Source organism: Zingiber officinale, chromosome 2A (genome assembly GCF_018446385.1).
Source record: "Zingiber officinale cultivar Zhangliang chromosome 2A, Zo_v1.1, whole genome shotgun sequence".
NCBI lineage: Eukaryota > Viridiplantae > Streptophyta > Magnoliopsida > Zingiberales > Zingiberaceae > Zingiber > Zingiber officinale.
Window position 1 is genome coordinate 63,611,738 of NC_055988.1, and position 72,089 is coordinate 63,683,826.

Sequence of the window (72,089 nt, forward strand, 5' to 3'; positions counted from 1 at the left end):
AATGAAGGACTAACACTCTAATCATGTACCCATAGAATTTGCAGTTCCTTTCTCACTGTATGTACAAGTGTTGTGCATTTGCAAATTTAATGAGGCTAGTGTGTCTGCAAACTTAAACAAACGTTCTGTTATTCTTCTTCTCTGAACTTGGGATAAAAGCTACTGAGGTTCCTACACAATTGGGAGACTTTGCAAAACCAAAGTAACTAATTTATTAGGTTGAAATGATAGAAAGATGAGTGATCTCAGTCTTGGCATGGATAACATTTTTTTTTAATTTTTTTATGTTCGAAACCTTTCATTTTGTTTTGTATGGTTCTCTCTAAGAGCATGGACCTAGTTATCTTTTGACAGCTGAATATGATTCTTTTACTTCATTTGTAACTACAAATTCAACTTTCTGATACCTTGTGAACCACTGAAGATCCTTATTGCAAGCATTGAAATAAGCATGCCTTGTTTACTTGTGCTACTTGAAAAACTATCAACATGATCACTAACTGAAGGTAACAAATTGTTTGATTCTTGTCAATTATCAGGTGATTGAAGAGTTTACTAAGAGTCCATGTTTGGAGCACTGCAAGAACCTTGGAGCAACTTAACATTTCGAATAAGATGTAGTAGGAGCATATAGAGCCTGCGTTGTGTTCTCTCTATAGAAAAACGTTCTACTCTTAATTTCCCTTAATACTGGATATATGATGTAGTAAACTAAATTCTTGAGTAAATAAAAAAAATATTTAAGTACTAATGAAGTGCAGCTGGTTTGATATATTATGAAGAAGACATTTGCACAAATGTTCCTATGATATATTGGAATTAACATGATATGGGAATCCATCAATGTAATTAACATGATACTTTCTTATGTGATGCATTTTTTTATTTTCTTTTATTTATTTACTTATATATATGGTTGCATCTATATTTGGTTGAAATTCATGTTGACTAGTTAGCATTTTAGCTATTTTCCCCTTGAAATAAAAATTTGTTTTGATGTTATTGTATCATTGGAAATCATATAAATGAATTGATGTTACTCATCTTTATTACTGTTAAGGAATTTATTTACTTTTCATGTACTCTTAGTGATAAACAGTTATGTCATTTGGGTCGACTACTAATGAATTGAATTTCCATGTACTCTTAGTGATAAACAATTCTCAGGAATGGTAGATCTATCACTATATGATGTGGTTGAGATAATTGATGAATGTTTCTCTTTTTAAGCATTCCAATTAGTCATCTTGTTATCTGGTGCTCTTACTGCTTTTTCAACTATGATTTTTAGTCTTGGTTTACTAATATATTATTTATGTGTTTTTACAGTTTACAAATCTCAAGTACTCCAGAGTTGAAATTGATGAAGTGCGGTTCGAGTGGGTTGAATGCATGCTAGATTACATTTGAAGTGTGGTTCTACCTTGATGTGTTGTTAAAAGAATGTTCTACCTTGATTATGATATCTATTAGCTTTTGATGTAAAAAGAATGTTTGTGTATTTTATGGATACTGTTGTAAGAAGAATATTTATGTAATTTGTGAATATTTGTGTATTTTATGGATAATGTTGAATGAAGAATATTTGTGTAATTTGTGTATTTTTTTTGTTACTGTTTCGGAAATCAAATTTGTACTGTTAAAAAATACTGATATTACATCGGTTTTCCATCGCTGCAAAACCGGTGTTATTAACTAATATTACATCGATTTTACACCGTTGATGAAACAATGTCGTTAAGTGATACTACATCGGTTAATAACCGATTCGAACACCGGTGTCGTTAAGTGATACTACACCGGTTTTAAACCGATGTCTAAAATGGCAGACTTTTTACATCACCTTCATAGACATCGGTCGAAAATGTAATAGACACCGATGGAAAACCGATGTCTATGAGGGTTTTTGTTGTAGTGATGCCATGCCGACAGACCGCAACAGTGGCATGTGGCGGTGACACGTGACGATGGTGGGTTACCAGGAAAGCCTAACGGTGGCAGTGTCTTTGGAAGATATCGTGGTTGGCTTTACTATTACCTGGCAGCAAGGGAGGCGGTGGCTGCGATGAAGGCCACGATAGTCAATGCGGCGACAACAAGGTGCGCTTGTTCACGGTGGTGAAGCAAGGCGGTGGTCGTAGTTGCGGTTGTCTCCCCTATGTTTCGGGGGTGAGGGTAGCGGCTGTGGGAATTACAACAGTGGCAGTGGGAAGCGACGCGGTGGCTCGAGGCTGCGGCAGTCAACAGTGATGCACAGTAGTGGCATCACCGCACAATGGCATCAACACATGGCGGTGTCATCGCACATCGGCAGTCGGGAAATCATCACCAGGAGCAAACGAGACGTGGCGTCGGTGGAGGTACGTGTAGTGTCGTTGTTGCACGGCACCGCGACAGCGTCAGATCACGCTATGAAAAAGCGATGGAGGAGACTAGTGTGGCGACGAACACCCGTCGGTGCTCATGAGGAGGTAGGGCTACCCTCGATGGATGGAGGAGAGGTTCTCCAACAAACAGTAGGAAGTGTGGCGGTGGTCGAGAGCACTACGCCGCTCGCGCGTGAGAGAGGGAGGCGACCCGATCAACATAGGGTTTAATAAAAAAAAAATCTAACTTTATAATCAATCAACTCCTTGTTTAAATAGGTATTCTAAAGAGACTTTTTTTTAACCTCTTCATAAAATATAAAAAAGACTCCTAAAAAATTTAGAAAAATTCTAGTAATTTTTTTAAAAAAAAATCATATAAACCTGTTTTTTGATAAATTATCTACTAAAAATATTTATTTTCTCTAAAATAATTTAATTATGTCCAATTTTTAATATTAGATATATATGTCACACTAGTAATATCTGATCTACAAATTTATCGAAGAATTGTTGGAGCCTTATAATATGTCACTATCACACACCTTGATATTATCTTTTATAATAAATTGTGCTTGTCAGTTTATGCATGCTCCGACTGAGCAAAATTGGAAATGTGTGAAAAGAATACTTCGCTATCTCAAAGGTACTATTCTACATGGTCTCTGATATGAACCCCACCAATAAATGTGATGGAATCCGAAACAAAGGTGGATAGAACCCCAAGAACTATACGACAAGAGTGTGAGCCTTGATCCATAACCAAGAATTGGCACGAACCAAGCCTACGAAGGAAAGAAACGCCACACCTAGGGGTGATAAGTTTCGATGGGTTGAATGTCATAAGAGTAGACTCGATAAATTTAGCAAGTTCTTTCAAGAACTAAGAGAGCACACAATCTCACCAAAAACTAAGTTGTTTCATACTAAGATGTCCCTCCCTTATATAATGGGAGTGAACAAGGAAAAATACAAGATAAGTACATACACAATTAGAGTCCCAATGTTGCATGCCTCATGCAAGCTATCTAGAAACCCAAAACAAAATAAATGCATGCACAATTAGAGTCCCAAGTCGCATGATTCATTAAACAATCTAAAATACTTAAGTCTTCATGCATGAACGAGTTCCCATGCTTCACATGCTTAGTAATGTTCTTCCGTTAAGCGCGGCTAGTCATGGATTGTTATGCCCGATTATCATTGATGCGCTCTAATACTTAAATGGGTCGTCCCCTCGAGGTAGAAGTTTAGAACGACGTTTGTCCGAAAATCGCTCCTTTCGGAGGTGTAACCAAACTCATTCTCCTGGTTCAAACACAATTTTCTTGCGCCCCTTGTTAGCTTGTTGCATATATTGCAGAGTTCTTTTCTCAATATTCAGCCATGCTTGTTCATGAATCTTCTTTACAAATTTGGGCTTCTGCTTACCATCTAAGTTTATATGCTCACTTATAGCTAAAGGAATCAAATCTAATGGTGACAAGGGATTGAAACCATAAACAATTTCAAATGGAGAAAATTTAGTCGCATAATGTATTCTCCTATTGTAAGCAAATTCAACATGAGATAGACAATCTTCCCATATTCTCAAATTCTTGTTAATGACCGCACGAAGTAAAAATGACAAGGTTTGATTGACCACTTCAGTTTGCCCATCAGTTTGGGGGTGACAAGTAGTAAAGAACAACAATTTAGTTCCTAATTTCCCCCACAAAGTCTTCCAAAAATAACTCAAAAATTTTGCATCCCTATCAGAGACAATGGTCCTAGGCATGCCATGCAACCTAATAACCTCTTTAAAGAATAATTCAGCTATATGCGATGCATCATCGGTTTTATGACATGGAATGAAATGCGCCACTTTAGAGAATCTGTCTACCACAACAAAAATTGAATCTCTCCCCCTCTTGGTCCGGAGTAATCCCAAAACAAAGTCCATTGAAATATCAGTCCAAGGTTCACTAGGTATAGGCAAAGGAGTATACAAGCCATGGGGTTTCAATTTAGATTTAGCTTGTTTGCAAGTGATGCACTTCTCACAAATTCTTTCCACGTCATGTTTCATATGAGGTCAAAATAAATGATCCTGTAAAACCCCTAAAGTCTTAGTAACACCAAAATGACCCATCAATCCACCACCATGGGCTTCCCTAGTGAATAATTCACGTAACGAATACATAGGCACACACAATTAATTTTCACGAAATAAAAACCCATCATGCCTATAGAACTTACCAAATGCAACCTTATCGCATGCTTTGAACACATCAGAAAAATCAGTATCGTTAGTATATAAATCCTTGATATATTCAAATCCAAGTAACTTCGTATCTAAAGTGGACAGTAAAGCATACCTTCAAGATAGTGCATCAGCAACTACATTCTCCTTTCCTTACATGTATTTGATCACATAAGGAAATGTCTCAATGAATTCTACCCATTTAGCATGGCATCGGTCCAACTTATCTTGACTCTTCAAATGCTTTAGAGATTGATGATCTGTGTGAATCACGAATTCTTTTGGCCATAGGTAATGTTGTCATGTCTCCAATGCTCTCACCAATGCATACATTTCCTTGTCATATGTGGGATAGTTGAGAGTGGCTCCACTCAACTTCTCACTGAAATAAGCAATGGGTCTCATTTCTTGCATTAGCACAACACCTATACCAACATCAGAAGCATCACATTCGATTTCAAAGGTTTTAGAAAAATCTGGTAGGATTAGTAAAGGAGCAGAACTTAGCTTTTCTTTCAAAGTGTTGAAGGCCCTCTCTTGCTCCTCTCCCCACTTGAATGACTCATTTTTCTTGATGACTTTAGTAAGAGGAGCTGCAATATTGCTAGAATCACGAACAAACCGTCGATAGAAGCTGGCCAAACCATGGAAACTCCTCACTTGGCTAATTGTTGTCGGTGTTGGCCACTCTTGGATTGCTTTCACCTTTTCCTCATCCATCTCAACTCCTTTAGTACTAACAACAAAACCATAAAACACGACTTTCTCTGTACAAAAGGTGCATTTATCGAGGTTAGCAAAAAACTTTTCTTCTTTTAGCACACTCAAAACTAACCTTAAATGTGTAACATGCTCTTCTAAGCTTCTGCTATAAATCAAAATATCATCAAAATACACAACTACAAATTTTCCTAAGAAAGCACGCAAAACATGGTTCATCAAACGCATAAAAGTGCTAGGAGCATTAGTTAAGCCAAAAGGCATTACTAACCATTCATATAAGCCATGCTTAGTTTTAAAACCAGTTTTCCATTCATCACCTTCCTTCATCCTAATCTGATGATATCCACTCCTAAGATCAATTTTTGTGAACAGACAAGAACCATGCAATTCATCAAGTATATCATCAATCCTAGGAATTGGATGGCGATACTTTATCGTGATGTTGTTGATGGCTCGACAATCCACACACATCCTCCATGTCCCGTCCTTTTGGGAACTAGTAACACTAGCACGGCGCAAGGACTCATGCTTTCTTGAACATACCCCTTTTCTAATAATTCATTAACTTGCCTCTGAAGTTCCTTTGCTTTCTCCGGATTGCTTCTATAGGCAGGTCGATTCGGAATGGATGCACCAGGTATGAAGTCAATTTGGTGGTCAATTTCTCTAATGGGAGGTAAACCATGCGGAACCTCTTCAGGAAAGACCTCCTCGAATTCCTGTAAGAGAGAAACAATATCACTAGGCAAAGAATCGTTAAGGTCGTTAGTGCTCAGGAGTGCCTCCTTATACAAAAGGATAAGGGGCAACTGATTTGAAAATAAAGCTCGTTTAATCTCACTTTTTTTGCATAAAAACTATTTTTCTTTCTCTCTCCTTTTTTTTCCTTGCCCACTCCTTTTGTCTCTTTCCTCTCATTTTTTCTTTTCCTTTACTTCTTTTTTCTCAATTTTTTTTCTCTCAACTTCTTTTTCTCTCTTATTTTCATTTTCTTTTTTTTTAATCTCAACTGGTCCTTCATAACTTGTCTTGGAGTCAATGGTACAAGAATAATAAGTTGTCCCTTCATAGTACAAGTATACCTATTTGTGAGACCATCATGTGTTACCTTTCGATTGAATTGCCAAGGTCTCCCCAACAATAGATGGCATGCATGCATGGGAACCACGTCACACAATAGCTCATCTTCATATTTGCCGATGGAAATTGCTACCAAGACTTGTTTTGTTACCTTGATTTCTCTGCAATCGTTTAGCCACTGGAGGCGATAAGGTCGCGGATGTTTCTGAGTTGGTAGTGATAATTTCTCCACCAAATCAGTACTTGCCACATTGGTGCAACTCTCCCCATCAATAATGTCACTGCAAACCTTGTTATTGACAAAGCAACGGGTATGAAACAAGTTTTCCCTTTGATTACCTTCCTCCGCCTTAGCTTGTAAATTGAGAACTCGTCGGGCCACCAATAAGTCTTCGATAACAGCATGTTGTTCATCATCACTGTCCTCTTTTTGTGGCACTTCTTCAACTATTTCATCCTCATCTTCCGACTCAAGTTCACCTTGGGCGTTTATTACCATCACCCTTTTGTTTACACATTGACTAGCTATATGACCATGCCCTTGACATTTAAAACACTTGATATCACGAGTTTTGGAGGAAATGGGCTCGCGATTACCTTGAGTAGTAGATGGTGTAGGTTTGGGCTTCTTGAAGGGTTCAAACTTTGGCTTATTTTGAGGTTGTTCCTCCTTTCTTGGAGTTATCCGCCATGTGGCGTGAGTAGTCATTGGTTGTCCCTTCCTAGCCAATCCTCTCCTCTTGAGTTGTTCTTCCACTTTTTGTGCTTGGTGGACCATGTCCGACGGCTCAACATAATGCTGCAATTCAACAATATCAGCAATTTCTAGGTTTAAGCCATGTAAAAACCTGGCCATAGTGGCTTCCCGATCTTCATTGACATTAGCTCGGATCATGGACAACTCCATGTTCTTGAAATATTCATCCACACTTTTGGAGCCTTGAGATAACCTTTGAAGCCGCTGATATAAGCTTTTATAATAATGGTTGGGTACAAACCTCCTTCTCATGAGTACTTTCATCTCCTCCCAAGAGGATACAGGTTGCTCTCTATTCCTTCTCTGAGTCATCACGACTTGATCCCACCAAACAATAGCGTAATCAGTGAATTCAATGGCAACTAACTTTACCTTTTTAAACTCTGAGAATTCATGACAATCAAATACCATTTCCATCTTAGTTTCCCATTCCAAGTAAGCTTCTGGGTCATTTCTCCCTTGGAAGGTTGGAATCTTCATCTTAATCCCTCCTAAATCATTATTTCTTCTAGTTCCGTTTCTGTCTCCTCGATATCCAATCCTGCTCCGATTGTAGCTTTTCTCATCAAAGTCTTCCACAATAACCTCTTCATCTTATTCGACATCAATCCCTTGCACATGTGTTCGTTGTGGCCTAGTAATACGGTCTTGTTGATGTCTTCTTGGTGTCCCATCCTCCACCCGATCTAACCTCTCATGGATAGATTCTAATTCCGCCCTCATCATCCGCTGCTTCTCCCCCATCAATGCTTGCAATTGCAGGTTTAGAAGTGGCCTAGGCCCCTCATTTGCTTCATCCTCCTGGTTGTTGGACATGGCTGCAAAATGAAAGAAAAACCTCGCAAGAACTCAACTCACGTTTGGGTGGTAGCTCTCAATTGATGATGTCGCTTAGTTCTTAAGCAAACTCTAGAACAAATCAGAATATCACGTAGCAATTTAAAAGATACCACCGAAACTTATAAAGGTAGAATTTTTAAGAGAAAATGAAAGAGTAGAAGTTTGAGAGTAAGGAAAACAAGAAAGGGATTGTTGAAGACAATTTACTTCGATTCGCACAAGCAGTTTTTTTTTCTGCGCTTTCTTCTTCTTTTTTTTTTGTCTTTTCGTTGCGCACTCTTTTTTTCTTGATTTTTTTTTTTTTGCTTTAAGTTGAACAACAAGTAAAGATAGATTTGCACTTGCCTTTGAACCGAAGCTCTGATACCAGATGATACGAACCCCACCAATAAATGTGATTGAACCCGAAACAAAGGTGGATAGAACCCCAAGAACTAAACGACAAGAGTATGAGCCTTGACCCATAACCAAGAATTGGCACGAACCAAGCCTACGAAGGAAAGAAACATCACACCTAGGGGTAATAAGTTTTGATGGGTTGAACGCCACGAGAGTAGACTCGATAAGTTCAGTAAGTTCTTTCAAGAACTACGAGAGCACACAATCTCACCAAAAACTAAGTTGCTTCATACTAAGATGTCCCTCCCTTATATAAGGGGAGTGAACAAGGAAAAATACAAGATAAGTACATGCACAATTAGAGTCCAAATGTTGCATGCCTCATGCAAGCTATCTAGAAACCCAAAACAAAATAAATACATGCACAATTAGAGTCCCAAGTCGCATGCTTCATTAAACAATCTAAAATACTTAAGTCTTCATGCATGAACGAGTTCCCATGCTTCGCATGCTTATTAGCGTTCTTCCGTTAAGCGCGGTCAATCATGGATGGTTATGCCCGATTATGTGGATTAGGCCACGACTAGTAGTTGCGATTATCTTGGTTTCTCCTTGCTCATAGTCCTCCCAATGTTTTTTGATTAGCCCATTTAGTACTTCCTTAAAACGCTTTACCCGTAGTCTTGTAATTGGGCCTTCTGGAAGTGATAAATGATCTCTCCTATCTTCAGCCCTTGGGCATACATCAGTCTCCTTTTATATCGTCAATTGTCTCGAGATTACATATCTATAGTAATGTGGATTGGGCAAGTTCTCCTGAAGAGAGATGCTCTACTAGTGGATATGAAATATTTCTTAGATGAAATCTTATCTCATGGAATTCGAAAAAGCAACCTATGATATCTTGTTTAAGTACTGAGGTAGAATATAAAGCTATAGCAAATACAACGTCTAAAATTATTTGGTATCAATCACTTCTCTCTGAACTTCATCTTGCATCAAATATTACACTAAAAATTTAGTGTGATAATATTGGAGCAATATATCTCACAACAAATCCAATTTTTCATACTCGTCATATGAAAATTGATTTTCATTTTGTTCGAGAGCGTGTAACGACTTAATAATTATCAGTTTCTTTTATTTCTACAGAGGATCAAATTGCAGATATTTTTACTAAGTTATTATTTAAATAATGTTTCAACAAGCTAACAAGCAAACTCAATGTCAGAGATCTCCCGTTAAATTTATCGCAAGGGGAGGGGGTGTAAAAGAAAATCATTCAATATGATTACATAAAAATAAAATTAAAACTTATTAATTATTCCTTTAGTTTATTACTCTCTCGATTGATGTAGTTTTATAATATTTTCTTTATTTATTACTCTGTTAGTTGACGGAGTCTATTTATAAATTGTTCCTTTATAGATAAACTAACACCCTGTTTGGAATCCTATGGAATTGAATTCCTATGGTAATTGGAATTCAATTCCATAGTTTGGAATGAATTTTTAAGATGGATTTGATATGGAATTCAATTCCAATTCCAATTCCATTCAAAACGTGAACAGTAAATCATACCTCAAATGATTAGATTTGGATAGGGAATTTACCATGAACAACTAAAATTACTTAATTACCCTTTTAACTTAAAATCCTTTTTTCCATCTGCCGACTCTCTTATTTTCTCCTGTCTTTCTCCCGTGCACCGTTTCTCCTTGCGCCGAAAACTTCTCCTTGCACTGTTTCTCCCGTGCGCCACCTTCTTCATACTGCTGTCTTAACTGTGCGATCCCTTCTTCCTATTCTCTAATACTTAACTTGATTATTAAATGGTTAGTTATGAGGATAAAATGGTAAATGTATAAGAATGGAATTCAATTCAAATAGATTCCAAATTAAGGAATTTAATTCAATTCTATTATTCACTAATTCATTCCAAACATAGGAATTAAATTCAATTCAGAATTCAATTCATAATAGAATTCAATTCAATTCCTTCACTTAAATTGTTTCCAAACAGGGTGTTAGTAATCAACAATTTTATTATTTAATCTTATTTTTGTCCAATCAATTGTATCTTTCAATCTATAGTTCCACTCAGCCTTTCTTTCCTAATTTTCTTTTCTTCTATAATTTCATGCTTCATAGTTATTCTATTTTTCTCTTCGCTATATAGCTTCTCCTCGGTCATGTAGATAGATTATGGTGTTGTTAACAATGTAGGCTCCACCTCTCTTCCTCTTTGTAGCAAAAGGTGAAATCCTCGCCCCCAGGGCCCCCACCGATCGGACCCACGGTCATTGTGAGAGAGGTAAATCTCAGCACCCGAACTAACATGGCTCTCTTCCTCTGTTTTAAAGAGGAGGGAGGGTTGTTAGAGATTTAGTACTTAAAAGCTCCCTTTTCCTTTATTTTTTTTTTAATATGATCTTTAGAGTTATATTCTATTATTGAGGTTCTGATTGAACAAGATCGTCGAGCTCGGTGCCGATTGCTTTCCCGCTGGTGCTGTATATAGCTAGTTCTTCGAACACTGCTCAAGGTTTTATTTTATCGATCGATGCATAACGGAAAAGGAGCTACATAAGCTCATCAATTCACACCAAATTAAGAGTGCAAAACAAGGAGAAGGCGGCTAGCGCGGTTATGTAGCTAGCAAAGTAGCTAATTATTTATGCGGCCTCGCTTCTCACTCGTTTTATTTGTTCAACATAAAAGTGATCAGCGGCTCGTCGTGGAGCCGATCAGTTAATTATTGATCACCATGGCGATCTTCCGGTTCTGGGGCTCGTCACCCTCCGGCACGACCACCACCATGGCGGCGGAAGTGTCGTTCCGGCCGTGCTCGACGACCACGACGCCTTTGGAGTTGGCGGTGTTGGTGCCGGTGGCCCAGCTGGGGCAGCCGTAGATGACGACGTTGCGGTCGCGCTGTAGGATGAGAACGAAGTGGCCTTGCTGTCCGCCGGTGTTGCTCGCCCAAATGGCGTTGTTGTTGCTGTAGATGACGAGGTTGCCGTCGTTCTGCATGCGGAGGATGCAGTTGTAGCCGCGGTTGTAGGTGCCGGAGGACCAGACCGCCCGGCCGTAGTCGTAGAGCACGAGGTTGCAGTCGGACTGCATGGTGAGGCTGTAACTGCCTTGGGTGAGGGACTGGCCGCTGTACAGCGTGTCGCCAGAGTAGAGAACGTTGTCGGCCATTGAGGAAGGCAGGAGGAAGCCGAGGAGAAAAGCGGAAAGGATGACGAGGCCAGCCATGCTGATCAGTCTTATCGAGTGAAGGTTGCCTGATCAAGATTTGCAACTTGATCGCTTCTATTTATAGACGGCGAGGAGGTAAATTGAAGGGCCGTGAGACACAATTAAATCGTTCTTGAGTTTACTCTTTTAACAATATATATTTTTATAATTCAGATATTCGGGCTTCGGTCGAACAAATGTTTTTTTTTTAAATGCTTGATTTTAATATTTTAAAAAATTAAGTGTGCGGATATTATTCTTATATTTAATATTTAAAAACTCCTACGTATCTAAAAATATACAATAAGCAGTAAGAAACGCCGGCAACTTCAGATCAATTATATATATAATCAGAAAAATATCTTTAAAAAACTTGGCGATGCGCATCCGCTGGTCCTTTCATGTGCCAGCTCACTGGCCCTGCAGGAGACAGCTATTCAACAATCATGCACGCATTTCCGTTTCCTTGTTTACTGATAAGGAGAGGTTCTTTACCTATATGATAATTTTATCCGAATTTAATAAAAAATTTAATATCCTATTCGGATGGTGAAAAATACAGAGGAAATACTTAGACTCAACTAAATTATTAAGCATTTAGATATATGAATATTTTTGAGTTTGGATATGGAGGTTTATATTTTGAGTCCATTTTCTTTCTTAAAAATAATTAATTTATCTTTTTATCTTGAACGTATCTGTTTGTTTTTAAAAATTATATATAGTAATAAAATGATAGGTAAATATAGAGATATCTAATACTCGAATGGATATAAAAATAAGGGATATTAATAAAAGTTAAATATTTGATGTATATGAGATGGATCATTATAGATAGAAATGAATAAAAAAGATATAAAATTTGACTTAAATTCTACCGATTGTCATTTTATACACAGATTAATCATGATGATAAAAGATGAATACATTCGTCCCTAGTATTTCCTTCAATTCGTCCAGTATCAATACGGAGGAGGTAAATCATGAACGATTACTAGTCTTTTGAATAGTAAATAACATATATATATAAGGGAGACATTTACCTCTGTTGGGGTTTTATCAAAGTCTCATATTAGAAATATTTGGTAAAGATCATAGGATTAAAAGGATACATGATATCTCCATTGGCATGAGGCATTTTGGGTATAACCCAAGAACAAAGCCATGAGGACCAATGCCCCAAGTGGACAATATCATGCCATTGTGCAGATATATAGACATCTTTTTGTACAACAAATGGTATCAGAGTCATGGTCCAAATCAGATATCATGTGGGGTGGTCTTGAACGAAGTTAAGGGGAGGCTCGAAGTAGGTCAAGATGATCGGATGTTCGCAAGGAACCCGGAGTAGGTCAAGGTGACCAGATGCTTGCGGGAAGGCCTCGAGCAGGTCAGGATGATCATATACTTACGGTGAAGCAAGTAGGTCAGGGTGACCGGATGCTCGCGGATAGGCCCGAAGTAGGTCAAGATTGACCGGATCCAGCAACTTACGGGGAAGCCCAGAACAGGTCAGGATGACCGAATACTTATGGGAAAGGCCCCGAAGCAGGTCAGGATGACCGAATACTTATGGGAAAGGCCCCGAAGCAGGTCAGGATGACCGGATGCTCGCGGAGAGGCCTAGTGCAGGTCAGGATGATTGGATACTTACGGGGAGGCCTGGAGCAAGTCAAGGTGACCGGATACTTGCAGTGAGACAAGTAGGTCAGGATAACGGGATGCTCGTAGGAAGGCCTGAAGCAGGTCAAGGTGACCACGGAGTAGGTCAAGGTGACCACGGAGTAGGTCAAGGGATGCTCTCACGGATAGACCCGAAGTAAGATCACGATTGACCGGATACTCGCGGGGAGGCCTGGGGCAGGTCAGGATAACTAAATGCTTGCGAGGAGGCTTAGAGCAGGTCAGGATGACTAGATGCTCGCGGGGAGGCGAGTAGGTCAAGGTGACTGGATGCTCGCAGGGAGGTCCGGAGTAGATCAAGGTGATCAGGTGTGGATGCTTGCGGGGAGGCCCATAGCAGATCAGAGTGACCAAATGCTCGCGGAAAAGTCCGGACCATGAGAGTAATTGTGGTCCTTCGTTTATGGGAGGATTGTTGGGGTTCAATCAAAGTCTCAAATTGGAAAGATTTGGTAAAAATCATGGGGTTAAAAGTATGCATGATATCTCTATTGACATGAAGTCTTTTGGGTAGAATCCAAGAGCTAAGCCATGAGGACCTAAATCAAAAGTGAATAATATCATATCATTGTCGAGATATGTGGACATCCTTTTACATAATAATTTTGGCTATGCTGAAATTCGAATCCCTGAACCTATGATGACAATATCTTATACATTAACCACTAGATCGTACCAAGAAAATTATACACATATCAATCATACAACCATTCAAGGTTATCCTTGTTTAATATTCCATGATGATCCGTTTCGTCCCAAATAAACGGCATGCATCCACTGACAAAGCAGGGGGCATGACAAAGCAGTGGGGCCAATCATCCAGCCATGGTGATCAGGCGGATCGAGTGCAGGTTGCTTGATCCACATCTGCCAACTCAACCTCTTCCATCTATAGACGACGAGTTAAATTTAAATTGAAGGGGCGTAAAACTCGAAAAAGTCAAAAAGATTCCATAGAGAGTCCCCTCAGAGCAAAGGGGGGCGCACCGACAAGATCAGGGCGCAGATGTCCTCGAGTTTCCTCATTTCACAATAATTGTCAATATAAACATTTTTGTTTTAATTTGGGCAAAATTTGTAGACATATTGTTTATGAAATCACCACCAAGCCAAGTGCTCCCGATTTCACGATCAACTCAACTACGATTTCAGAGCCAAGAGATTGGAAGTCTTGGCTATTGACTTATAGTTAAGTGACCGTGATCAGTTTTGTAAGAAAAAAATAAAAGAGTAATCAAGTCATATAATTATGGATGACTCAAAAGCCTCTCATCATTTAATTGGAGTCTCATTTCGTAGATATTTGAATAACAATTGGACATCCTTTAACTATATCAAAGTCCCGAGACAACAATGTTGTAAGAAGGCAAGGGAAGGAGGTTAATTTTGGATAATCACCCGTGTGTTCTTAATTAAAACACATCATTTGAAAAATAATGCACTTAACTTATGGAATTATGCACTTCTTTTTAATTTATCCTTACCGTCAATCATCAATGAATTGCATTAAAAACAATAATATTATTATGTAATACTGATTTCAGAGAACAATATTATTATAATATTATTTTTTAAAAAAATAAATATTACTGTCGTACTCAAACACTACTACTGTAATATTAATTTGTCAAAATTAAGATAATTTTAACAATACGTAAACCCTAAAATCAGTGTTATCATAGTGTTATATTTTAAAAATTAATAATGATATTTGAAATGAATCATCATAATCGTATTAATTTTTAAAATATAATATCACAGTGATATTATACCACGTGATGTTATACTTTAAATATAATATCACTCCTCGCACTCCGTATAGTTTACCCTGTTTTACTTTCTCTAATTGTAAGATTGATTGACGAGTTTAAATATGAAGGGACGATTATGATTAAACTCAACATGATTAATTTTTATAAGAATAGGGGATGATATTCTTCATCTCCCCTAGTAAAATCTTATAATACCATGAGTTATATTATCTGTAAAGGGAGACCTCCACTGATGCCACTCCCGTTGAATCCGCCCTACTGAGACGAGTTTTCTAACTTTTTATCACATAAATATAATATCATAATAGTGAATGGGAAGAACAAAATGGGAAATAAGTATATTCTTGGTAAATTTGAAAATTAGATGCATATTTTTAGGAATTATAAACGCCACATTTGATCGATTTTGAAAAAAAAAAACTTATTTGAATATTTGAAAAATTAAAATACCAAGTCATCCTGTCCGAGAGTTGAGGTAATGGATGCTAAAGAACGTGACGCTCTTGTTGACCGTACATGAACTCTGAGTTAGAGGGACCTGCAACCACAGCAACGTTAGTGCTGAGCCAGGGAGGGGTTGTTGGATTTTTTTTCGGGCCGCAAAAATCGCTTTTTGCGTTGCGGAAACCTCGAATCTCATGCCACCGGATCCGTGCGAAGTTATAAAACAAAATTTTTCTACGTGTACGAGTTTCTCTAACCTAGATCTACACTAGATCTACAAAGAAAAAGAGTTTACCCTTGATGCGATGCCCTTCGCAAATCCTGCTCGTCCAAGGTTCGACGGATCTCAAGGTTGTCAAGTGTACAATCCTCTATGTGTATCCACACGAACAAATCGATGGAGAGAACCTCTAAAGATGTGCTACCAACCTTAGAGGATCAGCAATGGTGGAGGAGAGGGAGAGAAGAAAGGTAGAGAGGAAGAAGAAGGAGGTTACCAAAGCACCAAATGCTCTAATAATGTGGTCGGCCACATCAAAAGGGTTTTAAACCTCCATGGGATACCAAGGGTCACAACTCTTGGTCTCCCTCATGAGGTGGCACACACACATAAGTGGCCTTGATGATATGGCACATCATCATTAGTTCACTTAATACCAACTCACAAATGAGGTGGCAATGGTCAAGTCAAACTTGACATTTCATCTTCCTCTCAAGTCAAGTCAAACTTGACCACTTCTCTCCCATGGTTGATCAAATCTAACTATTGGTTCAAGTCAATTTTAATTTAATGAATCTCTATTCATTGAATTAAATTAGCTCAATGAGTCTAAGTCCAAATTAGACTCATTTAACACATGAACCAAATTGAGTCCAATTTAATTAGTTTACTTTGGATTACTCTTAATCCAATTTGGTTCATCACATGAACTTAATCCTCTTGGTTCATCATATGAACTTAATCTCCATCTAATTGCCCTTTGTGTGTGACCCTATAGGTTCTTGTAACGTTGGCAATGCTCCTAAACCCATTTAGAAGTATAAGTAATGAGCGGTATCTAGCAACACATCATTACTACCCAAGTTACAAGAATGTTGAGATCCAACATCACCTTGTGACTACTAATTGTGACCCCCCACAATATATGACAAGTGTCCTTCTATCCTAGACATCTAGATTGATCAATATGAGGCATAGACCGTGTCATCCTCTAATCAATCTAAATCTTGAATCCTAAGTAGACTCACTCAATGAAATGAGTTCAACATCTCATATTGACTCATTTGGGCATAGCCATGCACTTAGTAGTCTCACTCTATCAAGAATAATGATGTCACTCCCGTCATATAGGAGGGATAGATCCCATCTACATCACTCACATCCCTCCGCATAATTTGTTACATACCCAGTAATCGCCTTTATAGTCCACCCAATTACGGGTGACGTTTGACGAAGCCAAAGTATGTAACTCCTTATGTCGAGAACCATGGTGACTTCAGGTCCAAGGACTAATAGTCATACTAATAGCCACATGAGAAAGTATATGACACTCATATAACGATCCATGATACTTTCTCATGGCGGGTCATTCAGTATACATTCTCCAATGAATACCCATGTGTCAACTTGATATCGCCATATCCATGACTTGTGAGATCAAGTCATCGAGTTGACCTACATGCTAGTCTCGTCGCATTAACATTGTCCCTGAATGTTAATGCTTGACTAGGAATGATTAAGAGTAGTGTTCCCTATATCATCTCACTATCGATTCAACTAATCGATTGATATAGGTAAGAACCTTCTACTTAAGGACGCTATTATACTTAATTATTTGGAACCAATACAAGTAAGTATAATAACCATAAACAAATGCCTTTATATACATAAGAAATATGATACAATGAGTCCATACAACAATCATCAAATGATTAGCTCTAGGACTCTAACTAACAATCTCCCACTAGCACTAGTGCCAATCAGTATAGGCTCTAAGGCCTAATGACCTAGTGTGACCATCATGCTTTCTCTGTGCCAAAGCCTTGGTCAAGGGATCTGCGATGTTAGCCTCAGTGGGTACTCTGCAAATCTTCACATCTCCTCTATCGATGATCTCTCGCATGAGATGGAAGCGTCGTAGTATGTGTTTGGTCCGCTTGTGTGAGCGAGGTTCCTTAGCCTGTGCTATTGCTCCATTGTTGTCACAATAGAGCTCTATGGGATCAGCTATGCTAGGAACCACCCCAAGTTCAGTAATGAACTTGCGGATCCAAATTGCCTCCTTTGTTGCTTCTGATGCAGCAATATACTCGGCCTCTATTGTAGAATCAGCGACTGTGTCCTGCTTCAAACTCTTCCAGCTCACAACACCACCATTTATGCAAAATACGAACCCAGACTGCGATCGATAATCATCCTTGTCAGTTTGGAAGCTAGCATCACTGTAACCATTTACAACTAGCTCGTCATCACCTCCATATATCAAGAAATATTCTTTAGTCCTTCTCAAGTACTTAAGAATATTCTTGACCGCTATCCAATGACTTTCATCTGGATCTGACTGGTATCTGCTCGTCATGCTCAAAGCATACGAGACATCAGGACGAGTACATAGCATAACATACATGATAGATCCTATGGCTGAAGCATAAGGGATCTGATCCATGCGGTCTCTCTCCTCTCTAGAAGAGGGACCTTGAGTCTTTGAAAGACTCACACCATGTGACATCGACAGAAATTCCTTCTTGGAGTTCTGTATGGCAAACCGTAGTAGTACCTTGTCAATGTATGTACTCTAACTTAGGCCAAGCAATATCTTAGATCTATCTCTATAGATCTGTATGCCTAGAATGCGGGATGCTTCACCTAAGTCCTTCATTGAGAAACAAGTCCCTAGCCAAGTCTTGACAGACTGCAGCAAAGGGAATCCTTCCCAATGAGTAGTATGTCATCCACATACAATATAAGGAAGACAACTATGTTCCCTACAACCTTCTTGTAGACACAAGGTTCATCTTCATTCTTGATGAAACCAAACTGTTTGATTGCATCATCGAATCAAAGATTCAAGCTCCGAGACGCTTGCTTTAGTTCATAAATGGACCTATGCAGTTTGCATACTCTGCCAATATGCTGTGGTTCTACAAAACCCTCAGATTGTGTCATGTACACATCCTCGAGCAGGTTTCTATTCAGAAACGCGGTTTTGACATCCATCTGCAAGATCTCATAATCGTGGTACACTGCAATAGCAAGCATGATCCGAATGGATTTAAACATCGCTTGAAACCTTTAGCTACCAAGCAACCCTTATAAATAAGTCCATCCATGTCAGTCTTTCTCTTAAAGACCCACCTACACCCAATGGGTTTGACCCCTTTAGGTGGATCAACCAAAGTCCATACTTGGTTAGTGTACCTGGATTCCATCTCGGATCTCATGGCCTCTAGCCATTTCTCAAAATTTGGTCTCATCACAGCTTCTTGATAGGGGGTAGGCTCATCCTCAATGAGCACAACGTCATCATGGTTAGACAAGAGAAATGAGTATCTCTCAGGCTGATGACGTACCCTATCAAACCTACGAAGAGATAGGTCTACTTGAACTGGTTGTGGTTCCTCAACTGCTTGTGGAACAACATCATCCACAACACTTTGTGGTTCCAGTTCAACTTCCATCAAGGCTTCAGTGCTATGGTCCACATCTTGAACTTCTTCAAGATCGAACGTACTCCCACTAGTCTTTCTAGAAACAAAATCTCTTTCTAGAAATACCCCAGTCTTAGCCACAACTATCTTGTGTTGACTGGGAATGTAGAAGTAATATCCCTTCGTTTCCTTGGGATATCCAATAAAATAGTACTTATCGGATTTGGGTCCCAGTTTGTCCGAGACTTGACGTCGAACATAACCTCACAACCCCAAATTCTCATAAAATACACCTGGCATCTCTCCCAATCCATATCCTATATGGTGTCTTTATTACAGCCTTAGATGGAACTCGGTTGAGAATGAAGGCTGCTGTGTCTAGAGTATAGCCCCAAAGATACATGGGAAGATCTATGTGACTCATCATAGACCGTACCGTATCTAATAAGGTATGATTCCTCCTTTTGGATACACCATTCCACTGTGGTGTTCCAGGAGGAGTGAGTTGAGATAGAATCCCACACTCAGCTAGATAGTCACGAAACTCATGGCTAAGGTATTCACCACCTCGATCTGATCGAAGTATCTTAATTCTCTTGCCAAGTTGGTTTTGTACTTCATTCTTGAATTCCTTGAAATTTTCAAAGGATTCTGACTTATGTGTCATCATATACACATAACCATATCTACTGAAATCATCAGTAAATGTAATGAAGTACCTATAACCACCCCTAGCAGCGACATTGAAAGGTCCACATACATCGCTATGTATAAGTCCTAACAAGTCAGTCGCTCTCTCGCTGTGTCCACTAAAGGGAGTCTTGGTCATCTTGCCCAGTAGGCATGACTCGTATGTCTCATAAGATTCAAAATCAAATGAGTCGAGCAAACCATCTTTATGGAGCTGGGATAATCGTTTGTCATTTATATGACCTAAGCGATAGTGCCAGATATAGGTTTGGTTCATGTCATTTGACTTGAACCTCTTGGTACTTATGTTATAGATAGGGTTTTCAAGGTCTAGAATATAGAGTCCGTTCATCAGAGGTACACAACAATAGAACATATCATTTAAATAAACTGAACAACATTTATTCTTTATTATAAATGAAAAGTCTTTCTTGTCTTAACAAGAAACTGATATAATGTTCTTAGTCAAAAGCAGGTACATAACAACAATCATCCAATTCTAGTACAAGCCCAGAGGGCAGAGATAGAGAATAAGTTCCTACAACAACAACAACAACCCGTGCTCCATTGCCTACTCGTAGGACCACCTCGCCCTTCGTCAATGCCCTGCTATTTCTCAGCGCCTGCACATTAGTACAAATGTGAGAAGCACATCCGGTATCTAATACCCATGATGAAGAAATAGATAAATTGACTTCTATAACATATATACCTGAAGTGGAAGTCTCACTTCTCTTCTTCTTAAGATCTTCCAGGTACACTTTGTAGTTCCTCTTCCAGTGCCCGGTCTGACCGCAGTGGAAGTAGGTAACATCCTTGGCAACCCCTCCTTTAGGTTTCAGTGCCTTGCCTTTGCCCTTGGCTTGGGACTTTCCCTTACCTTTAGGCTTGCCCTTGCCCTTATGCTTTTGTACCATCAGAATGGAATTGGGCTTAACTTTCTTAAGGTTGAGCTTAGCAGTTCTTAACATGTTAAGTAGCTCGGGCAGTGACTTGTCAATTTCGTTCATATTATAATTTAGAACGAATTGACTATAGCTATCTGGCAAGGATTGCAAGATCAGGTAAGTGGCCAGCTCTTGGCCAAGCGGGAATCCCAACCTCTGTAGGTTTTCTATGTACCCAATCATTTTGAGTACATATGGGCCTATGGGAGTCCCATCTTGCATCTTGCACTGAAACAGTGCCTTAAAGATCTCGAATCTCTCGTGCCTCGCTTGTCCTTGATATATTTGACGAAGATGTTCAACCATATCATAAGCGCCCATCAACTCGTGTTGCTTCTTATGCTTAGAGTTCATGGTCGCGAGCATAAGACATGACACATTTAATGCGTCATCTTGATGCTTCTTGTAAGCATCACGATCAGCTTGCGTGGCAGTGGCAGGAGGTGCCTCGGGAATGGGCTGCTCCAGGACGTACAATTTTCTTTCCTGAGTGAGAACTATTCTCAGATTTCTGTACCAGTCCAGGAAGTTAGCTCCATTGAGCTTGTCCTTATCGAGGACAGAACGCAGGGAGAAGGAGTTCATGTTGGACGACATGGTAATCTACAATAGAAAAATGCAGAAAAATAAATATCATATTCCAATCATCTAATTAGGCCTTTAATTAAATGATGCTCCCACTGAATTATAGAACTTTTGTAGAATCAAGTCATGGTCGTGGTCAAACCACACTTACTAGATTCTAACTAGCTATAATTTATGCAAGACAAGATCCACATCATACTACGCCTTGAGTTAGCTTTGGCTAAATCACCCAAGACTTAGTATAATCGGTAGGTAACTAATTACCAATTATATCTCTATGTAATTCTTGTTTATAGGATCAAGATCCGCATGTATATTAAAACTTGAGTTAGCTTTGGCTAAATCGCCCAAAAGTTAATATAAATGTGATTTTGACCTATCTACCAACCATTGGAAAATGCCTATAGTTAAACTCGATCCAATTGAGTTAACTAGTTACTCAATCTAATTAAGTTGTACTCACCCATGCGTTGATAGGCGGGACCAAGATTGTCCCTCCGCACCCTACCAAGATAATATGCGTTGCTCTGCTTTGGCAGATTCAACAACAACATATGATCGAGGTAGTGATGGGTATCACGGCATGGTAGGCATTTCGAGTTGACGCAATTGAGATCTAATCTAATCGACGATGTGTATCATATACTCGATTTAGATCTAATCTAATCATGGAGGTGCATCATGTACACGATTTAGATCTAATCTAATCGTTAAGACACTAATTAATTACTAATTTAGCATGCATCAGATACACACACACACAAGTAATTAATTAAATTTTGTGATTAGTCATGGCCCTACTTCGATCTTCTCAAGCCAATGAGAAGATCGATTGGTCAACCTAGGGTCAATAGCTTCCTCAAGCTCTTCCCTTTGACTGTCATGTGTTGATCGCACTCTCCTCGTAACTCCGTCTCGAGTTGACCTTCCACCGCTCCAATTTTTATACATTACAAAAGATGAAACTCGAGTTACATTCGAGTCTAAAAACTATTTTACAACAGGAATATAAATAGAAGGGCACGACGTGCAGGTCGCGAATCAAGTACAACACGCACAAACACACAAAAATGGCGCGCAGGCCATATTATGAATTACAACACATATTTCCAATCAAATTGGGTTCTTTGGGCCATGACCATCACAAAATGATACATAATTCTAAATTATGTGATTTCCATAAATTTCTGTAATTTTTCAAATATTTTTATGATTTTATGAGTCGCAACTTCCCCGCGGTCCCAATTAGCGATTTTCGGGCGCAATCGCGGAACGAAGCCCCTTGCGGGGTTAGGGGCAGCACCCCTACTTGCGATATAACTATCGTAAGTGTTCCTAAGCGATCCTACAGCGCCTTAGCCCACTGTCCCAAATCATTTTGGGCGAGACCTTGCCGATTCGGAAGGTGTTTCTCGGTAGTCGAAGCCTACAAGTGTTCAAACACTTGTTGCTTCGCTTCTACGAGAAAAATACCCATAAAATACATAAAAATTATAAATTTACAAAAATTTACAGAACTGATATTTTTCATAAAAATACAAAACAAACTCGTACACGCTTCGCACGTGGCTCTGATACCACTGTTGGATTTTTTCGGGCCGTAAAAATTGCTTTTTGCGTTGCAGAAACCCCGAATCCCATGCCACCTGATCCGTGCGAAGTTATAAAACAAAATTTTTCTATGTGTACGAGTTTCTCTAACCTAGATCTACAAAGAAAAAGAGTTTACCCTTGATGTGATGCCCTTCGAAAATCCCGCTCGTCCAAGGTTCGTCGGATCTCAAGGTTGTCAAGTGTACAACCCTCTATGTGTATCCACACGAACAAATCGATGGAGAGAACCTCTAAAGATGTGCTACCAACCTTAAAGGATCAGCAATGGTGGAGGAGAGGGAGAGAAGAAAGGTAAAGAGGAAGAAGAAGGAGGTTACCAAAGCACCAAATGCTCCAATAATGTAGCCGACCACATCAAAAGGGTTTTAAACCTCCATGAAATACCAAGGGTCACAACTTTTGGTCTCCCTCATGAGGTGGCACACACACATAAGTGGCCTTGATGATGTGGCACATCATCATTAGTCCACTTAATGCCAACTCACAAATGAGGTGGCAATGGTCAAGTCAAACTTGACCTTTCATCTTCCTTTCAGGTCAAGTCAAACTTGACCACTTCTCTCCCATGGTTGATCAAATCTAACCATTGGTTCAAATCAATTTTAATTTAATGAATCTCTATTCATTGAAATAAATTGGCTCAATGAGTCTAAGTCCAAATTAGACTCATTTAACATATGAACCAAATTGAGTCCAACTCAATTAGTTTACTATGGATTACTCTTAATCCAATTTGGTTCATCACATGAACCTAATCCTCTTGGTTCATCATATGAACCTAATCTCCATCTAATTGTCCTTTGTGTGTGACCCTATAGGTTCTTGTAACGTTGGCAATGCTCCTAAACCCATTTAGAAGCATAAGTAATGAGCGGTATCTAGCAACACATCATTACTACCTAAGTTACAAGAATGTTGAGATCCAACATCACCTTGTGACTACTAATTGTGACCCCTCACAATATATGACAAGTGTCTTTCTACCTAAACATCTAGATTGATCAATATAAGGCATAGACTGTGTCATCCTCTAATCAATCTAAATCTTGAATCCCATGTAGACTCACTCAATCAAATGAGCTCAACATCTCATATTAACTCATTTGGGCATGTCCATGCACTTAGTGGTCTCACTCTATCAAGAATAATGATATCACTCCCATCATATAGGAGGGATAGATCCCATCTACATCACTCACATCCCTCCGTATAATTTGTTACATATCCAGTAATCGCCTTTATAGTCCACCATGTTACGGGTGACGTTTGACGAAGCCAAAGTATGTAACTCCTTATGTAGGGAACCATGGTGACTTCAGGTCCAAGGACTAATAGTCATACTAATAGCCACATGAGAAAGTATATGACATTCATATAACGATCCATGATACTTTCTCATGGTGGGTCATTCAGTATACATTCTCCAATGAATACCCATGTGTCAACTTGATATCGCCATATCCATGACTTGTGAGATCAAGTCATCGAGTTGACCTACATGCTAGTCTCGTCGCATTAACATTGTCCCTGAATGTTAATGCTTGACTAGGAATGATTAAGAGTAGTGTTCCCTTTATCATCTCACTATCGATTCAACCAATCGATTGATATAGGTAAGAAACTTCTACTCAAGGACGCTATTATACTTAGTTATTTGGCACCAATACAAGTAAGTATAATAATCATAAACAAACGTCTTTATATACATAAGAAATATGATACAATGAGTCCATACAACAATCATCAAATGATTGGCTCTAGGGCTCTAACTAACAGGGGTGTCCCGGTGATGGCCCTCCGACGCTCAAGTCAGTCACCGACGATGTGGATGCAAGGAAGCGGAGTAACAGACAGAAGAACAGTGTGACTACAGTGAAAAATTAGCATTCCTCCGTTGAAGCTTGGGGTCCTTTATATACGGCTCCGGGGGCGCGCATGCATGCTCCTTGAGGCGTGCACACTTCTCAAAACTTTCCTTAAAAAGACATGTAAGGAAAGTGTCCCTGACACCAAACCTTAACAACCCGAGTATATCTCTGACGTGACAGTGGAAACTTCCGCGGTATGATCTTCCATCTGAACTAGCCGCCGACCATGCCGCTTGTCAGCGGCGCTTGCTCCCAAAAAGATAATCTCCGAATAGCATTGTCTTTTATTGGGCCGAGAGGGATAGCCGCTCGGCTCGAATTCTCCCTTTCTGCCAACGCTCCCACTGTCCTGGCCCATAAGTCCTTGTCTGGCCGAGCGATAAAATTGCTCGGTCGCCCTTCTATTTATGTGCAGCTCGGTCGTCAATCCGCCCTGCTATTCTTGTAGATCGATATAAGGCTGAGCGGGGTGGCCGCTCAGCGTGCACTTGCAGATACTTGGCACTTGTCTTTCTGAGCGTTGAAAGCTTGGAATCTTGCCGAGCTGTGATGATGCCGGATCAGATCTTCATTATCCCGATCGGGTGAGCGGGTTGCCCGATCGACTGATGATACAAGGGAGTTGACTGCCTTGACTTTGACCTCCACCGTGGCACTGACCCTTCGCGGGAGTAGGACCCTCCTTATCCCCGCATCACATGCCTCCTCCTCAAGTCTAGTCGAAAGAGGCTTGCAAGTCTGACTAACTAGACAAGAAGTCTGGGATCAGTTGGCCAATCGGCCTGGCTACTGATGGATCCTGGTCGATCTGTCGAAGGGTGTCGGTAGGCTATAGGACCGATTCTTGGAGCCGATCGGCGCTTCACATATGCGGTCAACATTGCCGTTACCTGAATCTCTTGGAAATTCATGCAAATCGCCCTCATTAAGGTTGAGCACGTGCCCACACCTGTTAATAGCGTTCATTAAATGTGTACCAATGAGGAAATGCCATGTGTCACTGCCGCAGTCGCCACATGCTCGTAGCAACAGGCTTCGATGTGACGTTTGGCAGTTTGAATTCCATGGCTAGATCTGTGTCTTGGGTTTCATGCCCTAGATTCGACTTCTCCACTCAGCCGAGCCAGAGGTTTATAACCTCGCATAGCCACTGTTGTTTTACCACCTTCGCGTTTTGTTCGAGTGCCACCGATGACTTCTTGTGCGATCAATGCTCTGGTGACCTGCTCTCTTCTGCAGCAACCTTTCCTTTCCTTCTGTAAGCTCTCCTGAACCTTCTCGCCTTCAACCTTTTGTAGTACCTTTAGCTCTCCGCGGCTTTCCAGTGTTCGCTTTGGGTTTTCTGTCCCCATTTCTTCCTGTCGAACCTTGTTTTCTCATTTTCCAGAAATGGCAAGCTCTTCACAGCCATCAGACCCCGCTCCTGGACTCTGGTATACTACCATGGAGACCAGGTTCGACCCGGGCGACGCTGAGAGCCTTAGTAACGTCTTCGATATTCCTTCTGATCACGAGATCATTCTAGCCTCTCCATCCGATCGGCCAAATGACCCGTCGATCAACACTATATGTCTGTTTTGAGACCATTTTGTGGCCGGTCTTCGTTTAACTATTTCCGTGTCCTCCTTCCACAACTTGTGCTGAACTCTTTTTGCTTGCTGTGCAACGTTATCATGTTGTTTCGGTTGCACGACATTCCTTTGACCCCTTGAGTTTTTCATTACTTTTATTATCCCAAGCAGTTTGAGCTGGGGACTTTTCTATTTCAGTCTCGGATCGGGCTAGTCTTCTTTGACAAAATGTCAACTTCCAATAAACATTGGAAGGAATATTTATTCTTTGTGCTCCTTCCTGAACGACCTAGCTTCTAAACCCGCTGGCAGGTAGGCCTACCACCCCAACCAGATTTGATGAAGAATAAGAGCCGCTCGGACTACCTTCATGCTGCCTCCATGCCGGCTGGTCAAAAATATGACATTTATAATCTGCTGCTGGAAGGTTTCATGTACATCTTCGGACTGAGCCCGATCCGCACCAAGCTCTCGAGCGGCTTAGGTACGCCATTATCTAATCCTTTATTTTGAGTCAAACTAATTTCTTTTCCATCTCTTGCAGTCGAAGTCATGATGCAAGCGCGGGTGGCCGACTTCACAAAGCTTAAGGACGCCGAGGTTGAGGCTGTCGCTGCAAAGGAATTGGCGAGCTGAGGTTTAATGGCGGTTGACTCCCAGGAAGGCCAACAAGCTCCTCGAGGCCGAGTGGCAGAAGACTGCTAGCCAGGAAGTTATGCTAGGCCGGCTCAACACACAGGTTAGCACCTTTGATAAGAAAATCGAGTCGGCCACGATGAGGAAGAACTGAGCCATTGCCGATCTGGAGCTAAAAAACCAGGAGGCTCGAAATCTCGCCCAAAAGCTAAAGGAAGCTGAAGACTTTCTGGTCGCCGAGCAGAGCTACCACTTGGCTTAAGAGTCTTCCCTATGGGGGGAGCTAAAAGCTGCTGAGAATGCTTTGGAAGCCTCCCGTTCGGCTCTGGTGATATATCAAGAAGGCGAATCGGGCAGGCTTGAAGCGCTAAAGCAGGCTTACATTCACTCGGACAAATTCACTGATAAGGTCGTCCAGCGGATCATCCGGATCTTCGAATTGGCTATTGATGGGATGCTCCAATAGCTCAAGGCGAACGACCATCTTCCCACCGTACTGACGGACAATGCCATCAATCGCAGCAAGCTGAACGACTCACTGCCTGATGACGTTTTTAATTATCTAGAGTGAGACTGAGCGTCCATCTTGTAGAAAATTTTCTTTCTGAATGTAAGCCTACCCGCTCAGAGGGGCACCCCCTTTTTGCAATGAATGTTCACTCGTTTTGCGGAGCTTTCTTTTTATAATTCTCCTTGTATGACTACCTTTAACCTTCCATGGTGTTTGTGCGTATCACCCCGAACGAACAACACCTTCGAGGAAGCTTGCCTGAGCGGTGTTTCTATGGTTAGCCGCTCCGCCCTACGAGTGCAATTGTAGGAATTGAGGAAGGTTTATACCTTCTCCCAAGTTTAACGTCGCCGCTCGACCATCAATGAAGACCCGTGTTTAACGTCGCTGCTCGATGATTTGATGAAGGCTTGGGTTTAAGGTCGCTTCTCGACCGTTGATGGAGACTTGCGTTTAACGTCGCCACTCGACGATTTGATGAAGACTTGGGTTTAAGGTCGCTGCTCAACCGTCGATAGAGACTCGCGTTTAATGTCATCGCTCGATGATTTGACTAAGACTTGCGTTTAAGGTCGTTGCTCGACCGTCGATGGAGACACCCGTTTAACGTCACCGCTTGATGATTTGACGAAGTTGTGGGTTTAAAGTCACCGCTCGACCGTTGATGGAGACATGCGTTTAACTTTGTCGCTTGATGATTTGACGAAGACTTAGGTTTAAGGTTGTCGCTCGACCGTCGATGGAGACTCGCGTTTAACGTCGCCGCTCGATGATTTGACGAAGTCGTGGGTTTAAGGTCACCGCTCGATCATCGATGGAGACTCGCGTTTAACGTCATCGCTCGATGATTTGACGAAGTCGTGGGTTTAAGGTTGCCACTTGACAGTCGATGGAGACTCGCGTTTAATGTCGCTGCTCGACGATTTGAAAAAGTCATGGGTTTAAGGTCGCCGCTTGAATCCTTGTTGAATACCATACCCTTCGCACCATTCTCTAAGTTTCTGACCGGCGAATTGCCTTCCATTATCCGAGACAAGCCGGCGGGGGATGTCAAACCGACAGATGATGTGCTGCCAGATGAACTTCATGACCATCTGTTCGGTTATTCTTGTCAGCGGCTCGGCTTTAACCCATTTGGAGAAATAATCTATTGTGATGAGTACGAACTTCTATTGACCTGTTGCCATGGGGAATGACCCAACAATGTCCATGGCCCACTGGTCGAACGGGCAAGAGACTGTTGACGCTTTCATCTTCTCGGCGAGAGGCTATGATATTTCTAGCAAGATAGATAGGTAGCCATCGTCCGGGCGACATCGTCTTGGAGGCTCTGCTAGAAGTATCCGGCCAGTAGAATCTTTTCGGCCAGTAGAATCTTTCTGGCCAATGAGCGGCCGCCCGGGTGTCCTCCGCAGGATCCTTGATATACTTCCCGTGTATGTAGTCGGTGTCCTCCGATCCGACGCATTTAAGTAGAGGCCTAGGGAAGTCCTTCTTGTAGATCTGATCCCTGATCAGGGTGAACTGACCAGCCCTTCTCCTCAATAAGCAAGCCTCCTCCTGATTGGACGGTATAGCTCCCGACCACAAAAACTCTATCAATGCTGACCTCCAATCATTTGGGAAGGTAAGCCCCTCCATTTGGTCAATATGAGCCACTAGGGCTACCTGCTCGATCGGTTGTGCTATGACGATTGGCGATAACGAGATGGCTAACTTGGCCAGCTCGTTTGCAGCCTGGTTCTCCTACCGGGCGATCTTCTGTATGACGACCTCTTGAAAGTTGGTCTTTAGTTTTTTGAAGGCTTCGGCGTAGAGCTTGAGTCGCGCGTTACTTATCTCGAATGTCCAGGTCAGCTGCTGAGCGGCCAATTGAGAGTCCGAATGGATGAGGACCTTGATGGCTCTGACATACTGGGTAGCTTGTAGGCCGGCTATGAGTGCCTCGTATTCGGCTTCATTATTTGTTGCCCTATAGTCAAGTTGAACGGACAGCTGCATCCGCTCCTCTTGGGGGGAGATGAGCAATATGTCGACCCCGCTCCCCTACCGAGTAGACGAACTATCCACGTATATCCTCCAAAGGGCTTCTAGCTCGGGATTTTGTACCTCAGTAACGAAATCTGCCAAGGACTGCGCCTTGATCACCGTTCGGGGCTGATATTGGATGTCGAACTCACTGAGCTCCGTCGTCCATTTGATCAGCAATCCGGATGCTTTTGGATTGAGGACCCGCCCCAAGAGACTATTGGTCATTACGATGATGGAGTGAGCGAGGAAGTACGGGCAAAACCTCCGAGCGACGAGTACCAACGTATAAGCCAACTTCTCGAGACTAGTGTAGCGGGACTCAGCGTCTTTCAATATATGACTTAGGAAATATACCGGTTGTTCCTTGTCGTTCTGCCTCACTAGAGCCGAGCCGACTGCATGCTTGGTTGAAGACAGGTAAATTTGGAGGGGCTCGCCGACAACTGGATTGGATAGTACATGCAATGAGTTGAGATACTCCTTAAGTTCTTCGAACGCCGAATCGCACTCCTCGTCCCACTGGAATTTGGTGGCTTGGCGTAGTATCTTGAAGAATGGCAAGCTCCGGTCGAATTCTTTGGGGATGAATCGAGACAATCCTATTATCCGACCGGTGAGACATTGGGATTCCTTCAAATTTCTTGGCGGCGGCATGTCTTGTAGTGCTTTTACTTTACTAGGGTTTGCCTTAATGCCCCGCTCGGTGACGATGTAGCCCAGGAATCGCCCGCTCTTTACGTTGAATAGACACTTATTTGGATTCAGCTTGATTCTGTATGTCCTAAGTGTCTGGCAGGTCTCCTTGATATCTATACATAGGTCAGCTGCTCAGAGGGATTTGATTAATATGTCGTCGACGTATACCTCCATGTTACAGTCGATCTATCGTCTTAACACTTTATTCATCAGCCTCTGATAAGTAGCTCCGGCGTTCTTCAGTCCGAACGACATGACATTGTAATAGTACGTCCCGTCGGCCATAATGAAGTTGACCTTTTCCTGATCTTTTCGGGCGAGCAACACTTGGTGGTACCCTTGATACGCGTCCAGTATGCATATCAACTCGAACCCAACAGTGGAGTCTACCATTTGATCAATCTGAGGCAATGGGGTGAAGTCCTTTGGGCATGCTTTGTTGAGGTCCCGAAAGTCGATGCAGACTCGCCACTTGTTGCCCGGCTTCGAGACCAGTATGACATTTACGAGCCAGCTCGGGAATTGAACTTCCTGTATGTGGCCGGCCTCCAGCAGCTTCTCTATTTCTGCCCGGATAATCATATTTTGTTTGGCGCTGAAGTCTCTCTTTCTTTGCTTTACCGGCTGAGCGTTTGGTCGGACGTGAAGTTCGTGTTGCGCGACGCTCGGGGAAATCTCGGGGAGCTCGTGCGTTGACCACACGAACACATAGTGGTTTTGCTGGAGACAAGTGATCAGCTCCGCCTTTTGTTTGGCTTCTAGATCAGACGTTATGAAAATTGTTGCCTCCGCTCGGCCGGGATGGATTTGGACTTCCTCTTTTTCTTCGCAGACTAGAGTAGGTGGTTTTTCGGTGATGACACTTGTAACGCCTGCCCTTCCCCTTACTGATGGCAAGGGCGGTGCTACGCGAACATACATACATGTGCGTTCATTGCAGTGGAATAATTTAAATTTAAAACATACATAAAAGAAATATATAATCATGTAAACATATTAAACATGTGAGCATGCTTAGCATTCATGTGCGTAACTTAATTTAATATTTAATCACAGAACCTAACATAGAATTCAAGCATAGTTCCTAACATTCAAGCATGATAAAAAAAAAAAGGTTCTTAGCAATTCTTTAACTAAACCAAGTGCCTATTAGTTCAAGATTCATGGAGATAATAAAAAAGGATAGTCAAGTAGCAAACATTAAAAGCATCAAGTAGCAAAACAAGTTAACATGCAAAACTTAGAACATGCATAAGTCTTGAAACACAAAACAGATCTCTTCCACCATGCCACTGCCACACACATCTTTGCCCTTCCTGCTGCTCCCTTTAGTTTAGCCATTCTTTACCCTTTTCTGTAGTACAAGGAAATTTAAAACTATAAGCACATAGGCTTAGTAAGATCCTTTCCTACTCACAAAAGCCATAAATCATGAATTAAACATGGAGTAGTGATATATTCATTTAACCAACATCTAGATTTAATATTTCATGCTAGCATAAAGTAGTGTCATACTCATTTGGGCAAATCATAAACATAGCATATGAGAGCATAAGCATAAGGTAGTAGCATGTTCATCTAGGTATCATAGACATATCTCAAGAGAGCATCTTCCTAAAGCATAATAATCATATAGCATGAAATAAGTATATGCAAGATGTTCTTTTGAAAACATATATCATATAGGTATTTAAACATAAATCTCAACATGAGAGCCTGGCTTTGTACCACATACATGAATTACGCGCATCCCTAAATAAATCCGAGGTAGCTAATCCCAAACCTACTAGGGAACTAGGCCCGTGCTTCGACCTAGGGGCAACTTAGGAGCCCATCCCATGGACCATTCTTAGGGTCCGGTACAAGCCATACAAAAGTAAAATAGCATATCATGTTTCTTGTCATATCATGAAGAGTGCTCTTAGTCCCAACTTATAGGGAAGCATCTCTTAGACATTTCATCATACATAAGCCTTACATAAGTATAACATGGTGACATAAAGTTCACATATCACATAGCATATCATGAAGAGTCATTATCATGCATAGTTGGGGTTTTGATCTTTCTACAAACCCTAACTCATATCTTGGCCGAAACTTGCATGGGACATGATCTTAAATCTTAAGCAACTTTAAACAAGGAAAGCATTCTACTAGCATCACATAATACATAGTATATCATGGGAGAAAACATAAGCAATTCTAGTTGGAGTTAAACTTCCCTAAGCCCTTTCATTTCCTTCTTGGCCGAAACTTACCAGACATGGTACTAGGTTTTTAAGCCACATTTAAGCATGGAACATCAAACTAATACCACATAATACATAGCATAACATGGGAGAAAACATAAGCAAGTCTAGTTGGAGTTAAACTTCCCTAATCCATTCCATTTCCTTCTTGGCCGAAACTTACAAAAGGTATAGTCCTAGGTTTTAAGCAACATAAAGCATGGAAACCTTAAACTAACATCATATAATGGATTACACACCATGAGGAATCATAAGCAAGCTTAGTTTAGGTTTTAAAACTTTCTCTAATTCTTTTTATTTCTTCTTGGCCGAAACCTAAAGGAGCATGGTTCTAAGTTTTTAAGCAACATAAAGCATGAAAACCTTAAACCAACATCATATAATAGATTACACACCATGAGGAATCATAAGCAAGCATAGTTTAGGTTTTAAAACTTTCTCTAATCCTTTTATTTCTTCTTGGCCGAAACCTAAAGGAGCATGGTTCTAAGTTTTTAAGCAACATAAAACATGAAAACCTTAAACCAACATCATATAAACACACCATGAGGAATCAGAAGCAAGCATAGTTTAGGTTTTAAAACTTTCTCTAATCCTTTTATTTCTTCTTGGCCGAAACCTAAAGGAGCATGGTTCTAAGTTTTTAAGTAACATAAAACATGAAACCTTAAACCAACATCATATAATGGATTACACACCATGAGAAATCATAAGCAAGCATAGTTTAGGTTTTAAAACTTTCTCTAATCCTTTTATTTCTTCTTGGCTGAAACCTAAAGGAGCATGGTTCTAAGTTTTTAAGCAACATAAAGAAAAATAACGAGGAAAACTACTTGTACTGCAGGTGAGGGGAATACTTACATCCTCTTACTTGGTTTCCTAAGAAAATACCCTTGGTGGAGAAGAAGAAGACTTTTCGCTTCTAGAACTCCCTTTTTCCTTATTTTTGCTTGTAAGAAGTAGTATGTTTTAAGGACTTCCCTTTGTGAAGTTTTCCTAGGAAGAAACCTTTAGCTTGAATTTCGAAAATGGAGGAGGAGGAGGAGGCAAATTTCGGTGGAGGGAGAAGAAGGAGGAAGAAGGAAAAGAATGACTTTTATTTTCCTTACTCCTATTTATTCCAAATGAAAGGGAGAAGGGAAAACACCTTTTCATTCTTCCCTTCATTTATTCTAAATGAAGAGAGAAGGGAAAATGAACTCTTCATGCTAAGTGGAGGGGAGAAAGGAAAGATAAACTTTTCTTCTAAGTGAAGAGAGAAAGGTGTCCCTTCACCCTCCCTACCATTAACTACAATTTTCCTTTCCTTCCTAACAATACTTCCTCCTGGGCTACTGGTTATCCCATACTACTTAAAATTTGCCACTTGTTAAGAGGTTCAAGGTTCAAGCCTTGACCACTCTTCTTTTTATTTTCTTTTTGGTTCCATTTTCTCTTATTCTTAAAAGAAATTCATATGAAATTGCTGGGTGTTACAGCACTTACCTCTAGCCAAGGAGTTTTCCTAGCGGACTTGGCCTCGGTCTTGACCATCTCGACATAGCAGCGCCGGGTGCCCAATTGGTCACCTTTGACTTCCCCAACCTGGTCGTCTACCGAGAATTTGATCTTTTGGTAGTAGTTTGAAACTACTGCCCAGAACTCATTGAGGGTCGGTCAGCCCAGGATGACGTTGTAAGCTGAGGGGGCATCTACTACAATGAAGTTTATGGTCATGGTCCTCCTGAGCGGCTCCTCTCCGAGCGATATGGCTAACTTGGTTTGGTCGATTGGCAAAACCTCATTGTCCGTGAACCCATACAGTGGGGTCATCATCGACAATAGCTCACCTCGGTCAATCTGGAGCTGATCAAAGACCTTCTTGAAGATTATGTTTACTGAGCTCCTTGTGTTAACAAATATTCGGTGAATGGTATAATTTGCGATCACCGCTCGGATGATGAGAGCGCCATCATGGGGGACTTCTACGGCCTCAAGGTCCTGGGGCCCGAAGTTGATTTTGGGCCCGTTCGCCTTCTCTCAGCTACAGCCTACAGCGTGAATCTCCAGCGGCCGAGCGTATGACTTCCTGACTCAGTTAGAGTCGCCGCTGGTTGGTCCGCCGAGGTTGATGTTTATTTCTCCCCGAGCGGTATTGCTTTTGTTTTCCTCCTCCCGAGCGAATGGTCTGTTTTGATCGTGAGAGGCTAGGTGATGATCAACACTTTCCCTCTGTTGTTGATGGCGTTGTTGCTCGGGTTATCTTCTTGCATCTTCCCGTCGCCCGGCGGATTGACGCTCGTGTCACTGGTCGGGAGAGGGAGATCAGCGACGATCGGCGTCAGGCCGCGACAATCACTTGTGTTGTGTGACGCTGACTGGTGGAAGGAGCAAAACATGGGTTCCACTGTATAAAAATTTTGTACAAAGGTCTGAACCTTTTCCTAGCTACCATGTGTTCTTTTAAATTAAATTTTGGATCGCCTGCGGAACTTAACACGTTTGATCCAAAACTTAATCTATTTGTTCTTTTAGGTTTTGACTTGGATCTCCTGCGGAACTTTACACGTTCGACCCAAGTCTCCTTAAGTTATTAATTCCATTAAATATTAATTTCCATAATTGGTTCCCAGTACTGACGTGGCGAGGCACATGGCCTTCTTGGATATGGGAGCAACCACCACCGACTAGACAAAACCTTTTATAGAAAGCTAATATTTAATTTCCTAAAATGACTTTAGGTTAACCAAAGAGAACAATCAAATCACAAGGAAAAGAAAAAAACAAAAGAACACAGCATCGAAAAAACATATTCGAAATTCTAGAACGTAAGCCTCTTGTATTTGGTATTATTTCCATAAATAACTAGCATGATGCGGAAATAAAAATTACTAGTTATACCTTGTAGAAAAACCTCTTGATCTTCTACTGTATTCCTCTTCTAACCTCGGACGTTGTGTGGGCAACGATCTACCGAGATGAGAAACCACCAACCACCTTCTTCTCCTCCAAGCAAGGTTCGGCCACAAAGGAAGAACTTCACCAAAGAAGAAAACCAAAATACTAACCAAGCTCCAAGAGATGCTAGCTTTCTCTCCTTCTTCTTCTTCTTCTCCGAGTAGTATCCGGCCACCACAAAAGCTCCAAGAAAGGGAGAGAGGTTCGGCCACCACAAGAGGAAGAGAGGGAGAGGATGGCCGGCCACACCAAGGAACAAAAGAGGGAGAGAAAATAATAGAGGTTGTATCTCATGAAGGCACCCCTACCCCTTCTTTTATATTCCTTGGCCTAGGCAAATTAGGAAATTTATTTACAATAAAATTTCCTTAATTTCCTTGATATGATTTATTTGAGAAAAATAAAATAAAATTTCCCAAATAAACTCTAATGGCCGGCCACATCAAGAGGAATCAAATTGGACAAGTTTCAATCAACAATTAAAACTTTCCTTATTTGTTTCCGAAAATTTTAAAAATAAAATTTCTCTTTAAAAATCTCTTCATGGTTAATAAAAAGAAATTTCTATAATTTTAATTTTATTAACATGTGAATAATTTTAAAGAGAAAAATAAAACATCTCTCCAATCTACAAATAAGGAAAGAGATCTAATCTCTTTCTTTAATCTTTTGTAGATCTTTTACAAGAGAGATATTTTAATTTTAATTCTCTTTAAATTATATCTTCCACATAATAATAAAAATTAAAATTAAATTTCTTTTTTAATTTAATTTGGCCGGCCCTACTAGCTTGGGTTTAAGCTAGGGCCGGCCACCCAATTTTATACCTAGGTCGGCCCTAGCTTGTTCCCAAGCTAGCTTGGCCGGCCCCTATTGGGTGGGTATATAAGGTGGGTATAGGTGGGTATAGAACTCTATAAATAAGAGGCTACGATAGGGACCGAGAGGAGGAATTGGTTTTGGTCTACCGATAAAATTAAGCATCCCGTGTTCGCCCCGAACACACAACTTAATTTTATCAATGATAATTCATTCCACTAGAGAACTATCATTGAACTACCGCACCAATCCCAAATTACATTTTTGGGCTCCTTCTTATTATGAGTGTGTTAGTCTCCATGTGTTTAAGATATCGAATGTCCACTAATTAAGTGAGTTACTGACAACTCATTTAATTAATATCTAAGTCCAAGAGTAGTACCACTCAACCTTATCGTCATGTCGGACTAAGTCCACCTGCAGGGTTTAACATGACAATCCTTATGAGCTCCTCTTGGGGACATTATCAACCTAGTATCTCTAGGACACAGTTTCCTTCTATAATCAACAACACACACTATAAGTGATATCATTTCCCAACTTATCGGGCTTATTGATTCATCGAACTAAATCTCACCCATTGATAAATTAAAGAAATAAATATCAAATATATGTGCTTGTTATTATATCAGGATTAAGAGCACACACTTCCATAATAACCGAGGTCTTTGTTTCTTTATAAAGTTAGTATAAAAGAAATGACCTCAAATGGTCCTACTCAATACACTCTGAGTGTACTAGTGTAATTATACAGTCAAGATAAACTGATACCTAATTACACTACGACCTTCTAATGGTTTGTTCCTTTCCATTTTGGTCGTGAGCTACTGTTTATAATTTATAAGGTACTGATAATATCATCTTCTGTATGTGACACCACATACTATATTATCTACAATATAAATTAATTGAACAACTACAACTAAATGTAGAAAATTTGACCAAATGTGATTCTTTATTCATAATGAATGTTTACAAAGCTTAGGCTTTCAGTATACACTCCAACAGTCCATACCTTGCGTTTCGATGTCTTTGGCCAGTCGGAAGCTACATGCTGTAAGACATGAGCCCTTGTTTCCTGATATGGCCGGCCTTCAGCTCTTAGCCCCCTCGGTGGTTGCTGGCTACTCGGCGGTTGGCATTCAGTCAACACAGAGGGTTCGGCTGGTGCCTCCTTCCTTCTTATTGCTTGGGCCTCCTCCATATTTATGTACTCATTAGCTTTCTTGAGCATGTGGTCGTAGTCGCGAGGTGACTTTTTGATAAGTGACCGAAAGAAATCCCCCTCGACGAGCCCTTGTGTAAAGGCATTCATCATGGTCTTGGATGAGACCAAGGGGATATCCATAGCTACCTGGTTGAAGCGCTGGATGTATGCTCGGAGAGTTTCTCTCGGCCCTTGCTTCAAGGAAAACAAACTGACGCTCGTCTTCTAGTAGCACCTGCTGCTCGTGAAATGGTGTAGGAAGGCCATCCGGAAATCCTTGAAGCTTCATATCGATCTGCCCGACAGTCTCTGATGGAGTCAAAGAAAGAGAGCAACAAGCTAACAAAATGGATCATGGTCAACCCACTCTAGATGTTAATGATAATCCATTATGCATCAATGGAGGCCCAATTACAAGGGCTAAGGCTAGAAAGATGAAGGAAGCACTTAATGTACTAATTGAAGATGTGAAGGCCAAAGCTACCATTGAAGAAGGTTTGACTAAGAGCAAGTCATTCGACATAGTCAACCTAATTCAAGCCTTAGATGAGTTTAATTAGCACTTAAGTCTCATGTCTATGTAGTAGAGATATGTAGGCTTAATTTAGACTCAATTTCTACTTTTATTTGGGTTGTAATAAAGCCATAAGCATAAAATGGCTAAGTAGTCTACATAGGCCTTTACTAAATGAGCTTTCTTTTGGCCTTTTAGGATCTTTTGGTCTCCTTATAGCTATAAATAAAGAGGGTGATGGACACACATGTATGTTTGACATATTTTTCAATCCAAAGTATGGTGAGGCTCTCACTTGTTGGTTCTTCATTGAATTAGAACTTATCAAGGCATTTCCTTGTGGCGTTCAAAGACTTATCAACCTCTATCCCAAGGTTGTGGTGTCTACCATCTTCTATACCAAGGTTTATGCTTTCCTAAGCATTAGGTCGAGGTTCTTTTCATTAATCTTATCGATTTAGTTCTTTCTTTCTTTCTTCTTCCATTCGTTGTGGGTTCTTGAAATATCTTTCTCGTTGGGTTCACATCAGTCTCCTGAACTAGCGTTGTGCCGATCCGGAGAGTATGGTTAGGAAGACCCGGCACTTCACCCCATCCGTGTATTGGTGAAGTGTAGCCGCGTCGTCGAACTTTCCCAAATGATCATCCGGGTTTGTTGATCCGTTGTACTCTCCGATCGCCAGTGGAGCGTAGTGCCTTGGCAATCGGTCGTGCAATATTACTTCGAAGAACTGGCAGTTGATCCATTCAGGAGACGCGTCGTCTCGAGGCACCTTGCCTTTCCGTGCATCCTGAACGGGCGCTTCATCTGAAGAGGACCCCCGCTCTTGATTTGCCTGCGCGATCTCCGAGGGCGTTTGGAACAGAGCCCGGTGGAATGGTATCGGGGTGGGCGATACCTACCCATGGGTGCCGATCGACCCTCTGTTTTATCCCCAGATGGAGAGCTATTCCGGTCGGTTCTCTTGCGCCGCTCGACCCCTTGATACCGATGTTGCCTGCTGCGCTAGTCGATCGGCTAGCGCCTTTTGCTGTTGCTGCTCGACTATCTTCTGTGCTTGAGCCTATACGAGCATGTCGAGCTCCTCTTGAGTGAGCGTCACGGTGTGAAGTCGTCCAGCGTCTTCCATTTTCTCGGCTTGGATGCAGGTTGCGTTCCCACAGACGACGCCAAATTTGATCTTGAACGAGAGTCGAGGCGATGGATGCTGGGGGGCGTGACACTCCTGTTGACCGTGCATGGACTTCGAGTTAGAGGGACCTGTAACCACAACAACGTTAGTGCCGAGTCAGGGAGGGGTTCCTTGGCGATGACCCTCCGACACTCAAGTTAGTCACCGGTGATGTGGATGCAAGGAAGCGGAGTAACAGAAACAGAGTAACAGTGTGACTACAGTGAAAAATTAGCATATCCCCGTTGAAGCTTGGGGCCCTTTATATAGGGCTCCGGGGGCACGTGTGCACGCTCCTCAAGGCATGCACGCTTCTCAAAGCTTCCCTTGAAAAGACATATCAGGAAAATATCCCTGACGCCATACCTTAACGACCCGAGAATATCTCTGACGTGACAGTGAAAACTTCCACTGTACGATCTGTTGGGACCGAAAAGTAGCTAGAGGGGGGGGGGGGGTGAATAGCTCTTCGCGTGCTCGTCGTCGGCGTTGCTCGTTTCTTCAGAGATATGCAGCAGAAATATAAGAAACAAAAACATACAACGCTAACAAGGATGGTTTACTTGGTATCCACCTCACAAGAGGTGACTAGTCCAAGGATCCACACCTACTCACGCACCCTCCACTATGAATAACACTCCTTTATGATAACTACCAAAGGCGGAGAAACCCTACAACACTCTCAATACAAGAAGAAGAAAGGGAAATACAAGATAAGCAAAAGCTTACAAGATGTGCAATAAAAACCCTAACCCTAACTTCTTCTTCTTATTTTTGATCCGCCTCTTGACTTGGAAAAGCCTCCAAGAATCTTCAAGAGCTGGCGATCTGGAGCTTGGAGAGAGCTATGGAGGTGCTGGAGAGTATCTGGAGTGAATCGGTGAAGTTCTACCGAAGGAAATGAACGCCTGCGGCTTAAATCGACGCCAACGGTCGGATCCCGATCGATTGGATTGCTCCCAATCGATCGGGGAGGCTTTGGATCGATCCACGGATCGATCCAGAGCGCCTCTGTGCTCTCTGGAATAGCTTGGATCGATCGGTGGATCGATCCAGGGATTATCGCGCATAAACAGCAGCTCCCAATCGATCCACTGATCGATTGGGACCTCTGGATCGATCCACCGATCGATCCAGAGGGGTTCTGTTCGTGGGGACTCATCGGATCGATCGGCCGATCGATCCAGATCTTCTGGATCGATCCACTGATCGATCTAGATCTGCTGGATCGATCCACTGATCGATCCAGATTTGCTGGATCAATCGGCTGATCAATCCAAATCTGCTGGATCAATCGGCTGATCAATCCAAATCTGCTGGATCAATCGGCTGATCAATCCAGATCTTGGTTTTTTGCCCAAAACCAAGTCCAAAGCCCCCTAAACTAACATCTAGTCAACTATGACTTATTGGTACATAAGACCTAGCATTCGGTCACCCTTGACCAGCTAGGACTCTCTCACCAAGTGTCTGGTCAATCCCTTTGACCCACTTGGACTTTTCTCTTCTTGCCAAGTATCCGGTCAATCCCTCTGACCTACTTGGACTTTTCTTCCTCGTGCCAACTATCTGGTCAATCCCTTTGACCTACTTGGACTCTCACCAGATGTCTGGTCAACCTTGACCCATCTGGATTTCTCTTGCCTGGCTTCACTCACCAGAACTTTCCCAATTGCCTAGCTTCACTTACTAGGTCTTTCACCTGGCTTCACTCACCAGGATTTTCCTCCTGCCTAGCTTCACTCACTAGGACTTTCCAATTGCCTAGCTTCACTCACTAGGTCTTTCACCTGGCTTCACTCACCAGGATTTTCCTCCTGCCTAGCTTCACTCACTAGGACTTCCCAATTGCCTAGCTTCACTCACTAGGACTTTCCAATTGCCTAGCTTCACTCACTAGGTCTTTCACCTGGCTTCACTCACCAGGATTTTCCTCCTGCCTAGCTTCACTCACTAGGACTTCCCAATTGCCTAGCTTCACTCACTAGGTCTTTCACCTGGCTTCACTCACCAGGATTTCCCTTCTGCCTAGCTTCACTCACTAGGTCTTTCCTGTTGGAGGATCGGTGGCCGGCTAGAAGGGGGGTTGAATGGACGGCGCCCCCAATCACTCGCTTCCTACGTATTCGTTAGTGCGCAAGAGGAAATACAAATACTAATTACGAATGCTAAAGAAAGAAAAGAACTAGCAAACCAATACACGTTCGTTTAACGTGGTTCGGAGATGATGCTCCTACTCCACGGCTGTCCGTAAGGTGGACGATCCCGATCCTTCGGTGGATTAGCCCCCGGAAACTCCGGCTATCTCAAGTCGCTCCTTGTGGGTGGAGAAACCTCACCACAACACACCAAGACCTCTTGGATTCCACAAACACTTGAGCACTTGTAGACTACTAATTAGACCTTAACCAAGTCTAATTTCGTCAAGTTGGCCGGCCATCCCAAGCTCCTTCTTATAGAGCTTGGGGAAATCAGCCTTGCTGATTTGCCCGTTACCAGCACCAGTCGACTGGTGCCAGCCCAACGGCACTCCAACGACTATCTATCAGTCGACTGGTCCCATGACCAGTCGACTGATCCCAGCCATTTCGGGCACAGAATGCTTCTGTGCTCACCACCAGTCGACTGGTCCCAGTACCAGTCGACTGGTACAACCCTAAACTTAGGGTTTCCCATCCCGAGTACATTTCACTCGCACTCGGACCCTCACGACTCACTTGACTCTTCTTTGCAGCCTTGACCTCTTGCCTTCAAGCCTACTTCCTTTGGCTCTCGTCCCTCGGATGCATCCAAGCCCGCGGCTTGTCTCCAATGCCATCCTTCGCGTATGCCTCGAAGTCGCTTCCCTCGGCCTTTGTCCTTGCTGCCTTGTCCACGATCCCTCAGATGCATTCAAGCCCGCGGCTTGTCCTCAATGCCATCCTTCATCGGACCCGAAGCCGTCAACCTGAGTCACATGTGTCACCTGCAGTCCTGCACAACTCAAGTACACATATCAAATAACGAGGGTAAACCTAACTTAAACCCTTTGCCCAAACACCAAAATACATGGTCCCACGAACCATTGTGATTGCTCCAACAATCTCCCCCTTTTTGGTGTTTGGCAATATGTTTAAGTTAGGGAAAACAAATAGCAAATAAACATACTAATACAATGGACTTACGATGCCAAGGCTACACACTTGGACTTACTCCGCCGAATGGACTTACGTTGCCAAGGCTAGACACTTGACAACCGCCGAATGGACTTACGTTGCCAAGGCTAGACACTTGACAACCGCCGAATGGACTTACGTTGCCAAGGCTAGACACTTGACAACCGCTGAATGGACTTACGTTGCCAAGGCTAGACACTTGACAACCGCCGAATGAAAATGCAAACATGCATTGAAACCTATCACAAGGCTCCCCCTATACCTAAGCTCCCCAATGAGCTAGGATTTTACCACGGGCTTTTTAAGAACCTATCCCAAGGCTCCCCCTACACCTAAACTCCCCAATGAGCTAGGATTTTACCACGGGCTTTTTAAGAACCTATCCCAAGGCTCCCCCTACACCTAAACTCCCCAATGAGCTAGGATTTTACCACGGGCTTTTTAAGAACCTATCCCAAGGCCCCCCCTATGCAAAGGCACTTAAGGTTTTCCCAATTTAAACCTTACTTCTCCCCCTTTTCCTAACATCCAAAAAGTTCTCCAACAATATCCCAATTATTGAAAACTTAACATCTAACTGACCCTAAACTCATGTATTAATCCCCCTTGGATCCCATACATCTAACCGAGTTGACATGGTCACATACCAATGCTGAAAACAGTTTCAGACTGGTATCAGTCGACTGCCCCAAGTGCCAGTCGACTGCCCCCCTTCGACAGAACCTTACAGAAACATTCTGTGGTCGAAAAAACACTGTTACCAGTCGACTGGTATCTGCACCAGTCGACTGGTACCCTTTTTCTGAAAAAATCAGCCTTTTCAGGCTAACTTCAGAAATGCACCAGTAATTCCCTAGACCTCCAAAAATTCCCAAATTTTGTGGAGAGGTCTATTGTACCAGTGTCTACTTGGGAAAAATACATTATAAAATGTATCTATCACCAATCCCAAGATTTACACAAAATCCAAAACTAGCTAAATGGTTCAATTGAACCTTGACCTAAAGTCCTAGTTTTGGCTTCCTTTTGATGTATTTGCCCATACCAACCCACAATACATCCCTAGCATTGGTTTATATGACATCTATACATCCAAAACCAATTATCATGCTATATGACCTCAAATGTCATATTTCTTGCATGAAACACAAACCATGTGTGCCAATTCCCTAGGTTTGAGACTCAAGTCTGTCTCTAAACCACTTGGCACACTCCATGGCTCCTCTAGACCCCCAAGTAGAACCCACCTGAGATCCATTGGCCATGGGTCCCAAATTGACTCTTGGAGCTCCCCCTAGAGCTCTTTACCTTAGTCACCTCCCTAGGTGACTCATCTATTGTGACCAAACCACAATGATGTCCCTTAGAAGATCTCCTTATCTTATTGACCTTGGACACATCATCCTTGCCATAATCATATGCAACCCTAGCATATTTCTTTTTATTGGCCTTGGATGACTCTCCCTTGCCCTTATCATGTGCCACCCTAGCACATGGTCTCCTTTTGACCTTGGAGGGACTAGATAGGTATCCCAAGCCCGATCTATCATTGTTGGGTCTTTGACTACCCAACACCATATTTAATCCTTTAGATCCAATAGTGAATCTCTTAAGGAATTTCTCCAAATTATCAAGCTTTGACTTCAAAGCTTGATTCTCCCTCTCTAGGTTCCTAACCCTAGAGTCAACATGTCCAAACTGGACATTCCTAGACCTACCATTTCTAGGCATATGTCTCCCCTTCTTGGGATTAATGCCTTGGGTCTCCTTAGGTCTACCATTTCCAGATTTTTCATGAATGGGTCTCCTAGGGTTTTGATCTACAATTACCCTACTCCTATCATGATATTTGAAACCAAAATTTTGTATGGGCATATAATGATTAACATTATTTTTCCTAACATGCATGGGAACATAAGAATTTGAATTTGAATTACAATTCAAGTTAGGGTATACCTCCCTTACCCTTGAAGCTCCCCCTTGACTTGAGCTCCTCTTTTTCTTCTCCCATTTCTTTAAATATGCAAGCTTCTTGATTTCCCTCTTCTTGGGGCATTTGGTGTGGTAGTGTCCCTTCTCCCCACACGTGAAGCATGTAATGCACATTCTCCTCCTTTGGGCTTCTTCATTCCTACAACCCATGTTAGTATTCAATATAACATGATTGGGTTTAGGAGTTACCTTCTTCTTACCCAATGGACACCTACTCTTGTAGTGTCCCCTTTCATTGCACCCGAAGCACACAATGTGAGCTTTTGATTTTGCTTCGGTGGAGGTGCTCACTAGGTTGACCTCCAAGACCTCTTCTTCATCCTCTTCACTTGTCTTGGACTTTTCTTCAACCCTTGAGGATGTCTCCTCATCCACACTAGTGGATAGAATTTCTTCATCCTTCTCCTCTATCTCCTCGGATGTTGAGCGTGACTCAACTTCCGTTTGCTCCTCCTCAACTTGAGCAATTAAACCCATTTCCTTGGGTTCTTCTTCTTCTTGTGTAGGTTTAGGTTCTTCCCGTAGAACCATCTTCACCTTGCTCCACAAATCGTGGGCGTTCTCATAGTCACCTACACGACTTATCACGTTAGAAGGCAAAATTTCAATCAATATTGATATTACCTTTGAGTTTGCCTCCGATCGTGTGGTTTGCTCTTCCGTCCAACGTCGTGGTCGAAGTCTTTTTCCCTTCTTATCTCTTGGGACTTCGAATGGGTCCTTGATAATCATCATGATGTCCCAATCCATATTGAAGAAGACCTCCATCCTCATCATCCAATACGTGATGTCCCCAAGGCTTCCTCCTTCAAATTTTGGAGGGACAATCAACCCGGCCATCATCTTATATGCGTTGCTCTTCTCGGCGGTTAGTCCGGTGAAGTGCGTCCTCGCTCTGATACCACTTGTTGGAGGATCGGTGGCTGGCTAGAAGGGGGGTTGAATGGACGGCGCCCCCAATCACTCGCTTCCTACGTATTCGTTAGTGCGCAAGCGGAAATACAAATACTAATTACGAATGCTAAAGAAAGAAAAGAACTAGCAAACCAATACACGTTCGTTTAACGTGGTTCGGAGATGATGCTCCTACTCCACGGCTGTCCGTAAGGTGGACGATCCCGATCCTTCGGTGGATTAGCCCCCGGAAACTCCGGCTATCTCAAGTCGCTCCTTGTGGGTGGAGAAACCTCACCACAACACACCAAGACCTCTTGGATTCCACAAACACTTGAGCACTTGTAGACTACTAATTAGACCTTAACCAAGTCTAATTTCGTCACCTTGGCCGGCCATCCCAAGCTCCTTCTTATAGAGCTTGGGGAAATCAGCCTTGCTGATTTGCCCGTTACCAGTCGACTGGTCCATGCACCAGTCGACTGGTGCCAGCCCAACGGCACTCCAACGGCTATCTATCAGTCGACTGGTCCCATGACCAGTCGACTGATCCCAGCCATTTCGGGCACAGAATGCTTCTGTGCTCACCACCAGTCGACTGGTCCCAGTACCAGTCGACTGGTACAACCCTAAACTTAGGGTTTCCCATCCCGAGTACATTTCACTCGCACTCGGACCCTCACGACTCACTTGACTCTTCTTTGCAGCCTTGACCTCTTGCCTTTAAGCCTACTTCCTTTGGCTCTCGTCCCTCGGATGCATCCAAGCCCGCGGCTTGTCTCCAATGTCATCCTTCGCGTATGCCTCGAAGTCGCTTCCCTCGGCCTTTGTCCTTGCTGCCTTGTCCACGATCCCTCAGATGCATTCAAGCCCGCGGCTTGTCCTCAATGCCATCTTTCATCGGACCCGAAGCCGTCAACCTGAGTCACATGTGTCACCTGCAGTCCTGCACAACTCAAGTACACATATCAAATAACGAAGGTAAACCTAACTTAAACCCTTTGCCCAAACACCAAAATACATGGTCCCACGAACCATTGGGATTGCTCCAACATTTCCTTCTGCCTAACATCCCAGTTAGGACTTCCCAGTCAAGTATCCGGTCATCCTTGACCTACTTGACTCTTCTTCAATCAACCTTGCATTGTCAAACATCGAAACCCAAACCAAGACTCAAGCTTGGTCAACTTGGTCAACCTTGACCTGAGGGATGTTACACCAACAATCTCCCCCTTTTTGATGTTTGACAATACCAACACTATCACTTACAATACCACATGTAAGTTAGGCTAATCACATAGCCTAAACCTTCTTCATGCCACTAGGTAATGAATACATAAGTTAAGCCCTTCATTCTCCCCCTAAGAGGGCAAACTCCCTCTAGGTAATAAAAGCCTAACTTACTCCCTTTCATTCTCCCCCTATTGGCACACATCAAACCATGCCCCATTTTTGGGCACACATCAACAAATTCACTTGTTGAAAACTCTCCCCCTGAAGAGTTGCTCATCGGTGTTCACAACTTCACTCGTTGTGATCAACACGATAATGAAGGTCCCATACCCTTCATTATCCTTAACCCTACATTCTCCCCCAATGTAGGCAAATGCCCATCCTTGAGCATTATCCACTTGAAACCACTTGAACAATGAGGATATCCGCTCCCCATTAAAGTTCAAACGCTCAACCTTGAGCATGTTCTTAATGGAAGGTTAACCACCTTCCAAGGTTCATGAAAAATAATTTTTATGTCTTGAAAGAGTTCCTCCCCCTAAAGACATGGTGGTAACTTCTGTCATTGCACCAACAATGACTTGGAATCCCTAAAACTTTAGGAAACCCAATTTTAGAAGTTTTGAGGTTTAAATATTCAAAATTTGAACCATACCTCAACCTAAACTTTAACTTAGCCTTCCTTAACCAATCCATCCTTGTTTTTCACACGAAAACACCCGTTTTATGTATACAAATGTATTTTCAGGGGTTTGGAATGGTTACCTAGAATAAAATAGGTTCAAAGATGCTGAAATCAGACCTTCTCAGCCAAAATTAGCAATTTGGATCGATTGGAGTTGGGTTCCAATCGATTGAACCTTGCTGAATCGATCCACTGATCGATTCAAGATGTGTAGATCGATCGGCTGATCGATCCAGCAAGCTTCTGCTCGTGAGAATTGCCTTCTGAATCGATCCACTGATCGATTCAGGCACTCCAATCGACCATGGATCGACCGGAGCTCTGATAGTTGTTGAATTTCAAATTCAGCTAACTTCAGAAACCCCTAGAAAATTCTACAAAAATCCAAAAATCATGAAATTTCGTGTAGACATTATTTAGGGCATACTTCATCATGGAAAAATAGTTTTCTATGAAAATACATCATATTTTCAAAGATTGACACAAGCTTGAAAACTTGCTAAAACTTTAGCGTTTTCTTCAAGTTTGTGTCTAACTATTCAATGGTGATTACTATCAAAAGATAGCCTTCACCAAAGTTTTCCAAAAGTATTTTAAAATAATTTTCAAAACCAATATCCCATCACATTCCTTGGGCTCAATGCACATGACTTGTACATTAGCTTTCCCAATGATGGGAAAACACATAACTATGTGTTTTGATGAACCTAAAACTCAAAGGAATGCACTAAATCAACATCATGAGTTTTATTCATCATCCTAACATCTCACTTGTATCTCATGTGCACTAAAACACATACAGGTCACCTTATAGTCCTTGTGAGATGTGAGATTTTGGTTTTGCCCTATTCTAGGGATCATGCATATCTATCTAGGCATTTTAGAGATATTAGACATCCACCTAGGATGTCACTTGTTAATAAGTGTTGTTAAATGTCATTTGTCCTTAATTACAAGGAATTAAACTTAATGCATGATTATGTTATGGCATACATCAAAAGGAAATAATTTTCAAAAGAAAATATCCTATAACTACATGATGTATAAATGTCATGACATGATATTTTTGGATTTTTCATAATAAAACATGAATAAAAAAAATAAAACATGATGCTATGACATATAATGGGCAAACAATCATGGCAAAGTTTAGCATAAATAAAATATACCTAGATTACCTTTCTAGGTATCCTTAACCACTTAGCTAACTCAAAATATACCACTTGTTTTAACTTAAAACGTTAAACCTAGATTGCCCTAAATGCTTCAAAGAAATGCCAAAACCTAAATTGACATTTCTATTTCTCTTGATTTGTTTATGCCACTTAAAAATTAAGCATATCCTCAAATGTTGACATATTCCATTTTTCCTCAAGAGTAATCACATAAATCAAGGCCCGGATTGCCTTAAATTTCTAAGAGAATACCAAAATCCCAACTTGGTATTTCTCTAGGTTTTCCCAATTTATGCCATTTTAAGATAAAATTAAAATTTCCACCATTAGACACATTTTACTCTTTCAAGGAGTAAATAATAATTCCATTTCATTTTCAAAGGTTAACAAAAACCTTGAAAATGCTCTTTGAGTGTCAATTTCCTCAAAGTTGGGTTAACTACCCTTCTAATCGGAGTTGACACTCTCTAACCCATCTATGGGGTAGAGAAGATGCTCCTAGGAACCCAACACCTATTGGTGCTCCTTGGATGCTCTAGGTACTCACTAGGGATAACTTCCCTAGATACCTTCCTAGTGACCTTGTTGGGCTTCTTAGAAGCCTTGGTCACATTTTCTAGGTCAACTCTAGGGATTGCTTCCCTTGTGACCTTGTTAGTGACTTTCTTAGACTTCTTAGAAGTCTTAGTCACATTTATTGCAAAAATACTCTTAGGAATAACCTTCCTAGTATTTTTGACTTGACCACTAGACCTAGGGTTGGTTCCATAACTATATGGAACCCTATGGTAAGAGGGCACATCCTTCTTAGCCTTGGGTTTGTGTCCCAAACCTCTATGGCCATTAGATGACCTTTGTGCTCCTAGACCTAGGCTATGCTCATTTTTCCCTTTTAAGATATTTTCCATCCTTTTTAGGGTCTTTTCCATTTTATCAAGCTTTGACCTCAAGACTTGATTTTCTATCATTAAATCCTTAGATTTTGATTTTTCATTACACCCATGAGCATTTTTGTTTCTAGGCTTATAACTATGGTCCTTAGTGTGATTGCCTAGATTTTTATCTATCTTCCTAATCCTAGGTGTGGTAGTCTTAGCATGATAAGCTACATGATTTTCTTTAATTTTATCATGCCTCCTATTTTCATGGTAAATAGCATTAAAATGATATAAACTTGAATTAGCATGCTTTTTACCATTATGCAAGCGAATAGGCTCAATGAAAGTTACCTTTCTTTTTACCTTGGAGGCTCCCCCTTGAATTGAGCTTCCTCCTTGAGCCTTGACTATCTTCTTCCCCTTGGGGCATTGACTTCGGTAATGCCCCTTTTGATTGCAAGAGAAGCATATAATATGCTCCTTGCTCTTTTTTGTATTGGGGATGGTCTCCTTGGGCTTCACCTTGCCCTTTTGTGCCACTTGGCCCTTCTTCTTGGCCAATTTAGGGCATTTACTTTTGTAATGCCCATGTTCCCTACATTCAAAGCATATGATATGATTTTTATTATTAATTGAAATGTTTATACCTTTACTTGTAGGGGTGGCATCTTCTCCTTTTGATCCGGAGGTAGAAGCTTCCTCTTGATCCGAAGATATTCCTCCATTCGATTTTGCTTGACTTGCGGAGGTGGAAGCTTCTTCATCCTCATCTTCTCTTGACCCGGATGTGGAGGATTCTTCTTGCTCTTGCTCCGGTGTCAATGAAGATTGCTCCCCCTCAATCTTAGAGGTGGAGGCTTCACCTTCTTCTTCATCCTCTTGTACATGAAACAAGGAATATGCTCATTCCTTTCTCTTTTGATTGCACTCCTTTGAGGATGAAGCTTCTTGGACTTCCTCTTCTTCGGAAGTTGAGCATCTCTCAACTTCGGAGTCCTCCTCTTGATCTTGCTCCAATGAGTCGCCCTCTTTGGATTCCTCTTTATTCGGTACAGTGGAGGGTTCTTCATGGATTGTTGCCAATTTACTCCAAAGCTCCTTGGCATCGTTGAATTCTCCGATTTGAGCCAAAATGTGGCTAGGCAATAAGTTGACCAAAAGCTTGGTCACTTTATCATTTGCCTTGCTCCTTTGAATTTGCTCCAAGCTCCATTTGCTTTTCTTGAGAAGCTTGCCCTTGGAGTTTGTTGGAGCTTTGAAGCCTTACATTAGAGCAAACCATTGCTCTATCTCCATCATAAGAAAATTTTCAATTCTTGATTTCCAAGAATCGAAGCTTGTGGATGTGTACGGTGGAGCCACCCTTGTGTCAAATCCAAGTCCATCTTGGAATTGCATCTTGAAGTTGAGCTTCTTGAAATCTTTGACTTTTGATGAATTTGCTTCAACTTCTTCACCCTCTAACTTTGCTTGTTTTGTTTGCCCCTTCCGGCGATGATTCCGGTGAAGAGCGACCTCGCTCTGATACCACTTGTTGGGACCGAAAAATAGCTAGAGGGGGGGGGGGTGAATAGCTCTTCGCGTGCTCGTCGTCGGCGTTGCTCGTTTCTTCAGAGATATGCAGCGGAAATATAAGAAACAAAAACATACAACGCTAATAAGGATGGTTTACTTGGTATCCACCTCACAAGAGGTGACTAGTCCAAGGATCCACACCTACTCACGCACCCTCCACAATGAATAACACTCCTTTATGATAACTACCAAAGGCGGAGAAGCCCTACAACACTCTCAATACAAGAAGAAGAAAGGGAAATACAAGATAAGCAAAAGCTTACAAGATGTGCAATAAAAACCCTAACCCTAACTTCTTCTTCTTGTTTTTGATCCGCCTCTTGACTTGGAAAATCCTCCAAGAATCTTCAAGAGCTGGCGATCTGGAGCTTGGAGAGAGCTATGGAGGTGCTGGAGAGTATCTGGAGTGAATCGGTGAAGTTCTACCGAAGGAAATGAACGCCTGCTGCTTAAATCGACGCCAACGGCCGGATCCCGATCGATTGGATTGCTCCCAATCGATCGGGGAGGCTTTGGATCGATCCACGGATCGATCTAGAGCGCCTCTGTGCTCTGGAAAAACTTCTGGATCGATCCACGGATCGATCCAGCGCTTATCGCGCGAAGCAGCAGCGTCCCAATCGATCCACTGATCGATTGGGACCTCTGGATCGATCCACCGATCGATCCAGAGGGGTTCTGTTCGCTGGGACTCATCAGATCGATCGGCCGATCGATCCAGATCTTCTGGATCGATCCACTGATCGATCCAGATCTGCTAGATCGATCCACTGATCGATCCAGATTTGCTGGATCAATCGGCTGATCAATCCAAATCTGCTGGATCAATCGGCTGATCAATCCAAATCTGCTGAATGAATCGGCTGATCAATCCAGATCTTGGTTTTTTTCCCAAAACCAAGTCTAAAGCCCCCTAAACCAACATCTAGTCAACCATGACTTGTTGGTACATAAGACCTAGCATCCGGTCACCCTTGACCAGCTAGGACTCTCTCACCAAGTGTCTGGTCAATCCCTTTGACCCACTTGGACTTTTCTCTTCTTGCCAAGTATCCGGTCAATCCCTCTGACATACTTGGACTTTTCTTACTCGTGCCAAGTATCCGGTCAATCCCTTTGACCTACTTGGACTCTCACTAGATGTCTGGTCAACCTTGACGCATCTGGATTTCTCTTGCCTGGCTTCACTCACCAGAACTTTCCCAATTGCCTAGCTTCACTCACTAGGTCTTTCACCTGGCTTCACTCACCAGGATTTTCCTCCTGCCTAGCTTCACTCACTAGGACTTTCCAGTTGCCTAGCTTCACTCACTAGGTCTTTCACCTGGCTTCACTCACCAGGATTTTCCTCTTACCTAGCTTCACTCACTAGGACTTCCCAATTGCCTAGCTTCACTCACTAGGACTTTCCAATTGCCTAGCTTCACTCACTAGGTCTTTCACCTGGCTTCACTCACCAGGATTTTCCTCCTGCCTAGCTTCACTCACTAGGACTTCCCAATTGCCTAGCTTCACTCACTAGGTCTTTCACCTGGCTTCACTCACCAGGATTTTCCTCCTGCCTAGCTTCACTTACTAGGTCTTTCCTTCTGCCTAACATCCCAGTTAGGACTTCCCAGTCAAGTATCCGGTCATCCTTGACCTACTTGACTCTTCTTCAATCAACCTTGCATTGTCAAACATCGAAACCCAAACTAAGACTCAAGCTTGGTGAACCAGGTCAACCTTGACCTGAGGGATGTTGACCGTGCATGGACTTCGAGCTAGAGGGACTTGCAACCACAACAACGTTAGTGCCGAGTCAGGGAGGGGTTCCTTGGCGATGACCCTCCGACACTCAAGTTAGTCACCGGTGATGTGGATGCAAGGAAGCGGAGTAACAGAAACAGAGTAACAATGTGACTACAGTGAAAAATTAGCATATCTCCGTTGAAGCTTGGGGCCCTTTATATAGGGCTCCGGGGGCACGTGTGCACGCTCCTCAAGGCATGCACGCTTCTCAAAGCTTCCCTTGAAAAGACATATCAGGAAAATATCCTTGACACCATACCTTAACGACCCGAGAATATCTCTGACGTGACAGTGAAAACTTCCGCTGTACAATCTTCCTTTTGAACTAGCTGTCAACTATGCCGCTTGTCAGCGGCGCTTGCTCCCAAAAAGATAATCTCCGGATAACATTGTCTTTTACTTGGCCGAGCGGGATAGCCGCTCGGCTAGGATTCTCCCTTTCTGCCAACGCTCCCACTGTCCTGGCCCATAAGTCCCTGTCTAGCCGAGCGGGAAAACTGTTCGGCCACCCTTCTGTTTATGTGCAGCTCGGTCATCAATCAGCCTCTCGACGTGCACTTGCAGATACTTGCCACTTGTCTTTCTGAGCATCGGAAGCTCGGAACCTTATCGAGTTGTGATGATGCCGGATCAGGTCTTTATTATCCCAGTCGGACGAGCAGATTGCCCGATCGACCGATGATATGAAGAGATTGATCGTCTTAATTTTGATCTCTATCGTGACACTGATCTTTTACGGGATAGGACTCTTCTTCTCCCCGCATCACTAAGATATTATTTTTATATTTAATATTTAAAAATTACTACGTATCTCAAAAGATACACTAAGGCAAAAAGAATCTTTTTTTTAATATATAGTACCTGCATCTTCAGCTCAATTATTTAAAAAAGATATATTATTTTATCAGAAAAATATTTTTAAAAAACTCGGCGACTCGTGTCCGCTGGTCCTTCCACTAATTAACCTGTACGGTGACTGAATATGCCAACGCAGTGGCTGTACCGGCAGACAGCCATTCAACGATAATGCACGCATTTTCATTTCATTGTTTACTGACGAGTAGAGGGCCTACCTACACAGACCAATTATACAATCATTTAATGTGTTTCATGATAATCGATTTCATGTCTCTTCGGATGAATCTAGTGACTAATACATTAAATATTATCATCATGAGATCTAGAGTTCAAATCTTGATAAAAGTTGAGTAAATATCCTCCTTATGTGTTAATCACTATTCTAAAGGTTAGTAGTCGTCCGTGATTTACCTCCTCCGTGTTGATCCTGGGACGAATTGACGGAGACGCTAAGGGCGAATGTATTCGCTTTTGCCATTATGATGATCGATTTCGTGCTTTTAATATTTTTTCCAAGAAAATTGAAAATTAAAAATTTTAAATAAACTTATAAATTCGGATTATATATATATTTGATATGTTGGACGATGTTTTGTGTGCGACCGTGAGCGACGTGCAGACGTGACGTTATCAGCTCGATTTTCTTACAAATAAAATATTCTTTTTATTCTCTCTCTCCGGTCGGTCTCTTATCACTCGCCGATTTCTCTCTCCCCCTCGCTTCTGCCGTCTTACTCCCCGCTCTCTCTCTCTCCCTCGTTCCCTCTGTCTTCGGCGTCCTGTGTCCGGCCGACATCTCTCACCCGCCGGTGGATGTTTAATATTAAAGTAAGGTCCCTCGCCGCTCTCACTCCCCTTTTCTCGCTCCCTCCTTCAAAGTCCTCCCTCGAAACTCGTCCCTCGCTCCCCCTTTCTCGCTCCCGGCGGGAAAGTTTCTCCGGCGTCTTCAATCGCACAGCTGCTGTGAGCTCCTACCACCTCACTCCAATTTAATTTGTGTATCCACACCGTTATAGCCTTCAAGAATTGTATAATTGTATAAAGAAGCACCACGCCGCTGAAGTTCTAAACGTTCCATCAACTACTTCGCAGGAAACCGTCCTTGTAGCAACTCATCTTGGATTGATCGTTGTAGAACGTCGGAAGGATTTATGCTACGACGTGGAAGGCCAACGGCTGCAACAATCGCCTGCTCTACTTCGGACCTTACTTTGCTGCTACAAGGTGTAGCAGCTACATGGAGAGGTAGCTGTTATAACATGCAGCAGTTAACTCTCCGTGTAGCTGCGACACCTTGTAGTAGCTAACTTCGTAAGTCGTTTTTCTAGCAGCTCTATTTTCTAGCCAAGATTAACCCAGCAGCACGACTGCTCATATTTGCTCGGTTTCCCCACAAATAAAATATGCCTTCTATTCTCTCTCCCCTTCGCCACTCTGTTCAAAAGTTCCGCCGCGAAAATTACCCAAAATAAAATGTCCCTCACCGACCTCTCTCCCCCTCACTCCCTTCCCTCTCCCTCGTTGCTCTCCCTCTCTCTCTCCCTCGCTACCTCCCTCTCCGGCGTCCCGCGTCCGGCCGACCTCACGCTCCCGCTGGGAAAGTGTAGTATTAAAATCTCCCTCGCCACACGCTCTCCCCCTCGCTTCCTCCATCCTTCAACGTCCTGCGTCGAAACTCGTCCCTCGCCCTCCCGGCGGCAAAGTTTCTCCGGCGTCTTCAATCGCAAAGCTGGCAGTGAGACCCCCTACCACCTCACTCCATTTTAATTTGTTAATCCACACCGTTATAGCCTACAAAAATTATATAATTGTATTTCCCAATCACCTCGTCGTTGCTTCGCTTCTAAATGTTGCATCAACGACTTCACAGGAAACCATCCTTGTAGTAGCTCATCTTCGATTGGTCGTTGTAGATGGTGGGAACAATTTATGTTACAACGAAATTATGCTGGGTCGACGGCTGCAACAACCGCCTGCTCTACTTCGGACCTTACTTTGCTGCTACAATGTGTAGCAGATACACGGAGAGGTAGCTGCTACAACGTGCAACAGTTAACTCTCCGTGTAGCTGCGACACCTTGTAGCAGCTAACTTCGTAAGTCATCTATCTCGCACCCCTATTTTCTAGCAGAGAGATTAACGCAGTAGCCATACTTTTCATATTGTGTATATCAACTTGATTCAAAAATTATTTTTGTTCACATTTTTTGCTGCCTTCAGTGCCCTTGGTTTGCTGTCTTGCTACAGATTGCGAATGGATCGATATATATATTTTAAAATAATTATTTAAAATTATTTATGGTGCTTCAACGCCCTTGGTTTGCATTGCTAGTACACGTTGAAGTAGCTACCTCGACTAATAGCTTGCTACACCTGTTTGTAGTTGTATATTATCTTGATTAAAAAATTATACAAAGTGATTTGTGATGTTGGCTCTCTTTTGCTTTGGTTTGTTGCGACGCGTTGTAGCAGCTAGTTAGACTAATAATGGCTACACATGGTAGCAGTTACATCTACATGTAGTTGCCACAACTTGTTGGAACTAAATCGGTAAGTCATTATTTTACTATCCGTATTTCGGTAAAAACATTAACCCTTAAAATTTTTAATTGTCGTGTCCCTATTTAAACTTGCTTAAACAATGATTATAAATTATTTCCGCTTATGAAGCGCCTTTGCTTTGGTTTGCTGCGACACGTTGTAGCAGCTACTTCGACTAATACACTTGTAGCAACTACCTCTACATGTAGCTGCCAAAACTTGTGGCAGGTAAATCCGTAAGTCCTTTTTTTAATAGCCATATTTTTTATCAAAGATTATCAAATTTGAAATAAAAAGATTTAAAATAATTTCCATTGTTGGAGCGCGTTCGGGTTGCTTTGCTGCTACACATTGAAGAAGCTACTTTGACTAATAACTCTACACCTTGTAGCAGCTACATCTTCATGTAGCTGCAACAAGCTGTGGCAGCTAAAACCGTAAGTCCTTTTTTTAGCAGCCATATTTTTGTACAAAGATTATTTACTTGAAAAAAAATTATTTCCGCTCCTTGAGCGTCTTCATTTTACTTTGCTGCTACACGTTGAAGAAGCTACTTCGACTAATGACTGCTACACCTTGTAGCAGCTACCGTGAGCTACATATAGCTGCAACAACCTGTGGCAGCTAACTCGGGAGGTTAGCTGCTAAAACGTTCTAATAGCTCTTTCTTCGTTTACGCTCCAACAAGATGGTATTCTGTATTTTCAACCAATAATAGTTGATAGCAATATCTGATTTTTATTAAGATCAATGAATTGAGGTTCTACAAGTGGTAGAAGCAACTGCAGCACGTTGAAAAAGTTAGTCTTCATAAACTGCTACACGTTGTAGCAATGTGATGGGGCAAATTATTGGTTGGTCCTAGGAAGATCATACCGGTTCCACTGTACAAAAATTTTGTACAAGTGTCGAACCTTTCCTAAACAACCTATTGTGTTCTTTAGAAGTTAAATTAGGAATCCAGACGGAACTTAACATCATTGATTTCCAAATTTAACTTATCTGTTCTTTATTGGTTTAGATTTGGATGGCAAGCGGAACTTAACACTATTGATCCAAATCCACCTATGTTACTAATTTCATTAAATATTAATTTCCAAAATTGACTTCCAGGACTGCATGGTGAGGCACATGGCCTTCTTGGATATGGGAGCAACCACGACCGCCTAGACAAAGCCTTTTAAGGAAAGCTAATATTTAATTTTCTTAAATAACTCTAGGTTAACCAAAAGGAACAATCGAATCACAAATTCAAAAAACAAAACAAAAAGAAACACATCTTCGAAACAAATTTGAAAATCTAGAATCTAATGCCTCTTGTGTTTGGAATTCATACAAAAGAAATACAACTAGTATGATGCGAAAATTAATTACTAATTATACCTTCCTTTGTATGCAACGACCTCTTGATCTTCTACTATATTCCTCTTCTTATCCCGGACGTTGTGTGGGCAACGATCTACCGAGATGAGAATCCACCTAAGCCACCTTCTTCTCCAAGCATGATTCGGCCACCACAAATATTCCATGAATAGATGTGGTTCAGTCACCACCACCAAGCTCGAAGGGCTACTTCCTTTCTCTCCTTCTTCTCCATGCTAAAATCCGGCCATCTTCAAGCTCCATGAGATTACAAGGTCCGGCCAATGAAGAAGAAAGAAAAGGAAGAAGGAAAAATAATAGGGCCGACCACCACCAAGGAAGAAAAGAGAGGAAGAAAAATAATAGAGTCGTTAGCCATGAATGCACCTCTACCCCTTCTTTTATAATCCTTGGTCTTGAAAAATAAGGAAATTAAATAAAAACTTCCTTAATTATTTTGCCATGAAAAAGAAAAATTTAATTAATTATAATTAAACTTCTTTTTTTCAATTACAATGGCCGGCCACATTAAAATCTCCAAGCAAATAAAATTTTAAACACAAATTAAAACTTCCTTATTTGCTTCCAGAAATTTATAAAAAATTTCTCCACTAATTTTTCCCTTCATGGTGGATTATAAAAAGGAAATTTTATAAATTAAAATTATTCTTTTAAACATGTGGATAATTTTCAAAAAGGAAAGTTATCTCTAAAAATTAAAATCTCCTTTCAATCTACAAATAAGGAAAGATATCAAATCTTTTTTTAATCTTTTGTAGAAACTTATAAAAGAGATATTTAATTTTTAAACTCTCTTTTAAATCATGAACATGGTTAAAAAAGGAAAGTTTTCTCAAAATTAAAATCTACCTTTCAATCTACAAATAAGGAAAGATTTCAAATCTTTTCTTAATCTTTTGTAGAAAGCTATAAAAGGAAAGATTTAAATTTCAAACTCTCTTTTAAAACCATGATATTCACATAAGAAATAATTTTAATAAAAATCTCTTTTTAATATGATGTGATCGGTCACCTAAACTTGGGCTCCAAGCAATTGGCCGGCCACCTTAAGGCTCAACCTTTAGGCTTGGCCGACCCTAAGCTTAAGCTTCAAGCTTGGCTTGGCCGGCCCCTATAGGTTGGGTAAGAAGGTGGGTATGTGGTGGGTATAAATCTCTATATACAAGAGGCTACGATAGGGACTGAGAGGAGGAATTGGTTTTGGTCTCCCGATGAAATTAAGCTTCCTGTGTTCGCCTAGAACACACAACTTAATTCCATCAATAATAATTCATTCCACTAAAGAATTATTATTGAACTACCGCACCAATCCCAAATTACATTTTGAGCTCCTTCTTATTATGAGTGTGTTAGTCTCCCTGTGTTTAAGATGTCGAATGACTACTAATTAAATGAGTTACTAACAACTCACTTAATTAATATCTTAGTCCAAGAGTAGTACCACTCAACCTTATCGTCATGTCGGACTATGTCCACCTGCAGGGTTTAACATGACAATCCTTATGAGCTCCTCTTGGGGACATTATCAACCTAGATCACTAGGACACATTTTCCTTCTATAATCAACAACACACACTATAAGTGATATCATTTCCCAACTTATCAGGCTTATTGAGTTATCGGACTAAATCTCACCCATTGATAAATTAAAGAAATAAATATCAAATATATGTGCTTGTTATTATATTAGGTTTTAAGAGCACACAATTCCATAATAACTGAGGTCTTTGTTCCTTTATAAAGTCAGTATAAAAAGAAACGACCTCTAATGGTCCTACTCAATACAGTCTAAGTGTACTAGTGTAATTATATAGTTAAGATAAACTAATACCTAATTACACTACGACCTTCCAATGGTTTGTTCCTTTCCATCTTGGTCGTGAGCTACTGTTTATAATTTATAAGGTGCTGACAACATGATCCTCTATGTGTGACACCACACACCATGTTATCTACAATATAAATTAATTGAACAACTACATTTATCATAAATGTAGACATTTGACCAATGTGATTCTTATTTTTAGATAAATGTTTATACCAAAAGCTAGGCTTTTAGTATACACTCTAACAATCTCCCACTTATACTGAAAGACTAAGTTGCCATATCTGTTGCCATACATCTGATTCCCAACCCTTCAACATGTCGATCAAAAGCTCTTTCCTTAAGGTCCTTAGTGAAAGGATCTATAGGTCATCATCTGATGCAATCTAGGCGGCAACAACTTCTCCTCGTTTATACGATTTCTTGTATTGGGTGGTACTTGCGGTCTATTGTGTTTATTTTCCTTATAGACTCATGGTTTCTTCGAGTTTGCTACTGTACCACTATTATTACAATAAATTGTAATAATCTTTGGACAAACCAGAAATCATATCTAAGTCTATCTTGAGGTTACTGAGTCATTCAGCTTCTATGACTACCTCAGAGGCTGCCACTTACTTAGCTTTTATGGTTGAGTCCGAAAAAGCACTTTTGTTTATCATTCTTACATAGTTATGAATTTACCTCCTAAAGTAAACACAAAACCCCGAGGTTGACTTACTATTGTCCCTATCTGATCAGAGGTCAAAATCCGTGCAACCCACAGGGACCAAATTATCTGCCTTGTAAGCTAGCATATAATCTCTAGTGCCTCTAAGGTAGTTTAATATATACTTTACCGCAGTCCAATGTCCTTGTCCAGGGTTACTTAGATATATTCTAACTATGCCCTTGACAAAATAGATTTCTGATCTCGTGCATAATATACATTAGGCTTCTGACAGCCGAAGCATAAGGAACTGCCTTCATTTCCTCTATCTACTTTGATGTCTTCGGAGACATCTCTTTAGATAAAGCTACTCCATGCCTAAAAGGTAAGAAACCTTTTCTTGGAGTTCTGCATGCTAAAACGAGCAAGGATTGTTTCAATATATGAATCTTGGGATAAGTAAAATATATTCTTTTCTTGCGATCCCTTTTATCCCAAGAATATATACATTCTCCTAAGTCCTTCATATCGAATTGTTTGGACAACCATACCCTTACTTCTGACAACACTTTGATATTGTTTCTAACTACCAAAAATGTTATCTATGTATAGTACAAGAAATACCACCACGTTTCCATCACATTTCTTGTATACACAAAACTCATTCGGTTATAAAATAAATCCATGGGTCTGGATTACTTTATTAAACCGGATGTACCAAGACCTTGAAGCTTTACTTCAGTCTATAGACTGTTTGAGCTTACACACAAAATGCTCTTTGCTCTTTGCAATGAACCCTTCTGGTTGCTTTATATGGATGTTTTTTTTTCAAGACTTCCATTAAGGAAAGCTGTCTTGACATCCACTTGCTAAATCTCATAGATAAAAGAATCCGGGTAGACTTAAGAATGACTACCGGTAAAAAAGTTTCCTTTTTCAACAAGGCTTGCTTTGAAAGTTTCTACCTTCCTGTCTATCCCTCTTTTCCTATTGTTGACTTATTTTTACCCAATGGCTTTTACACCATTTGGTGATTTTATAAGCTTCCAGACTCTATACATATATTCTAATTCTGTATTCTTTGCAATGATGCTGCATCTTTATCTTGGAGTGCTTCGTCATATGTCCGGAGATCAGGTTCATGTCCTCCAGGGATCGAGTCCAAAGACTTTCCCAAAACATGAATCTTTTTAGGTTGCCTAACAACCCTCCCACTACGATGAGGTACTTTCTGCAATTGTGTATCATTTGTGATACGTGTTGTAGTTTCTTGTGATATTTCATCTTGTACAGTTGGTACTAGGTTAGACGTGTCCTTTAATTTCCTTAAGAACAATTTTTACTCATGGGCTTGTGGTTTATAGTAGAGTCATTTTCTAAAATCAAGCATTGGTGCCAACAATGACCTTCCGATTTTAAAGACTACAAACCTCTTTTTATTTTTCTAGGATAACTCACAAACAAGTGAACTCATGTCCAATTTTTCAGTGTCTCTCATGTGCTTGACCACCCAAATCTGAATATGCTTCAGACTAGGCTTACGCCCATTCTGCAATTTTGTGGGAGTAGAGAGTTCTGACTTAAAAGGTACTATGTTCACTTCCGTTTCCAGTGTATATCCTTAAAACGAATTTGGTAATTTTCTAAATAACTCATCATCGATCTAATTATTCCATAAGAGCATTATACCTTCTTTCTACTACACCATTCTGTTGGGATATACCAAGTGCAGTTAGTTGGGGTTGAATCCCTACTTCTGATAAGTGACTCCTAAATTCTCCCAAGAGGTATTTGCTACTACGATCTCACCGTAGTGTCTCGATATTTTTACTTTGACATTTCTCCTCATCAGCCTCGTACTCTTTGAACTAATCAAAACACTTAGACTTGTGGTGTATCAAGTAAATCTATCTGTGTCTCGAATAGTTGTCTATAAAATAGACGAAATATTTGAAACTACCTCTTGTCTGGATAGTCATAGGACCACACAAATCAGAATGAACCAATTCCATTATATCTTTGGCTCCATACCCCTTAGACTTAAAAGCTTCTCGGTTATTTTTCCTTCCAAGTAAGACTCTCAGGTTGGAAAGATTTCCACTACCAATGAACCCAAAAGTTCATCAACTACCAATGAATCCTACTTAAGAATAACCTAGCATTTGATGCCAAAGATATAATTGGTTCATTTCTGAAGGTTGCTTTCTTTTAATAGTTAGAAGATGTGTTATTAATTTTCATTTATTGCATCGTGAGAGTTATTGGATTTATAAATTGTCAACCAAAACAGATAATTTTCCTATTTTTCTTGATAACAAGTTTGTTATCAAAATAGACTGAATATCTAGTTTAGAAACTGAAATCGAATTCTTTCTAAACTTGGTATATATAGACAATTTCTCAAAATTCATTTTTATTCCTATCATAGGATTAACATCTCCCACTGCAACAGTTGCTACTTTTGCAGTGTGCCCATGTAGACGGTGATTTCTCTTCATATAGTTGTCGGGTTTCCTGGAGCCCCTACAATGAATTATAGACATGATAGTGGCTCCTTTATCTACTCACCAGGTACCGGTAGATAACACCACTAAACATGTTTCAATCAACTAATGAATCAAATACACCTATATTGTTCTTAGTTTTAAGAGGACAATCTACCTTAATGTCCAACTCTTATTTCCAATCATAATAATTGGGACAATCTATTCTATAGTATAACAACTAGGGGATTGACTAACATTTGAAAACTTAAGAATCACAAAAAAATTTGGTCAAGACCAACATTTCAAAATCCCCGTGAATTTTGTATGCCACGATAGTATGGACGTATACAAATTCTAAAAGGAGATTTTATCTATTAATTTTTATTATCTTGTCAACTTATGACAAACAAAATTAATAGTTGGTCTGTCTTTGATCAAATATTTGGTCAAGACTCTAAATTTAAAATAATATTGATTCCTCAAACAATACTATTTAAATTTACCAACACCTCAAAACACCGTGAATTTTGCATGCCACGTTATTGTGGACGTATACAAAATCAACATTTGTAAGAGGAGGGTTTTACCCATTAACTATCTTGTCAACCTAACTTTATGACAAATAAAATTATCTCAAATACTGTTAATTTTGTATGCCACGTTAGTGTGGACGTATACAAAATCAATCATTTGTAAGAGGGGTTTTAACCCATTAATTTTATTATCTTGTCACCCTAGTTTTATGACAAATTAAAAGTTGGTTTCACTTTGGTCACACAAGTAATAGCAGTGACTCTGTTGGGGAGGATACTATTAAATGCGTCTAAGTGTATACCATTACTTGATACTTAGTCCATTAAATAGAATTGTGCCCCCAACAGTTGGAGAAGATCACACACATCCTAAATAATTTCCTATAATCATCCATAAAGGAAGTTTGATCTAGTGATCCGTAAACAAACCCATCCGTTGTGGAGGGAGGCACTCAGAGCCAACACACAAGCTTGTTGCATCACTTACAAACCAGTAATGGAGATCATGAGATTTATATACTAATCCCTCTCCCACTTAGTTATTTATGGTGATGAATTTTAACCTATGCTAGCATACATTACATGCACACACACATCACAGTAAATAAAAACAATAAATATGGAAATTAATTTTTCAACTATTATGGCATTTTCATCACTGTCCTCCGTATGCTTCTACCCTAGCTGCTGCCATCTCCACCGCCATCGAGTCGAGATGTCGCATCCATCTTGCTTCTTATTCCACTGCACCTCTGGTGCTTCAAAAGTACCATGCCTCGCAAGCATCCGATCTGCGACAAAAATAGAATTTTACATGTATCGATCCTATATTCCATAAAGGAATGTACATGTATTCTAGATCGAACAAAAAAGTAAAATTCTAATAACTAATACATCTCTTGCTGTATTTAATTTTACAATCATACACACACAATTAAATGCCCTTGACATGTCGAAGGGTCCAATCACACACAATAAAAATATGCCATAATTGTTGGAGTCTGCAACCACAAAGTTAGCACATCCTACTATTATCCTGCCTAAATTATGTATGACATGTGCATAATCTATTTGAAAACCAAACACACAGAGGCAAAACCCTAGCTCTGATACCAATTGTTGGTTGGTCCTACGAAGATCGTACCGGTTTCACTGTATAAAAATTTTGTACAAGTGTCAAATCTTTTCTAAACAACCTATTGTGTTCTTTAGAAGTTAAATTAGGAATCGTAGACGGAACTTAACATCATTGATTTCCAAATTTAACTTATTTGTTCTTTAATGGTTTAGATTTGGATGGCAAGCGGAACTTAACACTATTGATCCAAATCCACCTATGTTACTAATTCCATTAAATATTAATTTCCAAAATTGGCTTCCAGGACTGCATAGCGAGGCACATGGCCTTCTTGGATATGGGAGCAACTACCACTGCCTAGACAAAGCCTTTTAAGGAAAGCTAATATTTAATTTCCTTAAATAACTCTAGGTTAACCAAAAGGAACAATCAAATCACAAATTCAAAAAACAAAACAAAAAGAAACACATCTTCAAAACAAATTTGAAAATCTAGAATCTAATGCCTCTTGTGTTTGGAATTCATACAAAAGAAATACAACTAGTATGATGTGGAAATTAGTTACTAATTATACCTTCCTTTGTATGCAACGACCTCTTGATCTTCTATCGAATTCCTCTTCTTATCCCGGACGTGGTGTGGGCAACGATCTACTAAGATGAGAATCCAACTAAGCCACCTTCTTCTCCAAGCATGATTCGGCCACCACAAATATTCCATGAATAGATGTGGTTCGGCCACCACCACCAAGCTCCAAGGGATACTTCCTTTCTCTCCTTCTTCTCCATGCTAAAATTATTAGTTAGAGCCCTAGAGCCAATCATTTGATGATTGTATTATGGACTTGTTGTATCATATTCTTATATAAATAAAGGCATTTGTTTTTGGTTATTATACTTACTTATATTGGTGCCAAATAAACTAAGTATAATAGCGTCCTTGAGTAGAAGGTTCTCACCTATATCAATCGGTTAGTTGAACCGATAGTGAGATGATATAGGGAACACTACTCTTAATCATTCCTAGTCGAGTATTAACATTCAGGGACAATGTTAATGCAATAGGACTAGCATGTAGGTCAACTCGATGACTTGATCTCACAAGTAATGGATATAGAGATATCAAGTTGACACATGGGTATGCATTAGAGAATGTATACTGAATGACCCGCCATGAGAAAGTATCATGGATCATTATATGAGTGTTATATACTTTCTCATGTGGCTATTAGTATGACTACTAGTCCTTGGACTTGATGTCACCATAGATCCCTACATAAGGAGTTATGTACTTTGGTTTCGTCAAACGTCACCTGTAACTGGGTGGACTATAAAGGCTATTACTGGGTATATAACGAATTATGCAGAGGGATGTGAGTGATGTAGATGGGATCTATCCCTCCTATATGACGGGAGCGACATCGATATTCTTGATAGAGTGAGACCACGAAGTGCATGACCATGCCCAAATGAGTCAATATGAGATATTGAGCTCATTTGATTTAGTGAGTCTACTTGGAGATCAAGATTTAGATTGGTCAGAGGATGACACGGTCTATGCCTCACATTAATCAATCTAGATGTCTAGGATAGAAGGACACTTGTCATATATTGTGAGGAGTCACAATTAGTAGTCACAAGGTAATGTTGGATATCAACATTCTTGTAACTTGGGTAGTAATGATGTATTGCTAGATACCGCTCATTACTTATGCTCTTAAATAGGTTTAGGGGCATTGCCAACGTTACAAGAACCTATAGGGTCACACACTAAGGACAATTAGATGGAGATTAGGTTCATATGATGAACCAAGAGGATAAGATTCATGTGATGAATCAAATTGGATTAAGAGTAATCCTAATTGGGCTAATTGAGTTGGACTCAAGTTGATTCATGTGTTCAATGAGTCTAATTTAGATTATGACTCATTGAATTAATTTAATTAAATCACTACAAGAAAAACGTCATTCAACAACACTCAAACGACAACGGTTTTATACCAAACCGTTATCTTTTTGCCTTTTAACAACAGTTTTAACAAAAACTGTTGTCTTTTAGTAATTTTTTTGGCCTATGACAACGGTTTTTAAAAACCGTTGTCTATTTATGTTTTTTTGGGGATACGACAACGGTTTTTAAAGAGTACGACAACAGTTTTTTAAAACTGTTGTCTATGTGCGCTTTTTTGGGATTACGACAACAGTTTTTAAAAACCGTTGTCTATTAAGTGTTGTTGAATGCGATTGTTTTTTCTTTCGCCACTTTTTCTCCTTCGTCATTTGTCTGTTTTACGCCTTGTTTTTTTCTGTCTCTTTCCCAAAACCCTACTCTTCGCCGCCTCCTCCTCACCACCCTCTTCGCCGCCTCCCTCCTCACCACCCTCTTCACCGCCTTCTTCGCCGCCTCCCTCCTCACCGCCCTCTTCGCCGCCTCCCTCTTCGCCGCCTCCCTCCTCACCACCCTCTTCGCTGCGTCCTTCCTCGCCGCCCTCTTCGTCGCCTCAACTTTCGGCCTCGCCACCTCCTCCTCGCGGCCTCTACTTTCAGCCATCTTCACCGCCTCCTCCTCGTCGCCTCGGCTTTCAGCCATCTTTGTTGCCTCCTTCTCACCAGCGCCTCCTCCTCGCCACCATAGGGATCATCATCATGGTCATGTGCACGATTCAGCTGTAACTAGCGTCAGTATAGTTTCTGAGGGGACTTTGGATCTCGATGAGGTATCTTCCTATCTCTTGCTGTTCGATATGAAGCACTAGTTTTTGTGCTAAGCCATTTCTGTTCTTTTGTTTTTGTGGCTTGAAGTTGATTGTAATGATTTCCTGATGACTTAGCAATGTACTCTTGCAATCCAACACCTACTTGTCAAAAATTGATTAGAATTTTGGTGCTGGCATCAGATATCGAGACCATTTCTCCATGATGAAATTATTTCTGGAGTCCCTAACATTTTTTTGCATTATATTCTCGCTAGATTAAAGACCGGCATGAACTTCTCTATTAGATTTAGAATTATTTTACTTGGAGAAAATAAATTTGCCTACGACATGCTATTTCACATCTTCACTTTTAAGTTAAATGCTTCCAAAAATGGGCAGAAGATGGAAAATGATTGTAGAACCATTCGGCCTTACTATGGATTTAGTTGTAAACGCATTAGCGTTTTCCTTAAATTTACCAAGCTTAGGTGGTTTAAATTATGGACACATCTTGTCCTATTAAGGCCAAGTGTGCTTTTTCTCTTTGGAAACCAAGATAAATGTTATAAGATCTTGGGTGCTTTTACATTTCAAGTTCAATTTATCTGATATTTCTTTCGCAGTTCAATTTTCAGAAATCAATTAAACCGAATCATTCTTGAAACACCAAGATATAGAACCTTCATTTTTGTGATTGACACCTTTGTAGTACTGCCTAAGGATATGAAATAACTCCTCTACCGAATGGACCTCATAATTGATCGCTATCCATCTTTTCACCTTGTTCCAAAGAGCACAAGTGTTGGGGCACTCAAAGAACAAGTGGTTGTTTAACTCATCATGTCGCCAACAACATACACAACCCTTGTTCGGTTCATATGACATTATGTCTGTTGTTCATAGTTTCCCATGTGCAAATAGTCATACAATGAAACGATGTTTTGGCATGATCTCTGGCCTCCAGACCACCGGTGCCCAAGTCACCTCCGACCCTCTTAGTTTGAAGAACTCATAGGCATTTGCAATCCCCTTCTTCTCTACTGAGAACCACTTAATTATCATCATGTTCGCTACACCAATTTAATTTAAACCCCTTTGGATCTTGTTTCAAATGTCCACAAGCCTCTTAATAAGAGGTGAGTCCGAAGAATTGACTTCCTAATGCTAAAAATTAACACTCTTGATGTAGTGTTGGTGCACCCATTTCACACATAGCGAGTCAATTTTGGATTAAATTTCCCATAGTGTTTTGTTTAGTAGAGCATCATTCCATGTATGAAGGTCCCGAAGTCCATATCCCCCATCAATTTTAGAAAGACAAATGGTGATCCACAATATTGGAGGATGCGCTAACAAGATTTCACATCTCACATGCGTTAACAAGATTGTTTCCATCTCACATGTTAATAACTTAATTTCTATTTTGATCTTTTTTTCTTTGGTTTTGACCCTTTTTGCAGGGTTTTAGTGATGTTCAAATTTCTACACTGAAGTAAAATGAAGCATTGACAAGAGAGAGGGAAAGGGAGATTATACAGGTAACATATTTTGAAACATTTGGATTGCCTGGGTTAGTAAATCCATCTTATTCATTTGTGGGTTGGTGTTATGAGGTTCAATGGCTAAGCGTATTAGTATCATCTAAATGTTTCAAGACTTTATGGATAATTTTTGTTAAAGGTTGTAGAATCAGTGAAGGAACTTGTTCAAATCATGATAGATCTCTCAGTCCTTGTCATATATCAAGTAAGTTTTTCTTTTGATACTTAGTGACCAGGAGTTTATGTGGATACCATGCATCATGTTATGATACATGTGATATTAACAGGGAACCATGTTTGATGGATTGATTACAATGTACATAATGTTGCAAGTTCAGTGGAAGATGGCTTTAAATAGTTAGAGAAGGTTCTTTCTCTTATTGCTTTTTTTTTTTTTTTGTCTTATGCTTTGTCCTTTGTCATTCTTTAATTGCCTAGATATCTAAAAGATGTGAGTTGGTTATGTTAGTCATAGAAAATATTTAAAAATGACCTCTTTTTTGCTAGTTATTTGCGATTATGAAGTAAATTATGGTTGATGCCATAAAAGGAATTTGTTTGATGCCCATGAGCCAAATGGAGATGAATAGATAGTGACCCTTTCACTTAAAAAGGTTATGGAACATATACCTTGGTTGGTTCATGCTCTATGCTTTTTATCATGAGCAAATATTTGCTCGTGCATCTCTTTTTATTGTTCTACTCATTTTCACATTCTTGAATCTTGACTTTATATTACACGTTTATAAGTTTTATCAGTTGCCTAACTCTTATGAATTGTCATTTTATTAGTGTTCTTTTTCTCCAAACAATGATGTCTTTTTGGAAGTAATGACATTATTGTGCATCAGTATTATCTTAGACTAGAGAAAATAATTTTTTGATGTCACCAGTCAGAACAAAAACAAAGATTTCAGTGTATTGTTTGCTTTACTCACCAGCCTATTACAAAATTGAGTGCTCTATTAACTGCTGCTATATCATCTGGTAATCTTGTAGCTGGCTCAAACCAGATCCCTAGTAAGGTAATTCCAATATATCCCCCTTGATTTGGCTTTTGCACAAGAACAACACTCTATTTTAGATAACACCCTGAATAACATTTAGATCATTCAATTAAAAGAGAAACTAATGCTGAAACCTGATATTTCTTTCTGTATAGGGAGACTGCTGATGCATGGGAAAGCAAAAGGTTATGACCAGCTATATATGGTTCAACAGATGAATTCCCTTTGCTGCAATTGAGGCCAAGGGAAGGGGCCAAGGAGGAAGAGCAGTGATTTGGTGGAAATATTCCCAGATCATGGCCAAGGATGGGTTCAATGTTTGGCTCATTGACAGTGATCCAGTATTTCACTCTATCCCCAAACTCTCTAAAGCACACATCAGCATAAGCAGTGAAGTCCTCTCTGCATCACAATGGACACTATCTTAGACATTATTCGAGGAGATGCAAATGAAAGGGCTGTAGTAGAAATGTACACAATCTTTGGGCTCAAGAGTCCAGAATATTCATCTTCTAAAGATTGGGGGAGGTCAAAGTGAAGAAGAGTGACATGAGGTTCAATTCCTGTCGGCCAAACACAGTTTGGTAAAATTGTGACTGAAAATTGTTAAGGTATGACCACTATTCTAATTGTACCATATTTCTTGAGTTCAGTGATCAGGTTATTATAATACTGCACCCCTTCTGGATTAACTGGCCCTCTACCATCTGCAACATGGCACCAATTAGAATCATGTAATGCTTAAACTATTTGGTCAGGAAAATAAATTATTGCAAGGTGAATGCCGGCTAGGAATGACTCTGCTCCAGGAGATAGAGAATCTGTAGGCATCCAGGCCCATGTCATGCATCAACTTCACATCTTCCTGCCAACAAGAAAAACCAAAATTTTATATGCCTACAGTTCACAGGATTGCATAATTGCCTAAAAAAAAGAGCAGAATTAGATACTTGTTTTCCACCAATGTGCATAGTCATTCATAAAAAAGAGCAGAATGAAATTGTTATCACTTGTCTTTAATGATCAACTAATGCTCTTCACTCTTCAGTCCTTACTAAAATGATTAAGATATTCTAAAGTTAGATTTCAGCCTGATGAAGAATGTTCTTTGTGACTGTACAATAGTGCAAGCAGAGCAATTAAATGTGCTAGTTGTTGTAAGATTTTTACTGAAAATGTGTGATAATACATATAGTTTGTCGGGAGTAGGTTTATTTGCTGAAATCACTCATTTTACAATTTAACAACATTTAGGAAGTGCATTTCTCGGTGCTCTAGCATTATGTTTAGGCAAACTTATGGAATTAATTTCTATTTTTTTTATCTAACAGAAGTGTTAAGTAATTATCTTTACAACCTTTTATTCTTGGACTTTCGTTTACAAAAGTATTTATCCTCTATTGATGGTAATTTTCTTAGCAGATGAACTATCCAATCTGGCTAACCGGTCATTGTGCATACCTAGTCTTAGCGTTCATCTTTATTTTTAAATTAATAATAAAAGATTCAGTTTAAGTCTAGTCAATAAGTGTCAGTTCCAGGATTGTGGATACTATTTTTGTGCCATCATCAGACAATCTAATTCAAGTTTATGATTGCTTCCAGGGTCATTTTGATGACGTTGAAAGAGCACCTATCTTGCCATCTAAACCCCCTAAGGAGACCAAAGAGATGGTAATTTTCTTGTTCTGTCTAAATTTGGCAACATTAAGATATATAAATTGAACACTTCTAAGTGGGAACAATGTCATAATGGACTTTTTAACAAGATGAAAATAAGAGTAAGAAGGGTCTTGCCGAGATATATGAGGTTCGCTGCTTCATTCATGCAAATCATTTTTATTAATCAGTTAATGCGTGATACATAGACTATGGTCACTTGATTTTTCATGTCTAATTTAGCTAGATTCTATAACACTTTTTTGATGCTCGATGATAGAACCAGAATCTGGTTGTTGCTCTAAGCCATTTCTACAAGTAGATTTTCCTGAATTTGCTATTAATTAAGCAAATGCTATATGTAGATCTGCAAGTCTTCGATTTTTAGATTAATTTAAATAATTATGCTGATTTACTAAAGAAATTTTAGATTGAAAATGCGGACCTGTCTATTAAACTTTCACAAATCTCTCATAATTTGTGCATTACCTAAGTGAGTAGATGAAGAATGTGTGGTTTTGATAACCATTGTTAGCTTCAGCTCTCTAATTCCATAAATCAGAGACATCTGAGTGCGGTGTTTAGTGGGTTGTGTTTGATTCTCAAGACAGAATAACCTGTGGGTTGTGTTTAACAAGACAGGAAAAGGAAAATGGGGAAAGAAATTAATATTCTACATTAGAATTCTTATCTTATCTTGATTTTTGAACACTAAGTTCCTGGCGGATTATCTCGCTAACAAAGCAGTTGAACCCATAGTAGATGGAGTTTCGCTAGACTTCAAATTGGATAGAATTTTTTTTGGTATATGTAAAGTTGATAGTTTTGGTTTACCATACTTAAGAGTTACTTGTAAAGCCATATAGCTGGTCTTTTAAGACATACTACTCTTTGAATTTTTGTAAAACTGTAATAAGGTCAGGTGTGAAATTTCCAAGAGATCCATTTTTTATGCCATTTACTCCTAGGAAATGAATTAACTTGCAATCATATGCTATTTACCTCAGGGAAAAGATAATGACCCGTTTCTGTGAAAGGAGAAGAAAAGAGAAGCTAGGAGGGAGGAGAAACCAGAAAAGGCTGCAGTTTAGAAGATGCACAGGCTGCTTAGAAGATGCACAGGTAGAGAAGACGTGCTCCAACAAAACATGATATTTTGGACTTTGTATATATGTGTGATATATATAAACTTTTGGCTGTGTAAACTTTTGTGATGTTTGAATGTTGATGTTTGGTACTTTAATGATGTTTTGATGATGATGTTTGGTACTT

General features: G+C 40.6%; 2 protein-coding genes across 2 annotated transcripts; both read right to left on the reverse strand.

Moving 5' to 3' along the window:
* Window positions 1–10,915: 10,915 nt before the first annotated feature.
* LOC122041147 (mannose-specific lectin-like) lies at window positions 10,916–11,660 on the reverse strand. The gene has a single exon (XM_042600743.1). It carries the CDS (start codon window positions 11,606–11,608, stop codon window positions 11,099–11,101), a length of 510 nt encoding a protein of 169 aa, XP_042456677.1. The 5' UTR covers window positions 11,609–11,660; the 3' UTR covers window positions 10,916–11,098.
* A 57,396-nt stretch (window positions 11,661–69,056) lies between these two features.
* On the reverse strand, window positions 69,057–70,042 carry LOC122039673 (beta-glucosidase 31-like). Its single transcript, XM_042599167.1, has 5 exons — window positions 69,948–70,042; window positions 69,794–69,865; window positions 69,634–69,721; window positions 69,293–69,560; window positions 69,057–69,205 (listed from the first exon to the last, which is right to left on the reverse strand). Exons 1-5 carry the CDS (start codon window positions 70,006–70,008, stop codon window positions 69,086–69,088), a joined length of 609 nt encoding a protein of 202 aa, XP_042455101.1. The 5' UTR covers window positions 70,009–70,042; the 3' UTR covers window positions 69,057–69,085.
* Window positions 70,043–72,089: the final 2,047 nt, after the last annotated feature.

Coding starts and splice junctions, on each gene's coding strand:
- LOC122041147 (XM_042600743.1), bottom strand. CDS start 11,608: ATGGCTGGCCTCGTCATCCTTTCCGCTTTTCTCCTCGGCTTCCTCCTG.
- LOC122039673 (XM_042599167.1), bottom strand. CDS start 70,008: ATGCATGACATGGGCCTGGATGCCTACAGATTCTCTATCTCCTGGAGC. Junction 69,722..69,793: donor CACTGAACTCAAGAAATATG/GTACAATTAGAA, acceptor TTTGGCCGACAG/GAATTGAACCTCATGTCACT. Junction 69,561..69,633: donor CTCTTGAGCCCAAAGATTGT/GTACATTTCTAC, acceptor ATTGTGATGCAG/AGAGGACTTCACTGCTTATG.